The following is a 71,249-nucleotide window of genomic DNA, read 5'->3' as shown; positions in this document are numbered from 1 at the left end:
GCTGGGATTCTTAAAATAAACTTTACGGCCCATTTGGTTAACGTATAAATTGGTGGTAATGGGAAGAATTTGTAGTGTAAACTTTTATGATATTTATCATGTCATTCTCATGGTAATAAAAGTTTAATCATATAAAAGGTTTTTTGTTCACAATTTTTCATTACCACATAATATCACATGTTTCAATGGTAATGTATTGGAATGAATTTTGTAAAGAAAATAAGATTTTTGAAGGAGAATAAGCATGGCCAATAAGTTTGTCAAGAGATATTCCTACCAAAATTACACTAACTTTCCCATTACTATTCCCACCATTTAGTACCGTTTATACATGCCATTATAGTTTGTAATTATTATGGCGCATTGTGTAATGTTTGATCAAAAAGGTAAGAAATCGGTAGAATTTTGTATTTTGGCATTTGGTGAAGAAATTATTGGATTTGTATGATTTCTTTTTTTGAACAATATCTTGGAAGCTTGTTTTGAATTTGATCATATACTAATCTTGTTTTTATGCTGACATGGATTTTGATAGTTAAATTGTTCAGGTGTTGCTAGTGTGTACCATCTTGTAAAGAAGTCTGTGAAAGTACACTGAAGTTTGATCTGCAATCTGATCACAATGTTCGGTGGCAGCAACAACAATCATGCACTTCCTATGTTTTTGGATGACAATCAATTTCAGCTTAATACTAATGCACCAAACCATCAACTCCAGCTTTTTGGGAATTGTAAGTCCGAGAAATTGTTTCAATTGTCATTACCGATCCATATGTCAAACTTTGTTTGCAATAGTTTCACTTCTCTGAGCGTAGCTTTTGCGTTTATGCCATTTACTATTTTCTGTGTGTTGAGCGTCGGTTACATAATGAAACTCTTGACAATTTGGGTGAGGATCAATAGTTAAGAAGTACGGGTATTTTGTGAAGTTTTGAGGTGTCTTCCCCGCCTTGTTCTGATCTTATCCAACTGAATTACTTTCCAAGGATTGTCTTTTTATTGTCTCTGCGATCCCGATAGATCAATAAGGACATCTGTCATCTAGGTTTAAACTTTAAACTAAAGTGCGACTTTGCAACCCTTTTTTGACCTTTATGAACCATAAAGAACCAAGTCAAAGATGTATACTTCCCTTGCCCCCTGTGTTTGCTACATTTTTCTATTTTTGTCTGTCCCACTAAATTTGTTACATTTCTTTTTATGGAGATGGTCCTTATCATTTTCTTGAATTTTCATAAACACATTTGTTCTCTTTTTTTTAATATCAGCCACATAGTTCAAATGTTTTTGTCGTATTCTTAGTTTTAATAGGCGCCAGGCGCAAAAGGTATTTTTTTCCGAGGCGCAATGCGAAGGTGTGGGATTTTCGCATGCGGGGCGACAATTTCACCAAAAGGCTCCTAAGTCATTTTAGGCTATGTTGCTAATCTTAAATGTATTGCTATGTTGCTTGCTTACTTTCACTACCTGCAAGAACCATTTCGAGTTTTCGACTAATTGATTCTAACACTATTTGTCATGACTAATTTGAATTCAATTACTCTCCTTGAAGATGATATAATAGTTTGAAGATTGTGCATCATTTTACGGAAACCAAGCAATATTTCGGTAACATTTGTTACCTTTTCCAGGGGATGAGACCAGCATGTAGTCCCATGTTAGGTCATGACATTTTCGGTCGTCTAGTTATTAGTCTGCTTAAGTTGTGTACATTATCTCATTCTCATTTGAACTTTTTACAGTACCTGTGGGATGTACAGTTGACCCAGTAAATTATTTTGGAAATGAGCATAATTCATCTGTTGTTCGGTCTAACAAACGCGTTAGAGAGGCTGAAGATCTTTCTAGGCAACAAAAACTCCAGATCTCGTTAAATTATAACATGTGCCAGGATGAAGTTGACCGTTCGGCTAGCATTCCGAACCACAATCCAGTATCTACTGGGCTCCGGCTCTCGTATGATGACGATGAACACAACTCATCTGTCACATCTGCTAGCGGAAGCATGACAGCAACACCCTCCATCCTACTCTCGCTTAATGACAATATCAGGAGTGAGCTCGAACGACAGAAAGAAGAATTTGACCAGTATATCAAAATTCAGGTATGTATCGTTGATATTAACTTCTCATCCTCCGACTCGTTTCAGAATTTGTCGCTTTCCCTTGTTTGCTGACCAATTGCACATTAGGGGCGAAGCTACATTGGGGCCGGGGGAGGCCTAATCCCCTTGCCGAAAATGCTATCCTTTGTATTTTTGGCTTTGGCCCTTTACTAATATATGTTATATACTTTAAAGAGTGTCAAAATATAACAATTAATGTAGCTTAATGGTTGGAGTAATATATTTGTGAACTAGGGTTAAAAGGATCAAATCCTAATATAAACAATTATTTTTTAATAATCTAATAAATTTATATTATAATGTCATTACTCTTTATCTTTCATAATTTGACATTCACCTTTTAATTTTGTGAGTTTAAATTTGCTATCTTAATTTTAACTGTATTTTTTGGCGAATAATAGAGTAAAAAACAGTTGGTTTTTTTCAAAAGGGATAATTATAGGGAAGCTTTAGCTCCATTTGTTGAAAATATTTTTTGTTATGATTCAAATTCATTTCAGTTTATATGATTTTAAAATTTTCATAATTTAACTAGTTTTTAATTTTTATATAGTAAATAATTTGCTAGTGTATCGACTATTTGGCCCCCCAATTCAAAATCCAGACTTCGCCCCTGAGCACAATAGATCTATGTATGTGAGCCAAGTATTCTGAATTACTGAAACATCTTCCGTTTCGACTTTGTGCAGCAAGAGCAGTTAGCAAAGGGTGTAAGAGACATGAAGCAAAGACACATGGCATCGTTCTTAAACACTATCGAAGATGGTATAAGCAAGAAGCTTCGAGAAAAGGAGACGGAGTTAGAAAATATAAACCGCAAAAACAAGGAACTTATGGAGAGAATAAAGCATGCAGCCACCGAAGCACAAAACTGGCATTACCGTGCAAAATACAATGAGTCCATGGTTAATATCCTTAAAAACAACCTTCAGAAAGCGATTTCTCAGGGTGCGGATCAAGGGAAGGAAGGGTTTGGAGACAGTGAGGTCGATGACGCAACTTCTTACATCGATCCAACAAATTACCTCATAGTGGCTGGAGGTCGGGGAAAGTCTATTATGGGACAAAATTCAGAGCATTTGGCATGCCGAGCTTGTCGATCTCGGGAGGTGTCGATTTTGCTGATGCCATGTCGGCACCTGTGTGTGTGCAAGGAATGTGATGGGTTCGTAAGCGTCTGCCCGGTCTGCCATATCCCTAAAAGTGCTAGTGTGGAAGTATACTTGTCTTGACATTGTGTGATGATATTATGGAGTTTTACCATGTATGCCTATTGCCTAGTCTTGTTGAGATGTATACTAAGATGAAATACCAAATGTTGGTGGAATTAAGCCATTGTCATGGTCTTGTTATTGAGAGGTTCTTCGAATGAAAATTGAACCTAAAAATTGTGCACATGAAACTTCTTGTTTTAAGCCCTCCAAGCATTGCCTATGACTTCCACTCGTTTAAGTCGACTTTCAAGCGAACTCAAACCCGAATTGATCTTAAATAGCTTACAAGTTGGCTCGATCCAAAGCCTTAATAACATCCTTATGTGCTACTCCCTTCGGCCCATAGAATTTACCATAAATACCTTCTTAGTCTTTCCACAAAATTTGCTACAATTTTATTTCTAGCTTTGTCTATATTTTTTTTTTACTTAAATTTTTATTCATGTATTTAACTTAATTTGTCATGTTACTCATATTTTTGTACATCTTTATTCATCACCATTAAAAATACCTTTTTTACACTTTTAATGCTTCTTTTGCGACAAAGGGAGGTATATATTGATTCATGTATTTTTCATGATGAAGTATATGAATCTTAAATCATATATTGGAAATATGTTTCCTCACATGTCTCTATTTGCTTTAAAGTCGTCATTTTATTATTTTAATATCATTAAATGCCTCTTATTATACTTATTTTTTTTATTCTATTTGTAAGTTGTAGGTTTCTCTTTGAAAACCTTTCTCAAACCGATGGGCTCTTTGACTGCACTCTCCTCTACGGGTATGAGATGCCGTCTTTCTTCCCTCCCCAGACCCTGAACATAGTTTTCTATGAGCGGGATACACTGGATATGATGATGCACATATAGTCTTATCTTACAATAATATTCATCAACTTCACATATATAAGAAGCACACATTAAAATTTATGAAGCATAATAAAAAGTTCGATTTGAAAAAAAAAAAACCAATAATAGCATATAATAATATTATCAATTGTTCAAACAAAGTAATGCTTTCTTGTCCATTAGCAAACTACATACTTTTTCTTTAAGATTTTATTCAATTTAGTTTATTATAAACTCTAGAAAAACCCTAGCATAACACTAAAAATTCCTTAGAACACTAATTAGATCATCATGATTATCAGTATTTAGCCCTTTTAACATTCTCTAACAATCTATCATCATGACCAACATCAACGGTAGATACATCAACAACAACATCCATCTCAAATCTAAGCCGTAGAAAATCATTTTCAAAATCGACATAATCTTGAACGTACCTCGACACTTTCTCCTTCACGTAACTCAAAACTCCATCACTTACATAACATGGAAAATCCTTTTTGTTACCGTTAATTGCACGTGTAATGCTATTCTCAATCATCTCCGATTTTTCGAGTATTATAAAAATAATTGTTTTATAAACATTAATATTAAACTCCTTTAATATGATATTATGGTCTTTTAGGGATGAAAATTTAGGGTTTTTACATTTATAATAGATTTCGTGCCAATGACGAAAGAAGAGAGTAAATATGATCTCATTTGAATCGATTTTCGACAAATATTATTGGTATAAAGGGATTTAAGGTAATTCAACAAAAATGGGATTTGTTGTTTTCTTTAGGGTTTATGGTTAAAGATTGTTGGTTTGACATTTTTTTGTTAAGTTTGAAGTGATATGAATTAGGGTAACTATCTACCTATATTTATAGTAACCATTGTTGCGTATCTGTAATGCAATCTTTTGCACGAAAGATATGGAAATTGTTTACACCAAAGATTTGGAAAGTCAAAAGATTTTTCTTTGGTTACAAAGTATATAAGATTTGATAAAGGAGAATTTAATATAAGTATCGTCTCGAAAATTAGGGAATATGATACTTATTGTTACTGAAGCAAAATCTAAATTTCTTATATTATTTTATTTTTTAAAAATAAAAAATGAATTTCTTATATATTTCTTATATCTAATACTTTTATGGTAATATTTCATATATATATATATATATATATATATATATATATATATTATAGAAAAAAATAGAAATAAATAAATCAGATTCTATTTTGGTTGGCTGCAGTACAAAATTAGAATTAAGAAATACTTCATCCGTTATGAAATACTTGCTTCATTACGGTTATTGATACTATTCATCGTTCATATTTATTTTATATATCGCCACTAATGTGTAAGAAAAAATATTGTCAAGTGGGATCTTGTTTGAATCTCTAAGTGCATAGTTTCATTATATTAACTTTTTATAATTTTTAAATGTGTATAATTTATATATAAATGGTCAATATAACACATTAGACTGCGTAAAAAGTCAAATATAGCAAGTATATTGAAATGGTGGAAATATGATTTTTGAGATGTATAAAAAAAAATTAAACTAAACAAATTATGAATAAGTCCAAGCGACCCTTTAATAAACTAAACAAATCGGGGGGATCGAACAGATAATGGAAATATGAGTTTAATTAGTTGATTTATTTGTAAACTCAAGGGCGGATTCAATGTAGGGTCAATAATGTCAACTGACATCACTTAAATTTCAAAAAAAGAAAAATAGTATTATAGGTTCTATTTGGCTAATTTGGTAAATAAATAAACTTTTAATCCAAAGGCCACAAGTTTAAGCCCTTCTAATACAATTATTTTTTTTTTTCTTATCTGATTTAATAACTTACCCTTGCATCCTGCCATCCAATTTTAATTCCCCTTTTTCAGAAAAATACAGTAGCGTCGCCCATCTCGCATTTTCAAAAAAAATACAGCCCATTTTCAGAAAAATACCCTTCCCTTCTCTCCCGTCTTCGATCACGAAACATCAAGTTTAGTAAATAAGTGAACAAGGCGTTAGCAACAGTCGGCACTCGGCAGGCGCAACGGCAAGCCGGAAATCCCTGACCGGCGGCAAATCAAGTACGCTGTATGTTTATGAGTTTCTCTTCTTAGGTAAATAAATTAGGGCTTTTATATTTCTATTTCTATTTCTATTTATTTATCTTTAATCTTTATGTTTATGAGTTTCTCTTCTTAGGTAAATAAATTAGGGCTTTTATATTCTATTTCTATTTCTATTTATTTATCTTTAATCTTTATGTTTATGAGTTATCTATTTGTTAAAAATTTAGGGGTTTTATAATTTAAATGTTTATCTATTTAGATAAATTAGATATTATTAGTTCTCAATTAAAATTATGGTTTAAAAAAAATAGGATTTTTTTATTTGTTTACCTAATTAACTACTTAGCAGTTGACAATTGTGATTAATATATTAGTTAGATAGTTTAAAGGTAATAACCTTAATCACTTGTTGTTTAATGTAATTTTTTCAGCGCAATTGATTGAATTATTTTAAAAAAATATCGACATTTCTTGTTTATTTTTCTGGGTTCTGCCCCTGAGTGAACTATGAAAAATTATATATAGGCGAATGAATAAAATGACCTTGAAACAACAACGATTAATTCTGATGATAAATGCTGAGAATAAAAAATTTATCGAAACTATCAAAATAAACTGGGTTAAATTGCTTTTTTCTTTTTTACGTAAATTATCGTGTGAGGCGCCTAGACGGTTTCATGAGTTAAATAGCCAAGTTATCTGAATTGCTTATGATAAAATGCTAAAAGAAAACCCTTCGTAAACAAAGAAATAGGAAGTTAGGTTATTCATTTGCCCAACATTTTCATCAAAATCAGCTGCTAGGGGCGACAATTTCAATGCTTTGGTTAGAAGAATCCTTCATCTAATCATCTTTTATCCTTCTATAAAAGTTCCCCCTTTTTTCCGTTTTCTGGTAACGACACTTATTTTGATTTCCAAAATTATTCCCAAATTCTGTTTAATTTGTTTAATTGATGAGATTTTCTGGGTTTTTTCAGGGTACAAAAAAATTAATACTATGCCAAGATACAAGGATGAGCCTACTGCTGTTCGTGTATATACAGTTTGTGATGAATCAAAGTTGTATCTTTTTCTCTTTTTATCACTCATTGGTAATTATTTGTATAAAACATTTTTTTTTCCATATGTTGTTTCATAATAGTTACTTTTATTGGTTACCTATTTGTTCAAGGTACTTAATTGTGCGAAATGTACCAGCATTGGGTTGTGGTGATCAGTTAAAACAACTGTTTTCAACTTACGGAGGAGTTGAAGAGTATGCTTGCTCTTACCTTATTAATCACTTGTTTTTCAATGCTTTATTGAGCTGTAAGTCTACAACTAATGTGAATTGCTTAGTGATTAATGGTTTTATAGTTATTAATTAGTAATGATCAGAGATATACTCAACTATCTTTTTAAATTTGCTACAAAATATCCAAAAATGATCCGACTTGTTTGGTAAATTCATTTTGTATCAAACTGATTATTATGTCATACATGACACAAAAGTACATTTTATGTAAATGTTGTTGGGGTGCTTGTTTTTCATAATATGCTTAGTGTATGTTCACTACAAGGGTCAATTGTAACCTCTTTGATAATTGTTATCACTAACAAGGGTAAGATTGTGTACATTCGACTCCAAATCCCGCCTAAGTGGGAGTCGCTCAATGACATTAAGATAATTAAAAACATTGGTGCATTTGAAAAAATGAAATCATTCTTAGACTTTAGTTGTATAGTACACTTGTGTGGTGCCTGAATTAAGTGGGATAATGGCAAAGGATGTCATTTGGCCCTCATAAGTGTGGTTCAATGCTTTTAAGGATGGGAGTTGAATTAGGCTCTTCTTGTGGATTACTTTTTTATTTAGTTTGCTTGTAAAATTATCGTATTGTATTTGGATTTTCGTTTTTCTACTAAGATGGATACTTTGGAAGAATAGTCCATGTAACAAAATCGGGTTCTTATTTCTTCTATTTGACAAGACTAGCGACTTAGTAGATGTTTGCATAGGTGCTAGAGGGAATCATAGAAGACTATTTTTCTTTGTAAGATCGTCAAGATACTTGCACACTCATATGGGCGTGGATGGTCCTTTAGGCGACTCTGTAGTCTGGACTGGGAATTACTACAGTTGTAGTTGGGCACTTGGGCTTTGAAGATTTCCTACTTTGAATTTTTCTATTGTTGACGTTTTCTATTGATATCATTGGCATATCTAGTTCCTTTCTATATGCACTTGACAAAATTGAAAGAGAAAGAAGCATTACCGTTGGCTAACAAATTTAGTGCTGCATAAATCAAGTGCAAACTATAGCTTTGGGTGTTTGGCACATGGGATTTCAAGGAGGGAATGGGACTTTGGCTTAAAAAAGTCTAAGTCTTTGTTTGTTGAAAGGGAATGAGATTAAAAAAGGAAAAAGTTTCCCCAAGATATAAGTCTTTGGGGAGAGTGGTATTTTAGTTGAGATTTTTATTTTTATGTCCGTCTTCTAAGTCCCTAACATGACAAACAAGGGATAAGACTTTTTTATCTTCAAAGTCTCATATTAAAGTTTCACAAGTCTCATTTCCTTGTGCCAAACACCCCCAGGATTTGCAATGCTCATGTTGTGGTTTAATTCCCCCCGTGTGGCATGCGCACAGAAATTTAACTGATGTGTTCATCTTTGGATCAATACTTTTATATTCCATACACGAAGTTGTTTGGAGTTCGTTCAGTTGATAATTTGTTATGAACTTGTTTGTGTGCATCTCGAGATTATATGAACTTGTACTTGATTGAAGCTTTTTTGTATGGATTATCGCAGATGCTTACATATTTAGTGTCTATATCGCGAACCCTGTGGAGCGGTAAAGGTTTCTTTTAGTTTTTTTAGCTTGTATGTAATATTTCATTGATGCATTGCAGATGTAAACCTATGGACGCAGAAGAATGTGAACAGTTTACGGATGTCTATTGGATCAAATTTTACCTCATCAGTAATGCACGGTGAAGAAAGTTTCCTTGTTTACTCTTCAGTCGTAGATACTGTGTACTTTTCGGGCCTAAAATTAACCTTTTTTGTTGTGGGGATAGGCAATGGTTATGCGGGATGGAACATTTCATTTAAACCCGCTCACTTGAAAATCTAAACTGTTTGTTTTGAATATGACTGTTAACTAAAGGAAGAATAATACGAATGAATAGTATGTCACAATTGCTTTCCGTTCTTTCAGGTTCGCAAAAAGAAAACTAGATGAATCAGTTTTCCTTGGGAATCGACTGCAGGTATCATATGCTACCGAGTATGAGAGTCTGTCTGACACAAAGGAGAAGTTGGAAGGCAGGAGAAAGGAAGTCCTCGCGCGATTGAAACGTAAATTTCCTACTCTTATTGGTATTAGTGAGTACGAGAATATATTTTTGAACCCTTGTGCTATATGTTCATTAACAGCTGGGAGATCCGGAGGCCACAAAATGCATAATCATGCCTTCACAGATGGACTTTCGTTGCAAGTTTCTCAGCAATCGGACATGAACCAAGGATGGTATACTATTTAACTTGATCATTCCTATGTTTTACCAAAGTGACACTAATGGACTATGTTACTCGAACTCTTCATTTTGCTTTACGTACCCATGTCTGATCCTTGATGCTCGGACATTGGTATGGCACATAGACACTTCATTTTAGGCATAAAACGCCCGAGTCCAAGTTACATTGCCTTTGGAGTGTTCTCGAAAATAGTATTCATGACTATTTGTACAGGTACGCCAAAGAAATGGATCGATTTTCCGAAACAAAACAGCAGCCGATCACCAGGGTTTCATCTGATCAGGTAATCTGTCTACTTCCGCGAACACTCTTTCTGGAAATTGAGAGTGTACTTGAAACTGAAAAAGGATAGAATAATGACGACTATAGTACACTTACCGCTCGTTTGGTTAACGATACTCATTAGTAATTAGTGGTAATGTGAATGATTTGTAGTGTAAATTTTCATGATATAGAGATATTTCTTCCAGAATTACACTAATTTTCCATTATCATTCCTACCATTTAGTACCGATTACCAAACGAGTCGTTACTTTAACGGTGATCAAATTGCTTACAGGTAACCATTTCCCTTGATTCTTCTTTTACTATCCAAATGAAGGAAATACCGAACCTCCATTTCCCTCCCCTTTCTCGCCTTTCATTTTCTCCCATCCAAACACAGTTTTAGTGATTGACTTGCTTTATTTTTAAATGAATTGACCAAAAAACTGTTTGTGAATCTTGTTCCCTTCCCCACCAAAAACAAAAACACAGATGCTACGGCCTACGAGAAACAATTCGATGTCCCTTTTTTTGTGTTGCCTTTCTCTTTATATGTTATTTCATGCTATTATACAAATTACCTTTTCCCTAGCTACTTTAAAGATTCTAGTGCTGATAAACGCTATGGAGTGTGTACATCTTGTGTTTTTCCAATAATATGCTAGCATTCACAAAAAGTCCAGCCTAATTTAACAGAACTTTAACCTTGTATGCTACTTCATTTTTGTTTTTACTGTCAGGATTACTTCCCATCCCATTCAATGAATGAAACGGTTAGAAGGGTGAGGGATAAACTCGACAAGGTGAGTATTTTCCGCAGTTCTAATTTATTTCGGACAATATGCCATGGAGTGTCTTGGATGTGTTTGTCAATTCGCTGTGTACTCTTCTTGTTTCAGATAGAATCAAGTTCGTCAAGCCTACAAACTGGTTCAGCTACGAAGAAAATGCGAGTAGATAATAGAAGAAGGATATGACTGCCCTCCTTCAATGATCTTGCAACAATTTTCGATTTATTTTTTAGCCGATTCTAGAGGGAGGGAAGCGGCTGGGGTATGCCATAGAAAGGCCATGTTTTATCGAGTGGTGAATGTTTGGCTTTGCAAATCCTGATACTCCCATGCAATGCAGGTTATAATGTACTTCGTACAATAGAAATTGCTACATTTATTTTGTTATTGTTGAGTAATGTTTGGATTAAACGCAGCGATTTCTGTGGAACAATAGAGTTTGCACTTTTTAGAAAATATAATTAAGTGAAAATTTCTCAAATTCATCTTTTAGCATATGTTTTTAAATTATCAATCTTTTAATAATTTCTTATACCTAAATCATATTAAAGAATTTAATGAATAAAAAAGTGTATTGACATAAGACACAAGATAGATATTGAAAGTATTCAGAATTAAAAGAACTATTTCTATTAATAGTAAGAGCTTTAGAAGTAGGGCCTTTTTGACAAATAGGTGTTAGCCGGAGTTGTTAGTCGATTTAACTAGTTGAAAGTATCGGCTGAAAAGTTAGCCATTTAAGCTAATTGTTATGAAGGTGTTTGATAAAAATTATTTATTGAATAAATAGGTCCTAAAGCCAAAAGTAATTATTTTAAAAGCTAGTATGAGTAATGTTTTATTTTAGCTTAAGAGTTAACTTTTCAATTGTAGAATCTATTAATCAAATGCTTTTTTTTTTTTGACTATTTGAACGACTAAAATCTAAAAGTTAAACACAAAAAATAAGCTAATAGTCCAATAGTTCCCTAATCTTTTTCTTAGTATCTCCAAACCAATCATACCTTAGTTATGATTTTAAAGTATAAGAATAAGATATGATTGGTTGGAACTTGGAATACTAATGATTAGTACAAGGATGTTTAGCTATTAAGTTTAGTTACATCTACTCATCGGGTAAACTACGAACTACTAATAGATATCAAAAAATAATAAAAACCAATTGACCAATAATAAACATATATTAATTTGTTTATTAATAGTGAGTAATTTACAAACGGAATCAATTGAATATTTGTTGGCTAAACAAATAATTATTACTTCTTAATGTAATAGTTAACTCTCATAATTTTTACTTGATGTATATTATATTATATTTAAAATAACAATGTTGATATTGCAATATGGTATTAAAATAATCACAATATATTTTTTTTTTCAAAATACTACCTTAAAAATTAATTTTTTATCTTTTACACAATACTACTTTTAAAAGTTAAAGGCAATTACAAAACATTAAAGTAAACACTACTTTACTTAATACCTGTAGTATTTTGACTCAAGTAAATCAACTAACAATTATCTAAAATGACTCACATATTAATATGATCATAATTCTCTTGGAATTACAAATTCCTAAAATATAGCTTTGTAATCTTATGCTTGGTTAACAAAAAAAATTAAAGAAAATAGGAAATCAAAATTCTAAGGATATGAAAATTGCAATGAAGTGCAAGTATTTAACAAGTGCGTACCCTCTTACTAATTAGAAATGTGTGTATTAATTTTCAATTTCTATACAAACCAAACATTATTCAAATGTGTACTATCTTAGTACTTATAACGTGTACTCACCTCATTTAAGTTAATATTCTTATTTAGTTTTTTATATTACTTATTTATTATTTTTAGTTTGTATTTTATTTTTAATATATAAGTTAAAATATAGTCAAGTCAGAATTTATTTGATTCATCTCAATATAAGTATTATTACTATCGACTTTTTATAATTTTTAATTAAATACAGTTAGAAATATTAAAGTTAAAATAATTATATCTGTACATGTGAAATAACTAAATGAGACTTAATTTTCAATTTCTATGACAAACCAAACACTATTGTTTATTTATGGATGTTTAATTTATATAGGAAGTTTGCACGTGAATCACGTACTCTCTCCGTTTCTTTTTAAATGTCTCATTTGTTTTTTGGGTTACTATTTATTAATAATTTTTAATTTGTATTTTATTCTTAATTTATAAGTTTTCATAATGAGGTATTCTTTGATTCGTCTAATATATGATTTATTAATATTTAGTTTTCATAATTTTTTATTATATATAATTATCACTATTAAATATTAAATTATTATATTAGTAAATGTGAAAAAACAAACAGCCCTTTGTATGAGACCGAGACTAATTATGCTAAAAGTTTCTATTATTAAGCTATGTAACACAAATATAGGGTACGTCTTACGATAAGATCATTTCACGGTGAGACTGTCCCAAAAATTTGTGAAAAACAAATAAAATATTTAAAATGAACAGAGGAAGTAATATTAGTTCTCATGGAAATTCAATTTAATTTAAATTTTGATTAAATAACTCGTTAGAATAAAAAAATTATATTCTGATAAGACCCTTAAAAATTTAAAATTTATATACACGCCTCTTCACCTCAATCTTTCCTTTTCTCCTTTCTTTCTTTTCTGGATTCTTCAACCTTAGAGAACAGAATTTGAAGGCTGCAATTATACATACTCTGGAGTTTCGGATCAATTTCACCTAATTTCCATACATAATATTGTAAGAATCATACCCTTTTCTTTTTTTCTCTAATTTTAGCCACTTTCATGAAAAGAGTTCAAATCTTTCTTATTATTATTATCATTATTATATGCGGGAATTTTTCAGCTACTTAGTTACCCACTATTTTTTATGTTGATTTGTTTTAGTTTTTGTATTTGGTCTATATTGTTGGAATTCTGGGGTTTAAGACTTTGTGATTATTATTGTAGTTGAGTATATAATATATTTAGAGTAATCATTAATTTAAGCTTTTGGTGTAAATGGTTCCTTTAGAATAGAGTATTTAAAATATTTTGACTTTAATCATCAGTTTAAGATTTTGGGTGCTGTGCTCTATCAATTTTTGATTATGATTATGTATATTGTTGTTCATTATTATGATCAAGGTCAACTATGTAAGTGTATGCATATTTAAAAATTATGCCTAAATGGGTTGTCTTTTATTTGGGTGATTGGTAAATTGAGCTATACAAAATTACTCCTGGGTAAGGTTTTTAATTATCTTCTCTGTAAGACTGTAACTCTGTTTGTTATTGAGATTTGTGTTCTTTGTTATGACTAACTTAACAAAGTAAGGTTGAGTATATCTAACCTCCCAAACCCCGGTTTGGTGGAAGCCACTTAATGACACATTAGGGTAATGAAATGTAATCGTTGTTGTTATACAAGCTTTGAGGTCTTAGATTATGTTTGTGCTTTGAAGCTATGTTATGATGGTGCTATGAAATTGTATATTTTCTAAGTGTTCAAAACTAGAGGAGTGTTAAACATCTGAAGATGTATTAGATGTGAATTTGGTGATATGAACTTGTTGGGTATGAGTTGCCGCCTTCCTTCCCTCCCCAAACCCTGATTATAGTTTTCTATGAGTGGAATACACTGGGTACGGTGATAATGATGATGAACCTGTTGGGTTGTTGAAACAATTTTTTTTGGATCCATACAAGAAGTTATAGTTGTTGTGGATACTCGTATTATGTTTGTGATGGTATTTAAAATGATTGTCTCTAGTTATACTATGGAAATGATGTTTGTTGTCTCAGAATATGTACTAGCATGTTGCCCTTTGCAACTTTCTTAATTTAGCTCATTTTGAATTGAACTATTGCTACTATGTTGTCTTTTGTGATAGATTGTTGGTAAGAGCTTGTTCATAGTTCGAAGACATTTGGTTGATTAATTTTATGCCTAAGAGTATGTATGTAATCGAACTTGGTGCAGTAATGTATAGTTACTTGTGGCTGGTGGTGATTGATAATGAAATCCGTTATTGTAATGTAACGAGGTAGTTCAACGACAAAACTATTTTTGAGAAGGTTGTGAGTGTTTAATTGAAGTTAAGTGTGGAGTTTGATAAAGTTGGTTAACGCTTTTAGTTTTTACTATTGCAAATTGGGAAATGCCTAGTGTTTCTGTGTATCTGTGATGCTGTGTTCTCAATGTACGCGGTTAGGTGGTTATTCATCTTGTTTTGTTGAACTTAGTTGTTGGATGTCAATATATCTAAACCAATATAACATAATTCACTAGTTGATTTGTTTTTTGAGTTCATGATTAGCTCAAAATGAACTTAAAATAGCCTTAAACCGACCATATTTCGCTTTTTTTGATTTGCGATTTACAAGGATAGTAGTGAATCATGTGACAGTGTTTTCTTGACTTCTCTTTCTGTGTTTGTGATTGTTTAACACGAAAAGAAAAGCTTTTTTTTCAGATTTATCCAAAAGGTTTTCTTACTATTTCATACTTGTTTAAGAATGGGAAATTGTATTCCAGTTTGCAAGGTGAACATGGGATCAGAAGGACCTAAGAATGTCACATTTCATGTTACTGGTTTCAAGAAATTCCAAGGAGTTGCTGAAAATCCCACTGAAACCATAGTAAACAACTTGAATGAGTATGTGTCAAAAAATAGTCTTCCTGCAGGGGTGAAACTTGCAAGTTGCACAGTTCTCGAGACAGCCGGTGAAGGGGCAAGACCAGCGCTTAACCAGTTGTTCGAAACAGCAGCCTCCAATTCTGACAATGAATTAGTTGTGTGGGTGAGTCTTCATTTAAGTTCTCTCGTTAAGCTATAGATGATGTTAGTTACCAAGGGTCAGTCGAAAACATCTTTATTACTAGTTTATTACTAACAAAGGTAAAGTTGTATGCGTCGACCCTTCCAAACCTGACCTAGGTGGGAGCCACTTAATGGAAAAGGGGTAATGGAATGTTGGCGAGTCTCCATTTGTGTTGATTCTAAAGACTGATTTTACTCGGTTATCATCTGGAAGTACTTTAGCATTTTTTTTGTGAAGCTGTGTTAACGTTGGTTTAGTTGTTTGTTCTAGTCTATGTTACTTGAACTCTTCAATTTGCTTTACGTACCTGTGTAAGATCCTTGATGCTCGGACATTGGTATGACACTTAGACACTTCATTTAGGCGTAAAATTGAATATTTAGACGTATCCGATACTTGGACACAGACCAGTATCTGACATCAGTACCCGAGTATAAGTAACATAGGTTCTAGTTAATGGCAACCTTATGCTTGTAAATTAAATGCTTATTTCATTCCTTTTAATTTTATGGCTTTTGTTTTCAGCTTCATATCGGAGTGAATAGTGGTGCGCAAAAATTTGCCATTGAACGCCAAGCATTCAATGAAGCAACATTTCGCTGTTGTGATGAGCTCGGATGGCAACCACAGGTAGGCAGGGACTCTCGTACCTTCCTTCCCAGTGGCTCTCCTCTTATCAATAGCTATTTAGATTGCTGATTCAGATCTGTTAATCATTCTCCTTCATTTTTTACAGCAAGTACCAATCGTTCCTGATGATGGAGAAACATCAAAAACACGACAGGTAACTACCAACCTTTAGTATGTTTCAATTAGACAAACGGCCGGGATTAAATCGTTGGCCTTAAAACCTTTCATGGGCACATGAGACGGGTAATAGCGTATATTTTAGCCCTTAGAACCTTTCATTGATCGAGTTATGTGATTTTTCTCAACTCATTCTACATGTTTCTATGCATGACAACTACTATGAAGACGCGGTGCTCAGTGGAAAGCATCCTTGATTTCATGAAGAAGAAAGGCTTCAATGTAATGATATCGGATGATGCTGGTCGTTTTGTATGCAATTACGTGTACTATCACTCTCTCCGATTTGCAGAAGAGAGAGGCCACAAATCTCTATTCGTTCACGTTCCCCTTTTCTCTAAGATTGATGAAGAAACGCAGATGCGTTTCATTAGTTCCCTCTTTGAGGCTATTGCAGCTACTTGTTGACGGTACCAGTAAAACATGATTCGCTAGTTAGTTCGCCTTTTGAATTCGCGTATCACTCAAAATGGCTTAAAAACAGCCTAAAACCGACCTTAGTTTGCTTTTTTTGTTTCACGATTCGCATGGCGACTAGCGAATCATGTGACACTGGACGGTACTATTGATCCGAAGCTCCATAAGAGACTAGTTGGAAAAGGTTTGCATTTATGTTGTATACTAGTGTGTGCATTTCTTCATGTTTCGTACAAGCAAAAGAATGTAGTACTCCATGAGATAGCTATTTCTTGTCTTGTCAGCTACTTGTTATAGCTCTCGACTAAGTTCCCCTTTATGTTCATCAAGAGATGTACTATAAACAATCAAATGCTGGATGATTGTTGTGATTCGACTGTGTCGTGATTGCCTTTTTTCTCAAGAGGCTAATTGTGCAACTGTTTGTTTGAAACGTTACAAAACCACAATGTTTTACTTTCCCGTATCATGAAGATTGTTACATTATTCTTTGAACGTTCTCACATTGGGAGCCGTAATGTAGCAATCTCATTGTGATAAACAAAATACGCAATTACTTCTTTTTCAAAGTTAATTGTCTTAAAAATAATCTTTTTATTCTCTAAAGTGTACGACATGTTGTATTTTAGTTTGTCCTATGAAATTTGTTAAACTTCTTATTTTGTCATTAATTCTATAAATTTTTTATTTCTTATCTGTCTATTTTACTCATCTTTTCATTATATTAATTAATATATTTTAAATATTTTATCTTACTTTATCTAAAAATAAAATAACAAAATTTATAACTTAGGATTTTATACTTGTTGCAATTTTTATAGAACAAAATCGTACTTAAATAATAAAGGAAAAAAAGCCTAGAAAGACAAGAGATTGGCTTGGCCAAATAGGTTGCCTGCCTGTGTGGCTGTGTGTTTGTTAGTGAAGGTGGGAAAGTAGAAAGTGATGTTAGGTGTGTTGAGTTTTACGGGATCATAGGCTGGACAACTAATTTTCACCAAATCTATTACAGCTAATTGCCATATTCAGGGATTGCCTTTTCTCTGTTTCTTTTGCAATAAGATTTTAATTTTAGAGGTATGTCTATCAATTTACATTGAATGTGGATATGACAATGTTAGACATGAACATGAGTCGAATTGAACGGTGGGTAGCCTGACACGACACATCCACATCTAGGCATGATATGGCCGTCTACAGTGGGCTGTAGGGGCCACAGGTCGTTCGTGTTCAACTTTTTTTGAAAATGACGTGACATGATATGTGACTCTGAGTGATAACCGTCTAACATATTACATGCTAGGCTCGCTTTTGATAACCAATTATGGATTTTTTTTTGAAAATTTAACCTATGGTCTGCAGCACGACAGGGTATGCATGCTTGTGTTGTGGCACGAGCCATTATTTGAAGATGAGCATCATAACACAACATAAGTCGTTATCACTAAGGCATGACATGCAAGACAAGTGATCCACTTTACCACGACTCACAGTGGTCTAATACATCACGAATCTATATCTAAAAACAACACATGCTTGTGAGTGATGATTAATGAGGAAGATTTGTAAGTTAATATCAGACCTATCAACTTTCAACTCGCTTTAAAATAATGATTAAATTCGAATTGATTCTGATCCGATGATTTTGGCATTTTTTTTTTCTAATATATGGCAAATTATAAAGTTCTACTTCAACATGTTTTAGTTTGAACTTACTCATTTTTTTCATTAATTTTTTAATTTTAAATTAATGATCCACAATAAGGTGAAAACTTTTTTTTTGGCCATTGTACTATGTACAAACTCTACAAATACTTAAAAGAAATTTAATTACCTAATCTTATTAAGTTGCTCCTATCATAAAATACCTTTTAAATCATAATTAAATCACTCTCAAATAAAAAACATCATTATTTAATCCAATAAACAAATTTATATTTAAACTACTAGTATGCTCAGAAAATTCCTCTAGTATGCTCAGAAAATTCCTCAAAATTATTTAACTAGAGTCTCAAAACTTGCTATCTCTGTCCCAGTCAACTTGCATTATTTACCATTCGATTTTTTCTTGAATGTTAATTCAAGGTCACATACTAGTATAACATTATACATTATCATTTATTTAATAATAATGCTTAATAAAAAATTCATTTATAAAAGACTATATTAAAAATTTATTTATGGTTGGTGCATCTAGCAAAATCCTCAAAAAAAAAAAAAAAAAAAGAGATTGAGAAACTTTTTTCTCAAAATTGTCAAAATTTTTCCTAATAAATCCAAGCCTTAAACTTTTAGGAGTTCTTTTCTAGGACCATCCGTAATTGTTCCTTCCTTAGTTCTACCATGGTAGAATATTAACAAATAGCACTAGAAAAATCTACTATAACGGATTCTATTGAATGTGCAAGATAAATGCAACTATTAAATTTACTTTCATAATTTCAAAAAATATTTTGGTACAATAGTACGTTCGTACCATTAATAATTACACGAAGTCAGGATCTTTATCCTCGGCCAATAATGGTTCGATGAAATGTCTCTAACAGATGTTATTTCTTGGAACTTGTTAATATCGGGGTTTAATATAATGATATGAAGAATCAGGTTTTGGCTTTGAAATATATTTTCAAATGGTTATTCTCAAAATATTAAAGAAAACCCATTAACTTTTTCCTATGTTTTAAGCATTTGTAGTTATTAAAGGTTATTATTTTCAGGGTATTCAAGTACATTGTAGAGTAATTATTGGGATCTAGTGGACGTTTCTATGCAAATGGATATTCTTTTATGATGGGTTGATTTTTTTTGGTTGAAATGATTGTAAGGAATATTGCAGTTCAAATTCATTTTTTTTTTGTGGAGTTTGTGAATTGAGCTTGTGGAATGAAATTCTAAGGTGGTTTCTGTGAGTGAAATCTGATGGGGTATTGTTGAATAATGTTATGATTTGTTATTTGCTCCAAGAGTTTCATAATCATGCTTTTAAGGCAGGGTTGGTTGAATTGAACCAGTTTGTTTTTGTATAAGCTAACAATGGGGTTTGGTTTAATGCACTTGATTGTTTCACAAATTTTGGAGTATATATCGTGGCTTTAACCATCAGCTTAAGCTTTATATTGAGTTGGTTTCCTGACATTCAACCACCCCTCATTTAAAATGGAATATTTAGCACTAGGTATGAGGAGGATTTGTGCTGTATCCACACTTCTAGCTCAAAGGGTTCTCGTGTGAGCAGGCGCGTGTTAGAGTATATAACATATCCTGATTGAATTTGATGGATACTCTTGTCCACCTCACTGAAAACTTTCACCAAATGTGTCTCTTTTGAATCAATTATAAATGGGTATTTGTGGAATGGATTAGGATAATAATGCCTGAAATTGATTGAAGTGATGTTCAAAAAGGGTTTGAAACCAGATAGAGACCTTGTGTTATGCCTGAATGTAATCATTCAAGTTTAGTAGAGTAAGGAAGAAGAATTTCCCCCACCTCCTGTACTGCGCTGTGCCTCGAGTCTCTGAGGCATTTTTCGGGTCGCCTTGGTGTGCCTCACGCCTAGGCGCGCCTCAGGCGCAATATGCCATATATTTTTTGAAATTGCAGGATATGATGCTTTCTTTAAGTTGCATTTCTTGTATATCTACCTGCATTTTGATGAGCCTGAATCTACAATCAGTCTTTATATAAAAAGGTAATTCACCCAAAAGACTACACACTAGAAAAATGGTTGACCTAAGTTATTCCTTTTTCTTTATCCATTTATGGTTTTTTAATTGTGTCACATCCTTTGCTATCACTCATATCTTTTTAGTTGTTAGTGGAACACCCTTGAACTTTTTGCCTGGTAAATCTAGAGACCAATGGTTTAAGAGTAAAGCAAAGATATGTACAAGAAGTTTCACTTTTACTTGAAGTGTAGGGATGGAGAAAATGTCGGCTGTTCATCTACTTTCAAGTCAAGCCAAATTACCACAAATCTCCATTATGAATGCTAATCCTTGTATATATATATATGCAAACTCGGTTTCTGCTCATAAATTATCCAAGTTTAATGATTTTATAACATTATACACAACTCAAAAATTATGGAAATATTCTTTGTTCTATTCCTTAGCTTGTTGATTACGGCTCATGGGTCTGCCGAATATGAGCTACATAGCAAAATGGCTATGCTTAGAGAACTTGAAAGCTTCGATGTTTATGAAGGAGATGAAATTGACGATTTTGAAGAGCCTTCATGGACAAGTTCAAATGGTGCGCGAGTTCTTGTTAATGTTGATAGTTTCGGTGCTGTTGGAGATGGAAATTCCGATGATACCCAGGTGACCTTGACGTGGCAATGAACTTCATTGACTGATGTTTATGCTCTGATAACACTACTAATTCTTCTTTAAACTTTTTAGGCCTTTGTAAATGCATGGAAGCAAGCTTGTTCTACCGCGAAATCAGTGTTACTAGTTCCTGAACGAGGGCGTTACCTTGTTAATGCTACAAGATTTGAAGGACCGTGTGCGGGTAGAATAGTCGTCCATGTAAGTTTTAATTCGGAATATCAATATTATAGTCTAGTTCTGATACTTTTTAATGTGATGTAATGTGTTTGTTGCTGAGTATAATTTATTCTTACGGTTGTATGCTCGGATTCAGCTGTGGATTTTTCTCGAGCGGAGGGACTCTTTGGCAGCACTCTCCTTTATGGGTATGAGTTGCCGTCTTCCTTCCCTCCCCAAATGCTGATCATAGTTCCTATGAATGGGATATACTGGGTATGATGATGATGATGCTCGGATGCAGGTTGATGGCACAATAGTTGCACCAGGAGAGCCTAAAGACTGGGATCCAAAATTGTCCCGGATATGGTTGAATTTTCATAACTTGTCAAGTGCCATTTTCCAAGGCAAAGGAGTTCTTGATGGTTCAGGCAGTAAATGGTGGGCTGCATCCTGCAAAAAGAACAAGACCAATGTAATACTTTGTCTTGACATCATCGGAATTCTTAACTTTGATCAAAAATTTTCTTGGAACATTATTCACTTGCTAATTAATCTTCGTTTTGTCGATTTCTCCTTGCGCTGCAGCCATGTAAAGGAGCACCAACAGTACGTATACCTTCTGTAGACATATTTTTTAAACAATCTTGTATTTTCCGGGTTATAAAGGATGCAGTAAAGATAATGTTTACATTTTGGCTTTGTTTTTGCTGAAGGCACTAACGATCGATTCAAGTTCTGCTGTGAGGGTCAAGGGTCTGACTATCCAGAATAGCCAACAGATGCATTTTGTTATTTCCCGGTCTGATTCTGTAAGAGTGTCAAATGTTCTTATTTCTTCCCCGGAAGACAGCCCTAACACTGATGGAATACATATCACCGAATCAACAAATGTCGCTCTTCTTGACTGTAAGATCGGAACAGGTATTTTCTGTATTGAACAATTCTTTGTATGGAAAGGGATATGTGGTACATGTTAAAGACTTGAAATAGTGCATAAAGTGCTATATATGTGAAAAATTATGACATATTCTGTGTACATCTTACATACCACCTGAAATGTATGGGTTGAAAATGCAGTGTGTGCTATGAATTACCTCATATGCCGCCAGTGGCCAGTGACGGGCCATGATTTTCAAGTTGGGGGTGCAATACGAGAATATTTAATTGATTAAATTGAATAAATATGCGAACAAAAAATAAGATACTTGTTCGCATTGAGAGAAAGGCGTGAACTTTCTTGCCTTTTACCATCGGATTACTGATCCAATGGTGGCTATCATCTACCACATTATATCTCATCTTGTATTTGTTTTTCTGTTTTGGTATGTGATTATTTTTCTTCCCAATCTACTTCAATAAAATTTTTTTGTGTGAGACGGTCTCACCGTGATACGTTCTCCATAAGTGAGCAAAATGACCCAACTAATACAATTATTAGCATATGAGCTACTTGTTTTGAGTTTGTCTCACTGAGAGACGGTCTCTCACAATCTCTCACAAGGGTAGCTCAAAACTCGCACACATCACATTTTTTTGGATTGGGGGTCCATTTCACTTCTTTGAACCACTGTATACAGCTGATGACCTTTTTTGATTAGGAATTCTAACTAGCTGCGTTTTGTGTTGCGGCTTTTGTGCATACTAGGGGATGATTGTATTTCAATCGTCAATGCGAGTTCAGCTATCAAGATGAAGAGAATCTATTGTGGTCCTGGACATGGTATCAGGTAATTTTTTGAAATTGACTCATGTTTGTCACTTTCTCTCCGAGATGACATCTTAAAGTCATGATTATTCCGATTTCAACTAATTGAGTTTGCAATTGCAGCATTGGAAGTCTTGGCAAAGATAATTCAACTGGCATTGTCACAAAAGTGGTCTTGAATGGTGCTTTTATAAGGAACGCAAGTAATGGGGTCAGGATCAAGACTTGGCAGGTAATGTTGTTTGTAGTAGATGAAGATATCATTTCCAATTCTCATCCCTTGTATAATTTTACTATTTGAATCTATTTTGGACTTCTTCATGAGTTTTTGCATCATTCTTTTGATCCCTTTTGGGATCGTCCTTCAAGTTTCTAGCATTAGAGCTTGCGTATCGTTTCCACCTTGATTTATTTGTGGACACAGGGAGGATCTGGCTATGTCAAAGCAGTACGATTCGAAAATGTGATGATGGAAGACGTTGCAAATCCTATAATTATCGATCAATTCTATTGTGATTCTCCCAATCCTTGTGGAAACCAGGTAAATTTTAGTTTTTCGTTCATCTCTTTGCATTGATTTGAATTACTGCATGTATCGTTTGAAGTCATTCGACCTAAGGTGTCTTCAATATAGCAGATAAAGTCCTGTTTTGTAGCTTGTGCATATAGTTGAATACATGAAAACCCAAATTTAAATTTCAGGAACAGAATAAAAAGTGAATGCTTTATTATCCGAAATATTTTGAATACATAACTGAAGTTAGCAGAAAATGAAATTGCTTGATTATGTAGATTATCTAACTTCGTGCAAAAACAAGGTCGCACTGTATTATATTGGCCATGTTGTAGATGTTTTTAAATCTACCAAATTGATACTAAATGGATCGTAAAGGTGTGAAAATACCGTACTTTAGGTCAGTTCAAAGAATATCTCGTGGTTTAAGTGATTTTTGGCAGATGACAACCGTATTATCCTCGTTACCGCATCATCACGACTGTTAATTGCGACCCTATTACACTACGTTAGTTAACCATTAGACTAGCATGAGCAGCATTTATAAGTTAAAGCAACCCATCAGCTCGAGATGGCAGTCTCTTGAAAAAGTTGCTAGGAACAGCCGGCAGCTTGGTTCTGAGCTTTGGATGCCTAAGCGTGTACAATCCTGCTACTAGAGCAACCACTCTGAACGGAGTCACGTAGAGAAGCACTGCTGCAGAAAGGCAGAACATTATAAATAAGCTTGTTGCTCGTGGATCCCGCCAATTTAGCAGCGCTTGAAATCTTTCCCCTTGGGTTGCTATGTCACCCACTACTGTTTGAATCCTTCCCGCCACACTTCTAAGCCGATCATACCTCATTCTCACTATTTCATGTGGCCTTGAAGTAGGAAACGTGTCGAATTCTTCGTCAAGTTCATCTGGATGTACTGCCTCTGCCCATGAAAGTTTGATATCCATATGGGGTGGGTTGCGTGGGCGGAACCTATAGTTCCATAAACCAATGAAAAACATGTAGAGGAACATCGTTGGTAGTATCAACTCAGGGTACCATATCAATATCAAAAAGAGAATGTGAACGAGGACTGAAGTAATCGGATTTTTCCAATGGCAAACATCACCAAACCATCGACTTATTGATATTGTACCTGAAAGAATCGACATAATCCTAAAGAAATTCGCTTTGCTTTTTCGCATACTCCACAGATGAGAATCAACATCCAACATGTATTCCACCACCTCTTTTCTCAACGGTGGCTCTGCTCTGCCTAGTCGTGCTGCCACGATGTTCATGGCTTGAAATCTAAGGCTGTCGATTTGATTTACCGTGAAAGGGTGGAGGTAGTGCATTTTGGGGAGCAAGGGATGACCATACATGTAAATCATGTTGGCCAAGGAGAGACTGGTGAATCTAATTGCCAGTTGGAGCTCTCCCATTTTCTTGAGTCCACCTGGATGCAGAACAAGGAGAGGGTAGGAATTCGCGTAAACTCGATGAGACTCGAGTGTGGATAGTCTGATTCTTACCTTTCCGATTCGTGAATCTCTGGCTGAACTGTGTACATTACCCTTCTCAGATCCGCCCAAGTGGCAATTATCAAACACTCCCAGTGTGATTACTGTACATGGGTCGTAAACTTCCCATGTATACTGCTCATTCCATTTAGGAGCAAATGAATTCAGAATTGTTCTGGTCCGAACCCATTTCTGACCGTATTTTGCCACACAGTATGCATCCGTGGTGCCTCTGCCATCCTTCGTCTTCATGGGAAGTATACCTTGAGCACCTAAAATACCCACTTCCAAAATCCCAACAGGCGGTTTCCAAAGTTGACGTGCTGTTGGGCGAGTGTCACTGACATACATTGTTGATTCATCCAGTACATGGTACCCACCCTCAAGGCAGACTCTAAGGTGCACTCTGCTGGAAAATTTCTGCTCCATCCTCCTATCAGCTTCGAAGACTCCAAAACCAAATTTCTCTAGGTTGAACCAGCGAGAATGAACTGGCCTGTGGTCTAGCCGCTTCTCAAAGACGTTTACGGGTAGCATTATCTTTCCCAGTACATCATCTTTTGTCGGGTGAATATGATCCTCAACTGTGAGGACTAGCTGCTCTTCAAAGGGTTCAGCAACTACAAAAACCAGATCTTCATTCCATAGCGGATTCATGATGTTAGTTGGACTTATCTTAGTCCTCAAGACTTGGTTCCCAACTTGTACTTTCACTAGAAGTTCTGGGGCCCGGCTTCTATCATTCGGAATGACATCCTGAGCTTCAATCACATTAACTCTCAGGTACCACAATTTTGGGGTCATGTAAACTTTCGATCGAATGCTGAATAACCCCTCGCCCTGGACAAAGGCGGTTTCTGTATGCCAAGCCTCGGGAAAAGCTTCATCAGCTTGAGTGCCCATCCAAACAGCCAGCATGACCTCCCCCATCACCTTCCCCTGTCCTCTCCGATCCTCCAACCTGTACCATTGAGGTGCCAATGGGCTATCAGGTGGGACCCGGGTAGGAACCTCATTTAAGTCGAACACTACCCTCCCTATGTAATCATCCCTCCCCACCGTCTCTCTCTCCTTTAGAAAGACTTCCAATATAGATGCTTGCATTCGATCCTTCGAAAAAGCGAAAACCTGATCCCACTCTGGATTCCTTTTGTTCTCAAAATGCTTTGTACGTCCTTTGTAGTTCCCTAGCTTGACCTCAACGTAAGGATCACAGCTTCCAGTGACACCATTGTGGGGAAGATCTTTTGCTTTTACCACTCGAACATAAAGATAGTGTGTTTGTTCAACAAGATCATAAGCGCTACTGATTTTCTCTCCCCTATTCACCCATATTCTTCCACCATATCCTCCTCCATTAGGCCATTGTTCTCCCAGCCGAGAATTGGCATCGTTCATCTTGTAGTCATTGTCCTGATTGATTGAGCCTCGTTGCTTGATGCGGATCATAGTGGGTTTAAACTTCTAAAACAAAGAGCAAGGATTGAGATCAGGTCTCGAGTCAACTGGGTATCTTGATAAATTCCCCTTGTTTATCCCTTATTTTTTCTATCAAAGATTTACGATGGGCTTTGATTTCTTCGAAATAGAAGCGTACAAACTGGCTGATAATGAGTTAAAGATACCGAGGGAAGTTTTTTGTTTCTTTTTTAGTAAAAAAAACTGATTTTCACTAGTATCTTAGTTCCTTGTTTGGTATGTTGTTGAGTAGAACTAGAACAGCTAGTGTGTGATCCCAAGCTCCAGCTTGACGGTCTTTTTACTTTCTATTGTTGCTCCTGAAACAAGCTACGAGGAATCACTTCTGCCTTAGAAATCTGAAACTTATTTCATAAGCAAGGAAGCTATACTCCAACAAAAAGACCAAATCATCAAGCAAAGAATCTCAGACTGTAGTGTTGGCTTCTCACCCCTATCAAGACAGTATTCTTTTCCGATTATTGAACCAAACAATGCTTTCCTCTAACCCCATGTGCTATTCATATATATATATATATATATTTAGGGCTAATACTTAAAACTAATATAAACATGTCTTTTTTTTTTTAACATAAAGCGTGCTTGCTTGCTCGAATCATTTGAAAACGATTAGAATCGTTTGTAGTATTCTAATCAATGACGTGCCTTTCGTTAGCTTTTCGGGTTATGAACACATGATGAGTTTGCTAATCTTTTTGATCGGGATCTTACAGTCGACTGCAGTGCAAATAAGCCAGGTAATGTACCGGAATATTACAGGAACGACAAAGAGCAAGGAGGCCATGAAGTTTGCTTGCAGCGACACGTTTCCTTGCAGGAACATAGTCCTGACCAACATTGACTTGCACAAGAAGGATGGCACAGCAGAGACATATTGCAACTCAGCCACGGGTTTTGGGTTCGGAGTCATCAATCCGCCTGCTGATTGTCTGACCTCTAATGACAAAGATTATTCCAATTCTGATCATCAAGAAATCGTAATTTCTCAGCTTGAGGAATCAATACAAGATCACCTTGTTCATACAGAACTCTGATTTTGCTTCTACTAGTATTATATATATATATATATATATATATATCACACTTGACTTTAGTAATGGATTTATTGTACTTATAATGGAATTATTATGACGTAGAATGTATGATTTAGGGAAGGATTTTACTTTAGATTTGGTTTGTTCCAAATCCAAGTCTTAGAATTTTACCTTTCCAATTTTATTATTCTTTTTTTTTTTTTTAACAAATTGGGTTGTAATGATGCAATAGATTGATTTGTTTGATTGATTGTTATTAATGGAGGATTATGGAAATATTTTTATTTGAGGGGACAAATGAATAAAAATTTGGTTAATGTTAACATGAAGGTAATTACTGATGTTTTAGTTGGAGAGCAAGTATGATTTTCTAGATAAGTTTCAGGGGTCGATTTTTACACTCTTCCCTTCTCTTGATCCACCCTATAAGTAAAAAATATATAATTATCTTGATTAAATTAAAATTATTTTAGTAAAATTACTATCTTAAAATTTCTTGTACAAATGTTGTGTACCACTAATTAAAATTCGCAAGAAAAGTTTAACTTACCTAATAAAAAAAATAACAAGAAAATTTTAGTGTAACTAATTGAAATCAATAGAAACAATTTTAGTTACTTGCTTTTTCTAATTTAAGATTAAGATAAGATGTAATGTATTTGTGTAGTAAATATATTTTCTAATTTAAGAATGCTTATAGCAGTTTGATTTTGACCTAGTTGACTTGAATGGTCAATCTTAACATGATTCATATCTATTATTTTCCATTTCATTTATATAGTTATTAGAGTTTTTTTTATAAGTGTAGTTATTAAAAAAAAAGAAAGAATAATATAATAAAAAAACCTAATAAAAACTAAATAAACATGTAGATTATGATAATTTTTTTAAAAAAATTATATCTAAATTCGGAATTTAACCGAAAAGCATTAAGACTAAGTGAGATTGGATGCCTTTGCTTAAAGGGAAGGCAAAGTAGTACTTGAAAGTTGAAACTATCTTACAGAAGTACATTGCGTAAAATTATCTTTGATGAGACCATTTTCATGACTTAGGAAATGAACATGGATGATTTATTAACCAAACTCTTAAAATTTTGATATTAAAGATATACATCTTCTGATTTTTATCTATTTGTAACAAAATTGTAGGATTTTGTGAAAAAATACAGATTATGTTGCAAAATAAAAAAATAAAAAAAACAACTAAATATAAGCTTCTTACGGACACAATTAAAAAATTATTTTGCATTTAGCACTTGAGTTTGGGTCATATTAGATAGGGAGGAATTTAGATTATTAAATCACACAAGATTAACTAAATTAGGTGTCAAACTAAACTCAATCATATGTAAGTTGAATTCGCGTCACTAAATACGTTGAGTTTAAAATTTACCTGAGAAAAGTGGTACTTGTTTCAATAAAAACTAGACCAATTCTCAAACTGATGTGAATCAAAAGTTGAGCCAACACTAAATTCATACTTGTACTAAACTTGATGGTATCTTATTCTTGTAGAGACAAACATGGTAAAATCAATACATGAAATAGCTTTAAACTAATATAATGATGCATTAAATCCTTCTCCCTTACAAACCAAGAAATAGCTAAGGAATGGTACATAATTAGCTTTGATTACATATTCAATTACTTAGGATTAGGGTATGGTATGATCACCTTGAAGAGTTTCCACCACTTGACTCATTTTGTCCTCCTTTACACACTGCAAACCTACTAAAATCAAAGTTTGAACCTGAACAAGATTGAACTTACCTCCTAACAATGGATCCAAAATTTCTTCTATCCATGCCTCTGAAGTTCGACCCTCAATTTGCTTCTCCTTTACCCATGTCACAATGTCGACAATGCTCGGGTTTTTTCCTGTTACTATCTCGAGCAAAACTACCCCGTAGCTGTAAACATCGACCTTTGAAGTTATAGATAGGTTGGTAACTCACTCTGGAGCCATGTAACCTCTTGTTCCTCTAATCCTAGAGAAGCTAGAATAACTTTCGCCATTTTGATTAATTAACTTTGACAAACCAAAATCAGCAACCATTGGCTGAAAATTTTCATCTAGCAAGATGTTTTGAGGCTTTACATCACAATGCAGAATCCATTCCATGCATTCTTCATGCAGATAAGCAAGGCTTCTTGCAGTTCCTAGAGCAATCTCATACCGCGTTTCCCAATTTAATGAGGCTGACACTAACTTCTCAGCTAGTGAGTTGTTTTCCATGTATTCTATAACCAACAATCTTTCCTTTCCTTGAGCACAATATCCCCAAATTTCAATCAGGTTCTTATGGTTTAGTCTTGCTAAGATGCTTACCTCTGCTAAGAATTCTGCTTCTCCTGGACCAGTCATATCTGCCAGCTTCTTGATTGCAGCGACTCTACCATCCGACAACTTGCCTTTGTAAACAACTCCATAACCTCCTTTCCCCATCTGTTCTCGAAAATTTCGTGTCGCCTTTTTCAGCTCATCATTGGAAAACCTTTTGAACCCAACAACAGCATCATAATTTTGTGTTAACTTGCTTGACCCATTTCGTCCTCTTTAACACAAAAATCCACACCAGAAGGACGCAAACTATTTCTGTAATCCCAATTCCTATAGCGAACCAAAGTAAGAATTTTAACATCCCTTTATCCCTTGTCCGATATACTCTTTGCAGTTAAATTATCTTGATGTTCCCCGGTTCACAATGGAGCTTCGACTGATCTTCAGAAATAGGATGCTTGGAATCCATTGGGCAAACTTGCCTTTGGATAACACTTAAACATGTGGTGATCATACTTGAGCAAGAAAGCTTTGCAATCCTTCGACTGTAAACAATAGTCTTGACAACTTTCGAATGTATAATTAGGAAGGTAAACAAGATCGTAGCCATAAAATTCTACATGAGGGAAACCAATGAAATCAACCTGACTAGTATTACTAGGGATTTGAAATTCTGGCTCACACCCAAGCATCCAATTGTTGTAAAATGTTACTTAATTTATTATATAAACAATAAGATAAAGTTACAAGTTTGTAGAAGGAAACAAATTACATATGACAATCAAGAACCATGCTTATGTATACCACCCATAACTCTGAGAAACCGATCTTCAACCCCAAACAAAGTAACATGAAGATTTTGTTTGAACTTGATATTAATTTTAGGCGAGATGCTCTTTCCTAAAACATCATTTCTTCCATGCTATGGTGCTTGGGAATAAATCGGAAATATGTTCTGAGATACAAAGAATTACACTAAATTTTTAGCACACAGAATCTAGAACGATGTAAGGAAAACTTAAATGGAAAAAGATACGAAAAATTACAATCGAGAATTGCAAGTTCTCTATGTAAAGTGCTCGAGAAGAAACAAAATCAGAAAAATGGATGTCTCAAAAATCACACGAGCCTTCTATATTTATAGAATAGCTCACACCACTTCACGAAACAACATGTTACTCCACGAAACACAAGATTGGTTCATGAACTAATGTCGTCTTTGAACCAAACCATCCCAATATATATGGTTAATATAACCATATTTTAACCGTTGGAAGTTAAATTAAAACCAACAAAACGGATAAACTAACTTTGTAAAGGAAAATCAGCAAAACAGAAGGGAACTCTTGAGCCGCGAGTTGTTTCACGATCCGTGAACACTACTTTTTGCTAAAAACACAAACTTTGCAACTTTGAGATATTATCAAATTAATTTATTTAATTAATTTATTTAATTTAATTTCCGACGACAATTATACGCTCTAAATGACAACACCAATTAGTATGATTTTTGAGCCAAAAGCCTGGTAAGCAAGCACATTTTCTTCCAGAGTTAAGTGTATACTTGCATAAGTTGTTAGGTCCACATATCCCATTTACATTACATTGTTTAAAGAAAGCTTCCCATGTAACCAGCCATTGACCATTCTCTACTAAACTATACATCCTCAAATTACCATCAAAATCAAGAGTGAGCCTTCTTTGAGGCCCCACTCCAAAATCACCAGCATTAAACAGTAGATCATCAGAAGATTGAAAATGACCATAAGAATTGAAGAAAGCAACTCGACTATCATTGTACGTTGTCCTTCCTGCATCCCAGCTTACAAGCCCAAAATATCAGGCCAATAGACACTCGAAATATCCATTCCATCACTAAAGAGTAGCCTCAAAACATTGTCATTATCAAAGTAAAGTTTATAAAAACCAGAAGAATAGTTTGTTTGGCTTCTATAAGAAATCAAACTGACTTTTCTACTGAGAAGTTGGTCAGCAAGTAATGTGTTGGTTGGGAAATCGAAGCTTTGCCATAAGATGGCATATGATGAGTTCTTTAAAACGAGATTACCAGAGTCAAGCAGCTGTAGAGTTGAACCACCAGGTGTATTGGAAGACCATACAGTGATACGGTCAGCATCCATAAGGAGAAGATTTCCACATTTCGATAGTTTAAGCTTGGAGTGCTTACTGTTCACTGGTTGATCCCGGTTTGCTATCTAAACAACAGTTTTGTCCACAGAATTTTGGAATCAAATGGCAAAGCAAAATGCATTTACATCAACTTGGTAAAATCCAGCAGAGAAAACATTATTTGGAGAGGTTAAAATATCAAGTGGGTTCTCTACAGAAAGAGATAAACCCCTAAGCAAAACGCTTTCCTTCATGAAAAGTGCAGGAGTAGGTGTAGATGATGAGGAATGTTCCCATGAGTATTGCTATGTTTGATGGATTATACCTCATTGAAGAGTCTGGCGTAGTAAATTATATCACTGTGTGGTTATCGTGATACCGACTGTTAAGTCAGTGTTGCAGGTGACCAAATCCCTATGAACTTGAAGTCAACTTGTTATGGGGATGCCTTGAGCAAAAAGCTATGGAAACATTTCATGAGGGTGTCAGAGGCAGGGAGCAAAATCAACATCTATACATTGATTTTGTACGGAAAAGTAGACTCCGACCTCCATGCACCACAGATAAGACTACTTGAATTACGTGTACGATCAGTAAGTTTATTCTAGTCATGTTTTCTCACTTTAGAAGAAATTGCTAATCAAAATGTAAGGCTGTCTTGCTATCTTTGACTTGAGACTTTGAAAAAGAATGGGGAAGGAAGGAAAGTCATGAGTTTTCATTCTAAATTTTTTTATTCTTGAAATATAACAAATTTGAGATTATTTTCCCTTTCCATCCCTAATGACATGTAGATGGATTCTAGCCTACCTTTGAATATTATCTTATTTTCTTCCCTTGCCTTTTAGCATACAAAAAAAAAAAAAATCCCTTTCCACTTATCCAAATATAGCTTTTTGCACTTGGGTAAGGGCTTGCTTGGCACATATTTGGAATTACTACTAACTTAGGTGTAAGAAAAACATAATGAATTGTGTGGATAAAATTAAGAGAGATAATATATATTAATGACATTAAAAGAGAGTAGTGAGTCATTTTTCAAAAATAAAAATAATGTAAATGAGAGGAACACTCGAAAATGAAAAATAATACTAAACAAGAGGGACATAGAGACTATATATCAATCCTAATAGATGACTCTCCATCCCTTTGAAAACGGGGCTTTTAAGTTCCAATGTGAAAGCTTCATAGAAGATATATGGCATTCTCAATGAAATAGTGGGAATAGCACTTTAGCACTAAGCCAATAACCATATATAAATATCCCCTTTATCAATCTTAATGTGTTAGTACTAAGCCGCTAACCATAAACCTTCCCTCTACCATTGCACGACACATTTTCATCGCCAGTACTAACAAGGAAATTTCCTTCTATCTCCAAGGGATAGGTTATATCTCTCATAAAAAGCGAAAATACTACAGCAATTTCATTGAAATGGAAAAATATGCACCAGCTCATGAGAAATTCAAGCACAAGAATGTACGTCTTTTTTTTTCTATTGGTGGGCTTTGTTCTTGTAATATTTAGTGAAAGAGTGTGACTTGAGTCTTGTATCTAGAGCTGCTTAAAAGTGATTTGATTCGAAATCGAAAGTAAACTGATCCGAAAATGTGTTTTTTTTTTGGGTTTATTGACCGACAGTACCGGAACTGAAATTGTACCCAAACCGGTTGACAACCAAAAATGGGAAAGATGAACCCGAGCTGTAACCAATTTTTGTAACCAACACATAACCGTTAACCGAGATTACCCAAACCTAATAATGACCGACCCGAGTCATATCCGACCCGAATCATGCTTGAAACCGAACTCGATCCAGCTAAAACCGACTTAACCCGAACGAATTTTGATCGAGCTGCTGTAAACCTCAATCAATTTTTAACATAGAAGTATGATAGACTCATATTCAATCATGTTATTAGTTAATCTAATAAAGTGTTAGATATTTTAATAAATTAAATTTTATAAATACATGGTTTCATATATTTAGAGTTAATAATCAATGGTCAATATTTATTTAACTATTTTTAATCAAATTAGATGAAAATTCATAGAACTTTATAATTTTAATTTTCGATCAAACAAGTAAAAGTAACAAAGTAATAATGATTATTAATTGATTTGCATTTTAACTATTTTGCTTTAAGTAAAGGGAATCTTGTCATCAATTAAATAATGACTAACAACTTAATTTGATATGGACTCGATTGATAGTAATTAGTAATACGTAGCCGAATTCTGTCTTAAAAAAAAAACAAAACCCGATCAGTACCTGATAAAACCGAACCAATTAGTAACCGATGACAACTTGAGACCGATTGACACTCAACACGAACTTCAACCGACACAGTACCGATGCTAACTCGATAGCTCGAATAACCGATCTCCAACTGAACCTGACTAACCGACTCGAACCGAGTGTGACCCTTCATAACACGCAGCCAAAAAAAACCAATCCGAAAATACTACCGAATCGAATGACACTCGTCCGAAACTGACTCGATCACCCGAATGAACAGCTCCACTTATATCAATTAGTCATGAGTTAAATGACAATTAAAGTGTAGAAGAATTTTGACTTAAAGGTTAGAAGTAGCAAAGTTAATAACTAGACCTTAAGCACATGTTTAATCAAGTCATGAAATAGTACATACTCGTATTGTGTGCATAAAATATGAAAACATATATATATATATATATATATATATATATATATATATATTTGTTTTCACCGCTTTATATGTAATCTAACACAAGACCAAATAAATCACAGTAACAATGAATATCAACATAGCAATATACTTGTACTTTGCAATCCAGCAACATTTTTTGCTACCCACACTCTAACCCAAATAAATTGTGAGCCAAAAATACTAAAATTTTGATACATTGCGAAAGCGTCATCCAAAATCTCCAAAAAATTGTGATTCCGAGCAAGACAATCAGATTACACAACTCTGGTAAACATCTGCATGGAGCATCAATGTTTAGAAAAAACAACTTAATAACCAATACCAATCAACGATCAACTTCCATAAATTTTAAATCATCAAAATTTGACAACTGAAGTGAATGAACAAATCGCACACAGGATCACGTAAACAAGAGACGTAGTACTTTAGGTAAGACGGGGTGGGAAAATTTTATATTAACATCACAAAAAACAACAAACTTAGACAAGGGGCTCAAAAACTGTCAAGACTCAACAGTTTATGTTTTTAGTAGGGTTGTTCATTACCAAATACCCGGCATTTCGAATACCCGAAGGCCCTTGTACCCGGTAAGCCAGTTAGTTATTTGAACCCTCCATGTCCAAACCCAAATTATCCGGGTACCCGGACAATGCTGGTCACGACACCGACTACCCAATTTGTGCATAGCATATTCGGACAGAATAATACTGGTAAAATATATATGTGGCAACTGGTAGCTTTGTATAGTGGGTTTTAATATTCATTCAAGGCATAATACTGGGTGATTTATTAAATTAGTCTTTTATGTTTTTTTTTTTTCTTTTTAAGACTTATTGGTATATATACTCTGAATGAAGTACAATTATCAGTTCAAAAACCATGAAGAGCTATGCTGAATCGCTGATTGATTTTCAAACAGTATAAAAAAAACGTATTGACAAAATGATCCTTTTTACAGAATAACACAAACAAAATTGTTAAAAAGTCATTAACTAAAAATTACAAGTCAGAAGTACACACAGAAGACACCTTCTCAAATACACACAAAGCTCTTTGACAATAAGGACTTACTATCTGCACTATTGACATTGAACGAAAGTGAACCGTGCTTGAAAATTCTTGAATTAAATGGAAGTCAAGTACACAGTAACGAATGGTTATCGAATGGTAAACGGCGCTATAAGAAATGAAATAGAAGAAAAATCAGAAATGAGGGTGGGGTTAGGCATTAGGGTTATTTTTACACCCATTTACAGCTGGTGCCTGCTGCCAATATTTTTAACTAAAGTTTTGAGTTCATGTCTGACAGATACCCAAATAATTTAACTTGTGGCCGATGCCTGACCCAGCTTGTATATATATATATATATATATATATATACCCATCAAAAACATAATTCCACAAATTAAAAAAATACAAAAATCCATCCACGTCTGAAAATTTTTAGTCCAAGATTCCTCCAAACGCAAATGATTCCCAGATGGCCAGATCAGTAATCGATTAAACCATGCTAAAAATTCATCTGCATATTCTCATATAGATTATAGACACGAGGAAGGAAGAGATCATGGGAAAGGAAAAAGAATCAATTGAGTAAAACATGTAACAGAGATCACGATCTCCAAGCATAAAACAGTGAAATGACATTAACCTTGGTCAATTTACTAAATTATCAGTTGCTTTCTTTTTTAATTTTGCGTTATATGGGTGAGAGTGAGACCAGGAGACTAACCAACTTCAACTGTTTTTCTCTCATATAAGTAGCTGGTCTATTTCTCAAATACACAACAGTGAAAGACATTAAGAACCTCAAAAGTGGATCCGTGACTTCCAAGGGGAAAGGCAGCCTTTATAAACTAGGTAGGCCAATCAACTCTGTCAATGCGGCTTAAAGTTATGTTTGAAAGAGCAAAAAGAATGGTAAACAACAACATTCGCACCATCCCCATGTCACAGAGTGGCTCTCATCAAGTTATGATTTGAAGAAAATTGAATATACACAATCTTAACTTTGTTAGTGATAGAAATGGAGTCATTTCCTATCAACTCTTGGTACCAAACATCATCTACAACTTTATATAAATAAAAAATACACGTAATTCAACGAGTTATTTTAATAATCCATTACACCCGAAATCAAAAAATTATAAAATTTTGGATCATTGAAATAAGGGATATTGTGCAACAGCGGAAGCAAAGATCGAAAATAATAATGAAACAATAAAGATTCAAACAAACAATAAAGAAAATCACACCGAGAAATTAACGTGGTTCACTATCAACGTGATAGCTACATCCACCGACACCGAGAATAAACTTTTCACTATAAACCGGGAGATTATAAAATGAACACGAGAAACCACAACAATGGCTCTCCAAGCTTTTTCTCTCTTAGTTTTCCTCACTTTCTGTTTTGCATTGCATCTTGTTCTAATTCTAATTACATGGGGCCTTTATATAGTATACCTCATAATAAAAAAAATTAGGGTTAAGAAAATACAAAAAACCGTCAAATACTAAGAGTAACCGGCCAAAAACGTGCCAAGAAACCGCCATTACGCGAGCCGTGTAAAACTACGCGAGCCGTGAAATGAAGACAGAACGCACTCCGCGCCCCGCGAACTGGGACAGCACATACTCCGCGCCCCGCGGAGGTCCTACTGTTCGAGTCACTGTATTTCAACAAGGGACATAGCCAAAAAAAATTGGTAAAAAAGACAAAATCTATTGTCTTCTATAAACTACGTGCGTCAATAGAAATCATACACATGAAAGAGGTGAAGGAGGAGAATCGTAAAATGAGAGAAAACAGAGGAAAACAAAAGAGATATATCTTTGGCACTGAATATTCACATGTCTAACAACACAAACAAATACTATGATGACCTAGATTTGGCCCATGGAAGCTTTTTCGTTAAGTCTCTTTTCCAACACACCCTCTAAACTCCAATTTCAAAGATGATCCGTGAACTGCCTAGCTTGTCCCACTTTGTTTCTTTTTTTTTTTTTTTTTGATTTTCTTGTTTTTTTGTTTAACTAGTAAGTGGTTGTACATGGTCATCTACTTATCTTTGTTCCTAAGTGGCTTAGCCAGATAAGATGTGGACAATCATAAATCCTATGTTGATTGTTGATCTGAAATGAAATTAGTTTTACTTTATCTGGTATAAACACATATACAACCAAACAACAGAAATTCAATAGTCATCTACTCAATATCAAGTTAGACTAGTTGATCTGTCTTCTCTCAAACTGTCATACCTCAAATATGTATGTATTAATCAAAAAACACAATACCGAAATAAGCAAGATTAAGTGTTTGACGACTTGGCTTAACATAATGCCAAGACGTTCTTTTATTTTTCTTGAGGTTGTGTAAAAAATGACACGATAATTATTTACATCGATAAACAATACAACTACATGTCTAAAGCAACCAACTTTTTCTAATTACTGTGTCTAGGACAATGATAACACTTAAATCAAAATTGTTGTCTACAATTAACAGAAGCTTATTTTATTTTATTTCGGAGCTTATTTTCCATATAAGTTTCAAAATCAAGCATAATTTAAAACATCTCAAATCCATGTGCTATAAACGCAACTTAAAAGTAGAAACACCTACTAGCTATTCGGTTTTTCCTATTTCCATCTATGTCGATTCCTAGGATTGATGACAAGTATGGAATAAGCTATAATTTCTAAAGCTCAGGGTAAAGGAGATGCATACATGCATTACTAGTAGGATCACAAAACTGATCAAACAATATAACCCAAGAAATTTGGCACTGTTTCAAAGATCACATTTCCTTCAATTTAGAAAGATTCTTCAACATTTTAACAAAATGCCAGCTAATTCAATAATGTCACTTTGTTTGCTCCTCTAGCCGCCGCAATATGTATGTTTGTATATACATAGATGTAATCAAATAAAAAGACAACTTAATATAAAAATAGAAATGTTCTTTTTTGATCAATATGTATAAAGAAAAAGATTATTATGATTCAAAAAATATTGATCTTATAACATAGTGATCCTAACAATTTAAGCTTTTATTAAATCATATTAACCTTTGTGTATTTTATCTTAATGAAGTCAACGGCTTATACTTTATAATACTTATCCTTTTTATTTTAAACAATTTTATATTGAATTTCACCCCTATATATATACATATGTATAATTTAAACTTTTCCTAAATAATATTGAGATTCTGCAATATTTTTTAAGAAAATTGACTATTTAAATCCATAAAAATTTACAATAATAATATGATCAACCATTTTCTAGTTGAATCTTACCTCCAATATGAGGCATCAAAACATGGATTTGGGATGGAAGTGAAAATCATAAGGTGAAGACACTTCTATGTCAAATGTCTATATTTGGTGTAGGAAAAGGTAAGAATGGTAATCTATGCCACATGCATGTGACCTATCATACAAGGGCTTTTAATGAGGGTTATCATGAATTTATCATATGTACTACTTCTACCTTACTAGTTAGTAGTTAGAGCCTTGGTAATTGACCACAAAATCCAAAAAAGAAACATGCGGACATTTCACTTGATGTAATTAAAGTTTTTGGTTTGCCTTTTAATATTAAATGATGTAACTAAATTAAAATTCATGACTAATAAAAGATAAACGTACAAAATTTCAAGGAGCAATGCAGCTAAGGTGTGGGCCACTAGATCGAAGTATGACATGGACGACTATAATGTGAAGCACATAACTTCATTGTAATGTCACAACAGTGGTTAACCATTGATTGTATGTTAATTGGTTAGAATACTTGAACACTACGTTTGAATATTATGTTAATTGATTAACATGAGTGAGCAGTATGCTTATCTTTACCTTCCATTTGATTAAAGCATAGTCAAAAGACGATCATATATGAAGACCATCATGTTCTCTATCAATTACTTCGTATATGGAGAGTATCATGTATATAATAATCAATTGCTTCGTAATATAAAGAGTATCATGTATATAATAATCAATTACTTCTTATTTGAGTAGCATCGTATTCTCTATTATAAGTATTCTTGTGGGATCAGAGTTTATAAAGACCAGAAATTTTACTGTATTTACATTAATATTTGTGAGATCATTTAGATAGCTTAGGATGAGAAATAAAGAGTCTTAAAACCCTATTTTTTCTTTAAAAGACGGTAGAAATATATAGAAATTATATTGTTATATCAAATTACCATATCTTTGATGTGGATGAGATTGATACATGAAAGATGGTCAATCTATTATAAATCAATTCCTTTGTAAATTCTCACACCATATTAATATAATTCATAAATCTCCCATTCAACTTACCAAAATTATTAATACGACTTATTTGTGATTTCTCTACCTATTTAGAAATGAAATAGTAATCAACAACCTAAGTTTAAAATATAACTTCTAAGAATAATTTCTTTTATCATATTAAAAACCAACTCCAAAAGAATACACGTAAAAGTAAATTAGAAGATGCCCTAGAATTGTAGATTAGCCATGCATAAATTCTTGGGACTGCTAATCTTGAACTACAACACCAACAGTGAGAAGATATTGAAGGAAATTAATAAGAGACTAATAATTTTCATAAGGTTTCCTTTTGGCCCCCAAGCAGTATGAAATGATGGCTTATGTGTCGAATGCATGGCTTTCAAGTCATATCATAATAAAAACATGACTTCTTAAAAGCTTTTATGTTTATCAACGAATCCGATTCCCCAACCACAAGGAAAAACATTGCTGATCATATCTATAGTTTCACCATTAATAATGTTGATGCCTGATGGTCCTAAAAGAGAAACATAGAGAAAAGTTATTGCACTCCCCCACTCCACTCCTCCACCCTTCAATCATCTTCATTAATACCTCAATTAAAGATCACGAGAGGGGCCCAAAAGTTCACGAGCATGTGATCTACAAAAAGACCGCTCTTAAAGTCACATCCCACATAAGAACCATTAATTTTCTTTTACAACTTTTTTAACTACATTATTCCTTCATCATTGTCATACATAATACATAGGCTAATTAATGTACTAATTTAAGTTTTTTTTATTAAGTTGAAGAAAAGAGAGAAAGCAAAATTAAAATTTTATAAGTAGCGAAAATTAAATTTTTATCATAAAAGTGAAAAGAAAAGCTTTCAATTTGTAGACCATTCCATAATTTTCAAACTAACCTAAGTTTAGATTACTTGAGATCTGGTAAATTTCATACTCAAAGTCTAAAAGTATCTAATAAGATGATCAATTAAACTAATTTAAATTGAAATTAATCTATCTAGTAAATTTATTGGTTGAAATCTAATAAAAGTTATAAAACTTAAATTAACAATAATCAGATCAGTTTAAAAAATTATCTCATACACAAAAACTGCTCCACTTGTATAAAAGAAGCTACGTATATAGAAGAATTATATAGTTGGTTGCGCACTTGAGTTGTGTTAAAATAAATGAAATAGTCCTATGATTGCTAAATGCCATTAGCTGGATCTTATAATATAATGTCTTTTTATGAGGGTGAAATAAATAGACAATACTAATACAGTAACAGACAGGTACGAAATTATTGGCTACTGTGCTACCTGTGAATAACTCATCAGCTATAATTTATTTGGTTGTATTTTACTCTGTTTGACCCTCCCTCTCATATTGCAACTATTGTAATATAAATAAAATTTTGTAGAAAGAGAAATTAAGTAAAAAAATAAGATTAAAAAAATAATTAAATAATAAAAATGAGTGGTTAAAATAAAAAATAAAATAAGTTTATAGATAAGATTAAGAGAAAGAGTAAGACCATTGCTAAAGAATAAAAGGGTGTAAAAGTAATAAAAGAATAAAATGAAAAGTGGTATAGAATGGAGTAACTTTTAAGTGTGCACAAGTATTATTGGTATTTAGAGAAGAGTGGTAATTACATTTTTATCATGTAATTTTTCTCTTATATCAAAGCCTAAATTAACAAGAGATTATACCTATGCTTATTGCTAGCCAAGAAACCTGTCTATCAACCTTAAAAAATCCTCTACTAGAAATAATATAAGTTATATAGCACTTGGATATTCTATTATAAGCTAAAATTATACTCCTTTAATCTCACCAAATTTATCCCATAGATATTTTATAGAAAATAATTAAGAAAAATGAATAAAAACAAATATTATGGAACAGAATTAATATATGAATAAAAACTAAAGAAAAATATAAATCATTGCCAAAAAAATTAGTACAAATATAGATTCACAAAATTAATGTGGACAGGATTTTGTTGTAAAAAGAACACTTTGATTTCCAAAGAAGTTTAAAGGCTTCTATGGATGCTAGGCACAATAGACAATTGAACTAGGAACTGGATGAAAAGTTGGAAACGCCTTAGAGACACTAGGTTTACATTTTACCTAGTGTCTACTAGTCTTTTGATATTTACAATTAATTCTAATGCGTTAAGGAAGGTTGTTTTATCCTAGTTTTAGGAAGCTGGCTAGGTTAATGTAGAACTTCTTTGTATTAGCCTACTCCAATCATATAAAGCCATGAAGGTGAGGGTTTTATATACATAGAAAATAAATAGAAGAGAGGATTGTTGAAACTCCATTGGAAACAATGTGTTAGAAGCTACTAAGAGTTTTTAGTATTATGGTGCAAATTTAAAAGGGAACGTAAGAAGTAGAAAAAATCAAGCATTGTGGCTGTGATAGATGAGAGTGTAAACACTAAACACTAAAGAGCTAAGAAAGCCTAAAAAAGTGGTTATTCTATCTTATTGTGGTTAATAATCTTTGCTTGCTTTTCCAATTTATTATTCAATATTTCAACTAAGTTCATCAACGTCCACATATCTCTTCTTCTTTTGCCATAACATAAGAGTATAAAGTTTCACTTTCAAAGGCACGTAAGGGGAAATTTCACCCTACCTAAGGGTTCCAAGTTGCGTAATACCTTATGCTTTTATTTAGCTTCAACATTTATGTCATAGACCTAACGCCATTTATCAACTCTATGGTCCAAAATCCAAATGATTCAAGTATATAACTTAATAAAGAAACATAGCGTTCATATAAGAAAACTCAGAGCCTTTGCTGGGGGATATAGAATACTGCTTGAATGCCTACGACTTTAGTTGATCATTCTCCACACATAAAACATCAAAATTTTGACAAAAAAAAAATACACTTGAGCAACATTACACTAAATAAAGATTTAAAAAGAAATCAGTCAGCAAAACACCCACTATGGAGAACCTAAATAAACTTACTTTCACAAAATAAACAGAAATTGATAAAAATTTAATGGAAAATGCTACGGCATTAGATGAGGTATAAATTGGATGCCACCATGTGGAAAAATCTTACAAAAGTGCTATCACTGGCGTTTCATGAAAGTTCGATGCTACTATTTGGAATTTTCCATTTTTAATTTTAGTTATCCCGCTCATTTTGAATCATTTTCTCACCACCTTCTCCTTTTAATATCATTCACATTTAAATCCTCTTTGATACGATCCATAATTCCATATAGTTCAAAATCTCTCTATCATATTTATTACACTAATGAAAAAAAAATAACAATTCAAAATACTTTTCTAATAGTAATTCCTATCTTAAATGATGCTAATTCAGTCGAACAGAATACTATGATAGAATCACAATCATCAAATCCAACAACTCACAAAATATTCTGTGCTCCTAGCCAGTACATAGATATCTCCCGATGCAAGCCCTTAATTTGAATTTTAGTATAGGATTTGTCATTCTTATTCATGTTTTTATCTGATAGCAATAGGTTGTCAGTGAAAAAATACATCACCTGCTGGCATTCTAAATTCATGCAGAGTCCTTTACAGATCTAATTCACTGTGTAAGCCAATATTTTACATGCATAAAGACAGTAGAGGGTAATGTTTAGGACTAATAAACATTACTTACATGTGACTGGCAGCTATTTGATGATACATGAAATGTTCAAAAAAATGTCGATACATGGTTGATCTACTGATGACGGGTATTTGAGCTAACCATAAATCCATAATGATCCCTGCCCCACGCATATGCTAGGTAGATACTTTTGTTGTTTTATCTTAAATAACGCCTTAGTTAAATGATAGAGCTTTGGTGGAGATAAAAAATCCAAATTCTAGACAAACAGAGTAAAATTTTGTAGTAATCCTAATTCCTAACTATGAGAAATATGGGGATTCCCTGACTAAAGAAGTGGTATTCTGAGGGAAGAATACTCAAACACTACTTCCTCAGCTTGAGCTGCTATATTAACCTGATGCATTCAAGAATTACTAATTTTATTTATCTAATCTACTTTTGTTGCTTGAATATATAGAAGTTCAAGTGATTTTTGATTTTCGTCTAATACCGTAATTCCTCTGGTATTATGAACAGTAATCATGGTTTACTAGTTTTGCAAGAGCAGCTTATACGGTTATACCTAAAGGATGTAAAGTAGAAAAAGAGCATTTTCCATATGACAGAATGACGCTGACATTTACGGCAAGCTCAAAACAATGGGCTGATTTGGCAGCTAATGTAGCAGAACTGCACAATCATTTATTATGTCCGTTTCATTTTACAATTTTTCGCAAAGGGCCTAAAAAAGTACTTGAACTAAAGCAAAATATATGTTGGCTAATACTCCCTTTGTCCAGTAATTTTGCACCAAAAATTAGTCGTTTTTTTTATTAATTTGTAGTTGGAGAACAAAATAAAACAAGTTGATGGAGAAAATAAGTTGATGAGATAAAAGAAAAGAGTTTTAAGGAAGAAATGAATAGAGAGAATTTTTTGTGGATGAAATTAACAAAAAGAATGTGAGAACATTGTCAAAAATAAAAATAGAGTAAAATCAATGACAATGAAAGAGTAAGAAAATCATGGGAGTAAAGGAAGAATAAACTAGGAGTAATATTTTAGGCATGTTATTTTATAGGGCCCTATCTAACACCTTGTACATGTTCAAAATCGTATATGCTATTAGTAAGTAGTTTAACAAACTAAAGTCTAAACAAATAGAACTGTTCTGATCTTAAGTGCAGTAATCACTATGTATAGCATAGTTTTCACAAGAACCAAACTGTAGGTGATTTTCCAGCTAATAAATAATCCCTTTCCCATGTGGTTCCCAGATGAGTGATGTAACACAAGTTATCCATCCTTCTCAACCGTTCCTTAAGGGCAGAACAGATGATAAAAACAAGTTATATCGAATAAACAAGTTATAACGTATTATGAAAACTATAAGTTATATCTTCTAATTATTCTCACTTAAAATGTTACACTCTCTATTACTCACATAATCATCAATTATGACTCCAACTAGGTAACAAATAATACTTCAGCTGCTTCCTTCAAATTAATGTCCTTTTAACTAATTTAAATGTCATTTTTATTCTGCATTTGAATCCATCAACTTATATCCTTAGGCGTCGAATAATTTTCAATAAAAGTTTTGGAAATTTTCATATGAATTAAAAATGTGAAATTGCACTAAATTAAGCAAAAAAAATATGAAAAAACCAAAGCTTAAAGAGTAGTTAACGACTTGACTTACAGGTACAAAAAACAGTTAGTTGAGGAGACCAAGTACAAAAAAACTCTTGCCCGTGACTGCTGCATGTGATCTATAGAGAGCTGTAACAATCAGAACCCTTCAAAACTTAAAGCCACATACCCACTCACGTGCATTCTTTGGCTTTCCAGAATCCATTGCAATTAACACCACTAATAGAGTGAGAACATACATCCCCTAAACCATGGAAAGAATAATAAGAGGTTAACTGAAGGCTGAAGTTTACGGAAATATCTTATGATATGTCTACTTTGAAATGAGACATGTATAATACTTCCTCCGTTAATGCTTAATACTTGCTATGTATCCGTAGCAACAATATAATGGCACAAAGATAAAGATCTAGGGATATTTAAACTGTGCAAATGGTATTAAAAGAGAAAAAATGTGTGTGGATGCCATTTAAAGAAAATGACAGGGATATTTCCATGAAAAGAAATGTTCCAAAGTTTAATAAACGAAAAAAAGTTGCAAATTTATGGGAACAGAAGAATTATGCATCATAATTCTCAAGCATTCAAAAGCATTAAGCTTACGGATGTTTCACGAGAATGCTAATGCAAATTGCTTGTCTACTTAAAATTGTATATAACTAACATTATTAAGTTATAATTCAGAATCAACAACTGGATGATTCACATGCAAACAAAAAAGTGACACATTTCAAGAATATGAAGGCTTTAACAGCATGATCTTAAAAAAATTGTATACAATTAAAACTAGAGCAAAGAATTGTTTTATTAAAAGCATTGGAAGAATAAAACAAATACGCCTTGCATTATGGAAGACCGGCTCGTGTATGCATAGTTTTCTGTTGGAAAATCTACACTTATTTAAACCCAACCACTTTTTTTTCTAATTACCAGAAGAAGCACCTGTTCTGTTTCTCTCTCACTCTCTCTCTCTCTCTTCTACCCACCCTCCTAAGGTCCTCCCAATACAGCCTCATTGACTCTCACCCCTCCCTACTTGTTCTTTCTAGCAAGTTTAAATGAGAAATTTAGAGTTTAAAAAACCTACATTAATGCTTCAGTTGTTTCTCATAGTTCTACTCCTTTGGTCCGAAAATTTTGATACGTGCAATGCTAGACAAGGCAGACATTGGAGGCATAGCAGACCTCTGTCAGCTTCATTGTTAAAGAAAAAGGGAAAAAGTCATCATCATCACAATAGTAAACCAAAACAAAAGCCAAAGCCCGTGTCTCCGAAAATGCCAAAGCCAAGTCCAAAAGTGGACACATCGCCATTGCCTCCGCCAATTCAGAAAGGTCCATACTTTAAAAGGTCACCTCCTAAAGCTACGTCACCACCAAAACCTACACCAATAGTAGAAATTCCATCACCTCTACCACATAAAGGTTCCAACATTTTCAGTGTGCTAGATTATGGAGCGAAGGGTGATGGTAGTAGTGATGATACAAAGGTAACATTTGAACTCTATAACAATTAGCTACTCCCTTGTTTGAATTCTAGCAACTAAAGTCTAAAAGTCTGTATATAACAATATAGTTGAAAGTTTGAAACAATAGCACAACTGTACAAGTAACTGAGATAACAGGACACTGAAAGTGAACTAGAAATACTCTTTTATGATTAAGATACGAAGCCTTTGACTGAGTCTGGAGCAATAGATACTCAAACATGTTAAATAATATACTCCATAGACTAGAAAAGCTATGAATATTGAAAGATGGAAAATTCTCATCTGTTTAGGTTGCCCTTGCCCCTGATGGGCATAAGGCAGAACTGACTTCTGAGGGTATTGTCCTCAGTCTGCTCTATTTTCTTAAAAGCTTCCCTGCCACTAAGTTTAAGGACTTAGTAGTGACATTCTTGATAATGCCACTAATATGTTCTTTTTCCACTTTGAGCCAAATCTCACCACAATTACAAAAATGTCATTAAACAAAAGACGCTTGATCTAAGCATAACTTCAGTGTCCATGATTTATAATAGTGATGAATGACATTTTGAGCATTAAAAAATTTGTAAGCTCAAAAGCTTCTTTTTTTTTTTTTTTGAAAATGTAAATAAAATAGATTATGCAAAAATTCTTCTACTCCACAGAATATCTTAGCCACATAAATAATACTCCCTCCATTCTACTTTAAGTGTCCCATTTAATTTGATGCACACGTCAATACATTTATTCAAACTTTAATATTTCTAATTTAACAAAATTAAAATTTGTCTTTGTATTAAGATAATCAAACATTATCTCACTTTACTATGTAAAATAAAGAGTGATTGATGAATAATATTTCACATATAACGTAAAAAGAGGTTTCTAGAGAAAATTTGTACACTAGGCAATCAATTATATTATATTCAGTTCACCAAACACGTCTATCAAAATTATTTTTCATAGAATGAGATAAATGTTGATTAGAATGATGTATGCAGCTTTATCCAAGCAAATCATTTGATTCTACAAATATAAGTGGCAAAAGGTTGTTCCTAGTAGACCGTTGATGGAAAGGTAACTAAATCTTAGGCTCTAAGAAGCAAGAAATAAAGGATAGCTGAGTGAGACGAACATTGAGTTCACAGTAAGAGTTTCGATTTTCTAAGAAATAGTGAAAAACATAGGTCCCTCTGCTTGTAATTTTTCTTACCAAACGTTGTATTTCAATATGAGTGTGAACAGAGAGGCAAGAAAAAAAAAGGACAAAGTTAATAGGCCAGGGAGGATGGGACAAAGGGCTAACTTTCTCGTTAAGGCAATTAGGTCCAGATTCTTACAATAATTATAAATACAAATGCAAAAACTGCCAAATAGGAACCAATCATCAAATTTGTGATCTAAGAAGTTTTAGAGGAGTACAACAATTGTATTCATACCATTATACAATGCAGGCATTTGAAGCTGCATGGGATGCGGCTTGCAAAGTTCAGTCATCAACGATGCTGATTCCATCAGGATATCAGTTCCTAGTGGGACCCATTACATTCTCCGGTCCTTACTGCCAGAAAAACATTATTTTTCAGGTAACTATTAGCTCAATGTGTTAAACTGGCATTTTTTCAACAATTGGGTAAAGTAATGGGGATAGGTGATTTGTGGGAGAAAATTGCATTGTATAACATACAATAAATTTGTATTTTGATGTAATATTCTGTTGGAGTTCTAACCTGGCTAATACTGTATGCTCCAGCTTGATGGGACGATTATTGCTCCAACAAGCCCCAATGCTTGGAAATCTAATCTATTGTGGTGGATGGACTTTACAAAACTCGTAGGAATCACCATACAAGGAAAAGGTAAAATCGATGGAAGTGGCTCTGTTTGGTGGACAGACGCTCCATATGATTCAGAAGATCACCATGAGTTGCAAATTATCACCCCATTAAATGACACAATCCTAGACAAGCCCCCAATGCCAGTAATTATCTTCATCCTTCCAGTTTTTGCACAACAGATTTACAGTAAACTAAAAACTGACTTGATGCCAACTGTGTCATAGGTGAGAAGTGTGCTCAGCAGAAAAATGCCAAGTGTCAAGCCTACAGTAATGACCAAATCATTTACTCATAATGATAAATGATTATGAACTTCAGGATCATCACAACTAACAGAAAATTTCATGTTGCGCAGGCCATAAGATTTTATGGAAGTATTAATGTCACAGTCACAGGAATAACAATTCAGAACAGTCCTCAATGCCATCTCAAATTTGACAATTGCATGGGAGTCATGGTTTATTCAATAAGTGTCTCATCACCTGGTGAAAGTCCTAATACTGATGGAATCCACCTCCAAAATTCCAAAGATGTGCTCATCCACTCTACCAGCCTTGCCTGCGGTAATTGCAATATTCTAGCTCAAAAGTAGCTCATCACAATTACATATTGCTTAGTAGCAAAAACTGAACAAGATATGACTCTTAAAGAGCAAACATGGAGATGATATTTGAGTGTTTCCTGGCTCCAAATGACCAGCATGGTAATGGAGTTTTCATTGTCACCTAGCAAAGCCATCTTGATAAAATAGGTTCTGGGCTCCTGGGCCGATAACACCTACAACCAAGAATTAAAAGACAACCATCACAACTAAAAACATCAGAATGCTGTTGAATAATCAATACAGGACCACAACATGAAACCACAACAAGATGCAATCTACCAGAACCTTGTAGTGGTCCTCCTCCACAACCAAAAGTCTGTAATCTGTACAATTAAATTATTTTTCTCTCTGAGAAAATAGCTGGAATGAAAGCCTTAGATAAACTCTTAACACAAACAAGAAATTCCAGTTGCATAAATACAGAATTATATAAAAATGCTTCACATGGCACAGTGGCAGTATCTAACAACAAACTACTAAATGCAGGTGATGACTGCATATCGATACAAACAGGATGCTCGAATGTATACATCCACAATGTAAACTGCGGACCAGGACATGGCATCAGTATTGGAAGTCTGGGAAGGTATAACACTAAAGCCTGTGTCTCAAATGTCACTGTCAGAGACGTCAACATGCATGGCACGATGACTGGAGTCCGCATAAAGACATGGCAGGTATACATCACAGTTAAAAAAATTCTCATAACACTATATAATTAACGGATTCACTAGTTGACACCACATCAAAGGAAGTAATCCGAGTATATAGCAGTCCTAATAAAAGAGAACTTCAGAGAAACAGCTGAGTGATTAAAAATGGAAAAATGAAAAATGAGAATTCTCAGCATAGGAAGAAAATTAACTCTTTAAATAAGCAAAAATATCACAATGATACTGGGTTTAAAAATGCAATATCACAAGTTGAAAGAAAAAACACATAGCCCACATGTGATCCCACCTATAAAAATTAAAGATAGGCTAAACCTAATACCAATTGGTTTTAGGATGGAACCTTAAAGGATTTGTGCGACCATTCCTGAATCTTCCATTCACAAGCTCATACTCTTCATTCTCTACTCCACTTCACACTCCCTAACTCAGACTTAAATTTAATTTGGTGCACACCATTTTTGTGCGGACTAAGTTCATACAAGACTTGCTCTTAATTTACATTGCTTCCAACTACTTCATTCTGCAGGGTGGTTCAGGATCTGTGCAAGGCGTAACATTTTCAAATATTCAAGTCAATGAAGTTCAGCTTCCGATTGTAATAGACCAATATTATTGTGACAAAAGCACGTGTAAGAATGCATCAGCCGCAGTTGCAGTATCAGGTGTCACATATCAAAATATAAAAGGCACATACACTGTAAAACCTGTACATTTAGCTTGCAGTGATGAGCTACCATGCACAGACATAACACTGAATACCATACAACTAAAGCCATTGCAAGAACGATACCACTTATATGATCCCTATTGTTGGCAATCATTTGGAGAACTTATGGCTCCCATTGCTCCTCCACTTGGTTGTTTACAAATAGGGAAGCCATGGAAGAACAAGGTTCAGACTGATGTTGATATATGTTGATGAGTGATGACATCATAGCTACTCATGGCAATCCAATTTTCCTTTTTTCAGTTGGTCGGATTATTGTTTATTCTGACCCATTCACACTATTGGCTAGATAGCTAGAGAGTATATATATTAAGGCTCAAGTTAAAGAACCTTATATAGTAGGCTTATATAGGTTATCATCCAGGATAAATCTTGCTTACCAGGCTTTGTCATTTTATTCGGGCATTGTCCCAGTGTAAGATATTACATAAAGTGTGATATAGATGTTTGATAAATAATATTTTGATTCATTAAAATTGCACAAAAGAGCATATAGGCCTATACTACTTATGAGCTCGATTGTGATTCATACTTTCATTTAATAGAGAAAAAACAACGAACAACATTTGTGTCGCCAGTCGCCACTAAACATAAAATGCCTTCAAATGCAATAAATAATAATGTACTTCCACAAAAATCCAAGTCCAGAAGTTTCAATGCTTAAAATCCATGATACCCTTGAGTACAAAAGCAAATAAAACAACCTTTAAGACTTCAACAAATTCGCAGTCACTTGATAAACCAAATTTAACTCAACAACACAGAAGGTTAAAAGACATGTAGTTTACATTTATACTAAATATTAGCACAATATATAGCTACCAAGAATAAATCATACATCTTCTGTTATATTAATCTTCTATGCTTCGTCCATAGCCAAAGAGTTTTCTACAGCAGGAAACTCAAAATGTATTTATATTAGGGATCTAATCAAACATCTCAAATCTATTCTGTCATCATTGCAATCGAAGCCAGTTCTTCTGATTGATTCCCACAATGTTTCTGCAATGATGTTCACACCTATGAATATTGATCTATGCAGTTGGGGTTTCCACCCAAAAATGTTATGATACGTGATTTTTGAAGCCTCATAATTGACTTCTCGTTCTAATCGCTACCAAGTACCTACTTAGCTTCTAATAAAGTATATAAAATGACAGAAAATAGGAACAAGAAAAGGATTTAACTCTGAAATGCTATCATTGAAACACATATGTACAATAGACTCTTGCAAACGTTAAGTTTCATCCCCGCCCCATATTGACAATTGCTGGGGATGAAAGCAGAAATGAGACATGATATACCCAGGGGGAGTCGCTAACAAATGACTTGGCACAGAAGAGGAAATAGATCTTCATAGGCATGAAGCTAAACTTGTTTCATCTTTCAGTCCATAAATCTCTGTTTCCAAGATCGTTATATTTCCACTTCAGCTGAAGAAATAAACAGGAATGAAACAAGTCGTACTGTTACAGACATGACGAATTACTAATCATAACAAATATGCTTTAACCCAAAAGCCTGAGAATCGACAAGCTTTCAACCCAGTCTGTCATTATGGAGCATTAGCAAAACCCAACATTTTATATATTTATTTTTATGCTTAAGAAAAGAATGCCTGAATTCTCCCCTACTACCTCTGATGCTCTGTCCACTGGCCCGTAACCTTCAAAATCTTAATTTATTCAAATGAAATTAACTATTCTAAAAAGAAATATATATAACAAAGCTCCCACTTCAGTTCAAAATCCAAAAAGAGAATTTTGTACACTAAAAGCTAAGACTCTAAGAGTATCATTCCAATTCTCCAAGAATGCACGGTACTTGGAACTATTAAATTGTGCTGATTTTAGTCTCCAAAACAAACATTGCCTATGTAGTTTGACTCCTCCACATTCAAGCTTTACTATCCTCTCCTATCAGTACATAGCAATCACTAAAACGCTAAAACTGGCTCCATCAATAAGAAATCCCAAACTCACCCACATTCCCTTAGCGGACCATGCAATGCTATGCAGCCTTGTTTTTGCAATATAAACTACCCGCTTCAAGCTTCATTTTCATTTTGACGTGGTTATGAACACGTTGTTCATTGGAGACCACTACAAGTCAACCTCTTTCACTGATGCTAAAAACAAACTGCAAAGCATAGTGCAAACACAAGGCCGCATCAAATGGTATCAACCAAGTTTTAAGGTTTTCAAATTTATGAACCGATAATAATTGCATCGTAGAGGTGTAAAAAAATGCAGTTTAGATTTAAAGGTATATATATCTTATGGTCTATACCAATACTTGGAGGTATAACAATCAAACCACTACTGTTATTGCATCACTATGATAGCGACCTAAACTGCATTCTAGCACTATGTGGCAAAGGCTCTTTCGAATATGTAGATTTTGATCCCGTTGGTTAATCTATGGAGGATCTGGATACATAGAGTCTCTTAATGAGGCCTAAAAGTTCATGTGATCTCTATCCATCTACAACAAATCTTGCTATTCCATGTGCTAAGTGTTATTTGCTTGTGGACAACCTGAACCCTAATTATTAGCCATTAGTTCTAACACCATGAAGCATCTTTCCGTCAGCTTTTTCTTGTGGCATTCCTGTCTATGCCATCTGAGAATTGTGATTTTCAATTTTCATAATAGTAATTCAACTGAATGTACTAGTGCCTCATGTGTACTAGGGTTACTAGTTACTACCAATGTATCAGTGTCAACGGGTGGTTCCAGTAAAACCACAATAGTGCACTTACATTGCTGTAAAACGAATACAATCAACCAGTGATATTGCAATCTTGATTCCAATTTCACAATTACGCCCCATTGACAATATGGAAACCGCGTTAAATTACACAATCAGCAGTTCACAATTTCACAATAACATCATGAACTGTCATTTTACCCTAACAATTAGCACAAAATCAACCAAATCATACTTATTCATCATCAAAGTTCAGATTATCGAAATTAATCACAAAGCAAGCAATAAATTGTAGATAATAAAACTTAATAAATTATTTCACTAAGTCGTTTGATTATCAATCGATCAATATAAAACCCTAACAAACAGCATTATAAAAACGAAACAAATTTATGAATCTTATTGCAAACCTCAAAATGAATATTGACAGGAAATTGGAAAAAAAAAAAGGTATCCAGCAGATGATCATTTCCGATTATTTTTGATTAAGACTGATTGTTCGTTTAACAATGGCGGGAGATATTGTGTGTGCCAAACTGCCAATTGATGTGAGAGAAATGCTAAGATGTGAGAAGAGAGGGAGGAAGCGCGCGCCTTTTTTAAGAAAGGTTTTGAATGGATGCAATTTGCATCAATCAGTCATATACATATTATATAATATAGGAAAAGCTTGTCCACATCTATCAAATCATTTTATATTTTGCTCATTTCATTGTTATTATAATTGTATTAATGCTGAATTTTTAGATTTAATTAGTTATTTTATTATTTATTTATAATAAAAGTTTTTTCATCTTCATATAATAAAAGTTTATTATTTAGACGATTGTTGTGACTCTTGATCAACTTTCTATACTTAATAAGATATGTTTTCATTAAATATAGTTATTATTTAAAGTTTAAAAGTATTATAGTTATTATTAAATAACATTGGAAGGCTATTCCCATAAAATTTAAATAACAAGTCCTTTGGTTAACTCTATTAAATTCAATTATTCAAACTCTACTATATATTAAAAGTATCAAGTTTCAAGACAAGAAGAAAGAACATTATTGATTTCAATAATAAGCCCCTTGGCTTACTAGATCTGGTTTTCGTGTTTATATGAAAATAAAGAAATTATGGGTTTGATTATTATATTTGTTTGTTTTTAAGTGGTACTTTATTACTCTTCTTACTTCAATATACTAATTGATTCATTGAGATGATATGTGCTGGAACAATCTCCACTTTCCCTAGGACCCTGAAAAAGGAGAAACCGCAAATCACCACCATGGACGAAAGGCAAGACGAAACAACCTGGATCCCTTCAGAGGCCCCAGCTCCTTGGGAAGGATAATTTAGACCCCTGAAGGACCAAACTTACTCCTCAGCTAAGTTGCAGAACAACAGGACTCACGGAAGCAGCAGGGTCATAGCAAAAGGATCCTGATAAAGAATGAAGAACCTAAATACCTGCAGAATGGTTACAACGAAAACGATGACGTGTCAAGAGACAACTACAGTTATGCGCAGAAAAGTTGTTAATATTTGTATAAGGCAAGGCACCACACTTACCTCGTACCCTACCCATATAGGTGTACTAAAAGACAAGGAAGGGGGGACCATGGTGTAAGAATCAGCAAACCACCAAACGTCACGTAGACTTACAAAATATTCTATTTCCCTTTCTACTGATCTCAAGAAAGATTCCAATAAAGTAAAAACCTAAACTGTCATTAGGGTTTTGGGAGACCTCTCCTAAACCCACCATGCATCACTAAAGGGGACAGAACTTTTGACACTGAATTCCAAGTATTATTCCCTCATCGAAAGATAACTCAAAATCTTTTAAAGCTTTACCACCAATCCTTTCATAACCCATACTGACTTAATCATCGGAGGAGGATTCCCGGAGGACCCCTCTCCAGCCCTCGTTTATTACCTTGCGCAGGAATACGGAGTGAAACTGCCGGAAAAGCGACTCAGACCTCCCCAGTAGTTCATAATCATCGTGAATCTTAAAAAGCATTCTCTTCAACTTTGTTGAGAGTGTTGATTGTTTTCTTCACAGCCGGAACATAGATTAATCAATTTGTAGTTTGGTACATTTTTTTGGAATACACTCAAATACTTTCTTGATGTAGGAATTGGAATGCAATTAAATACATCTAAATTAATATCGTGAAATTGCATTTTTTTAAACATTGGAATTTATTTTATGAAATTAAATAAATTAAGCACATTCTTATTCTTTTGATTAATGTGTAGCTAATTAAGTCAATAATCTTCTTGATGAATGATCTCTCATACGACAAAGATGAAGTTGTCCTTAAAACTGTCTTATTTATGGTCATCTCTACTGTTAGGATGTCTTGCAAAGAGGTTATCTTTTGGAGAAATATGTTCATACATATACTTTGTTCTTATAAGGTAATATTGAACATCAGTTTTTTCATTTTATATTATTAATATGATCATATTAGAAGTATTTCTCAGAGAATATTCAAAACTTGCTTGAATGAGATTGTAATTTAATATAGTATGTTGCTAGTCCTGTTTGCCTTTTTATGTAAAGATTACACTTCAATATACTAATTCAATCCTAAATATTTTTAATTGCACATAATTAAAAATTATAAAATTATTATTAATAAATTTTACGTTGAGACGAATTAAACAATATCTCACTTAACTATTATTTAACATCTAGATTAAGAATAAAATATAAAGTAAAATTGATTAGTAAATAATTTCAAAAAATCAAATGAGACAAATCATTTTTTTGTTATCTTTCGTGCAGTAAGTTAATATACACATACAACCATAGTGTTTATTTACTATTATTATCTTTGTAAAATTATTAGTATAATAATTAAATGATAAATATATGATTTTTGGTGGAATGATAAAATTTTACAATATTATATTTTAAATTTAAAGATATGTATTGTTACTTATATGATACCTTTTTTGTAATTTAGCAAGATTGGTTAAAAATATATTATGCATACATGACTTCCACTTTTCCCGTCCCTTCTAATATTAGGACATTGTCTCACTTTTGTTTGCAGTTATTAAGTACGAACAAAGAATTGTGACTTTAACATGACTTCCACTTTTCCAGTCCCTTCTAACGTTATGACATTGTCTCTCTTTTGTTCGCAGTTACTAACTGCAAACAAACAATTTTGACTTTTTTTGACCAATTTTTTTTCGCAGTTATTAATTGCGAACATACATAATCTAGGCTCGAACATAAATACGCTTATTTTTGAAATTAAGTTAACCCGAAACTCTTTTTTTTTTTGTTAAAATTACTTAATTGTTTCAAATTTTCTACAAAAATTGTGGATGAAAGAGACCAAAGTGAGACAAACAAAAAGAAATTAATACAAACTCATAGGAACAAATAGAAGAATTTATAAGTTAATTATTATGTTTACCAAGATTCTTGATATCGTCAATTATGGTGTTTAATCAACAAGTTCTTAACTTCTTATAATTGGTCTTGTTAATGGTATAAGGTGTGAGCTCGACTTCAAATCTCGACTCAGATTATAATCGGTTTGATTTAATTTTGAATGATGCCTATACTTTTAGGTATGTTCGACACAAGGTAACTTTGAAGATTATTATCAATAGAATACTAGAATTGAAGTAATTTGTTAGCTATTAGCTCGTATACAAAATTACTCCTTTACAACTTTGTAGGTATATATGTCTTGAACTGCAACTCTGCAAGGGTGAGATGGTAAAAAAAAAAAGATTTCATTGAGATGGCTGGTGCATGTTTTCAAAGCTTCTCTTTGTGTGTATAAACAAGGGGAATAACCAATATAATAACCAATAACTTCATTTCTTCTAATCCAAACAAAAAGCCTATTCCAAAGCATTGTAGCTGATTTTGTAGTAGGTGTACCATATAATAACCAAAACAGATATAATTTTGATGGTGATAATGTAGCTGCTAATTAGTAATCCATCAACACGCAATCATCTTCCTCACCTTCGTCATATTCGTCGCACATGTATTCTGATTCTTGGACATGATCATCTCCGAACAGAAAAGGTGCAGCCGGTCTGCATCTCAAGCTCGGAGGCTTCCTGTCATTCATGTCTATTGCAGATATAATCTTGTCTTGTATGCACTTCTCTAAAGAGTGTCCTTCTATATTTGCCATCGGCATGCCAAGGAGACTGAAGCATTCGCCTTGGAAGTTTTGATCATCTGAAGACAATATTAAACCAGCAATGCTTCTTGCAAGATCAGGGGCATAAGAATGGATCTGAACCCAGAAAAAAAAAAGATTAAATGAGATTGCGTATTAGAGATACACTTTGATTCAACCTGGTCTTTCTAGATTTGCTTGTCCTAGGAAATTTTGATTCTTGTTCTTATCCAGGACCGGACACAATTAATGAAGTACAAATCTGTTTCGTAGAAAGGGTTTTGCATGTTGATGATGATTACTGGCAAAGGTTTGTATTTGCTATCAAGCCCTTTTCTTCCAAAATCACTGCAAGACTAACAAACGTAAACTGACCCAAAGGGTTGCCTCAAGGGACCATCTCCGATGCCTTCAGTCCTTGACAGGAACAATGCTAAATTTAACAGATTTATACAAGGTAAATTTTGGAATTCAGCAATTCAGATTTTTCATCAGATTTTACTCATACAGTAAAGTTTTGGCTGGGATCACAAAAAGAAGCGAGTACAGTTGCTGAAGTGTTTATAAAGGGTGGTACCTTGAGAGCATGATCACTGAGAAGAGCTCCCGTATACCTTTCCTTCAAATCATTTAGTGCAAGACTGATAGCATCCTTTGCAAGCTTTGTCTCGAGTTGATTTCTTTGCCTTAATGGCGGCATTGTCACCTTGGAAACAAGTTAAGGAATTACTGTATAAAGCAGAATATAGTGCAAATGATTCTTGTACAATTTGATTGCTATTGTTATCATAACAGAAGGTGAATGTATAAATTGTATGGATATTGCTTATTATAAGAATGAAGGGCGATGTCGATATGAGTGTTTAGGGGCAAGTTCTCCCATTCAAGTGAAGGAGAGCTCCCTTCATCATCAACATTTTTTAGAGTTAGCCCATAGTTATTCCACTTGACGCTTTTGATTGCTTTGAGAGCTGACTGGGGGACCGAACAAGGTGAGAAATCTTTAAAATATAAAACCTGAAAAGTTGAAGAGATACATAATCCAAGTTAGATGAGTATTGTTATAAAACTTCTATCATATATTCTTGTCAAATGCCTACACTTTCCACAGAAATCATGAAGGAGTATTACAAATTTTTATTACCGGATTTTATCGTTCTGATCAAATGTTCCAATTGTTTCTGGCACTATTCACCAATGACCAATCACTCTTATATCGTATTTTATTCTCAAAAATAAGTTAAAACATAGTCGAGCGAGATCCTGTTTGATTTGTCTCAATGTAAATTGTATTAATATCAATTGTTTTTATAATTTTTAACCAAACACAATGAGAGATAATTAGGACTGAAATAGTGCATTGTCAAGTGTGCAAAACCAAATGGAACAGTTGATTAGAATAGAGGGGAGTATCTTTGAAAATTTTCAAAACAATTTCCAATTGTCTTGCTATTGAATGTGAATGTAATTTAAGTCTAATCACATACTCGCTAAGAGCATGCTTTCCATAATTCTTGAAAGTAACTGTTTCAGAAACTTCTGATTGTTTGATAAATTCATAATTTTCATGCAGCTGAAGTCGGAACATCAACAAAATGAGAGATTATTTCCTCATAACTAAAGTACCACTAAAATAAAATTTAAAGAAACAACAGCCAAATTTTTAAAGAGCACATTAAAAAGATCAAAACTAAGAGTTTTGCCCTCCAAAAAAACATCATTAGTTCAAAGCATGGATAATAAGCTTACAAGAACTGGTTTATGGTAATGAAATAGATGAAGTTGATATTATGAGCAGTTCAACTGCTGTTGGACGTGATTTCAAGTGCTAAGCAAGACTGAATAACAAACAGAAGAGTCAATCATTTCAGTAGAATATCATTCTCTGCAGAAAACTGACCTCTGTTTTGGGCCCAAAGGCCTTCAAACATGACAGATTTGATGGATCCGATAACTCACTGTGGCTGACAATAATTACTACTTCAACAGCCAATACATCATTTCCGTGCTTCTTTTTGCATGCTTGTCCATTCCCTATCTTTGGGTTCTCTCTGAAAAAAAGAGAAACATAAACAAATAACACAGCAAAATATGAAAGTAACAAACATATGTCACTTGTTGATTTCCTGTATAAATGTTATTTTTTTCTCCTGTTGCTGAAACAAAAGAAATCCCAAATTCTAAAATCCACTCCACGGCTCCACGCTATCGGAGCTACCACAGCATGCATGAATATTTGCTCACCCGCTCGAAAAGCAGGACAGGCACTTTTTAATCAAACCATTTCTATGATTACAAACGTAATCCTCTAGCCCTGATGTTAGCTGTTGTAAATTTGAAGAATCTGGGGAAGGTAATGTCAACTCGGTGACAAGAACAACATTTTCATGTTGGAGTCGTTGTTGATCACTGCATACAGCAACCAGCTCCATTGCAATGTTCTGAAGTAAAGAGAAAAATAAGCAATTATTTTACTGTCAAATAGCATAACACCCAATAAAATACTTAGTAGTTGAAGTTTTATCCTCATTTATGGTCTTACTAATAAATTGAGAAGGATTAAAATAACTTCCATGCAGAACACTTAGAAAGCAATCCATTTTTTGCAAATCATCTCACTTCAGTGGCTTTCAAAAAAAAGGAGTAAACTCTACTTAGCAATATACTAAAGGTTAAGCACTAAGAAAACATGCGACATTCCTCCCCCTCCCACACACACACACAACAAATAAAAGCGTTCTAGAGATGTATTTAGTGTTATTTTACATTAGGGAGATGTTGAACTTACATGTATCTTCAATATATGAATCTGCAGAAACAAGTAAAACGTAAGTCCTTTGAAAAGGAAAAAAAAGGGTGTGCATAAGAGCTTACATATATCATGCATTCTGCTTCAACAACAAAAATGCTAAAGCTTTACCCCTTAAAGATCGAAATCGGCTACAAAAACCAATATATCAGTTTTAATGGTCTTTCACATAGATTTTTCTTCTCCATTAAGAGGAGTTTTATACTCATTGGGAGAGAACAAGCATCTCAAATGCCTGTATACTATCTATTGTAATTGTTTTTGGTTACAATCGTTCTTCATTATACATTTTCATTTACATTCAATTTCTACAATCAGTGATTTGTATTTTGTCATACAATTTGTTCATTCATATACATTTTTCAATTTACTCTTATTAATTTCATCCAATGGCCAAGCTAGTCCATGACAATGTCAATGAAATCGGAGATGTTAGCCATCTAAAGTAAGGTTATATCTATTATGACGTCAATGATACTAGAGATGCTAATTCATCCATATTGTGATGCTATCCATCTAGAGATCATGAAATACACAAACAAAATCAATTGAATACTTTGGAGTGTGGTGTACCTTTCTGAGAAAGGTACTCATATCTTGCAATAATACTCCCATGTCCTCAGCAGTGGACATAGAGACTTCAGTTCCACTGAGAAACAGAACAGGAAAAATGAATTCATCATAGCATGTAGAAGTATATAACCAAAAGAAATATAGCTGACAAACATACCTGAAAATGGCCTTTTTCTTTGGCATTGAAGGGAGCTTAGTTAACCTTTTGTTAGGAACGCTTTCTTTTAGGTTTAAGTTGTACTGGAAAAGATCAGGATCACCAAGGCCTATAGATTAAGTCATTAGTTTATACCATCATAGAAACAGCTGAAATTTATGCACAGTATATTGATCTTGTAGTTTAGCTGGATGTCAGAAATCAAAAGAGGATTACTGTCGTGTAAGACGAACAAATCCTCCCTTTAGTTATGATGATCAATATGCACACAAGAGTCGTTATTTAAGAATGTACAACGTTCAAAGAGAAAGAGGCTAAGACGTTATAAGTTTCTTTTCCTTGTGGCTACACAATCTTGTGGCAAGAGTTACATTTGTAAACCATCATTGCCAAGCAAATATTTTCGAAGTAACAATGCAAGAAGGTGATCCAATTATTTCCTCAAAACTCATGCAAGTGCAAAATTTTAAATTCATAAGAATGATTACAATTCTCCTTTTCCATTCACTCATTTGAAGCAAGTGCAAAATCATATTTACTTCAACCAGAAATATCCAGGAAATGTTTAGAGCCATGTTAGTGATCCAATATAAGACTTGAAATTAAAGAAGTATTCAAACTTACTGGTGGTTTTGATAGCAAGCGCACCATCTGTATTTTTTTTTAAAACAAAAAAAAAGGAAAGGTTACAAACCCACCAAAACAAGCAAGCATAATCAAATATGAAGTTATGAGCAATCATTCAATATCATCAAAAAAAAGGAACCAGAAACACGTGACAATGTCACTAACCCCACACAGCAGATCCATTGAAGCAAAGTTTCAAGTCCTGGAATTCTTTCAAGCAACTTCCAACACCAGTATCAGAAACTGTCAACAATCAACTACATATTTTTCAAAAAATATAATCCAGTTTAATTGAAAGAAAAAGGAAAAAGTGAGCTTCCTATTCAGATAATCTCATCATGCTCAAATCACAAATAGAATCAATATAACAGCATTACAATGCCCAAAAACCACTAATGCACAGTATAACAAAGTTGATAATCCTAAAAATACAAAGTGCACATGAGTTTTTGAGTGTTTTACTGTAAGTCATTATAATCGAAAAACCTAAGGGCTAAAAATCTTTAGCTCTATGGTGAATGGAGATATGAAATTGAAACTCTGAAAGTAGCATCAATGACTGGAGAAAAAAACATAATCAAACTACTTTCATATTAAGTTCATTTCACATACTTCTTAAAGCAGAAACAATCAAACCACATAACAATCAAATTACAAAACACTGAAGTTTGATTAAATTTCTAACAAATGTAAAAATCGTTTACAACTTTGATACATAGAGAAAACAATTACTTGAAATTTGAGTAGGAAAGCTGGAAAACAGGATTTGTCGAATGATGACAGAAAGTCGACATGGATCTCCTGATAAACGACACCGTTGAATTGCAAGTGAAATCAACTGAAAATTTATGAATAGCAAACAAAAACTTCAGAATAATTTTGAAGAAAATAAACTGAATTATAATCATTTTCATCATAAATCGAAACAATTATTGAGCAATAACCTGTTTGCAGAGATTCGACACCTCCATTATCGCAATGGCAGAAGCTTACCAAATTAGGGTATTCGCGCGCAAGATTAAAATAATTATGTTAAAATACGTTGTGGTTTGTTAAGGCTAGGGCTGTGCTAAGTTGCAAATTATTGAAATACCTAAGCTTAAAAAAACAATTAATTAAATAAACTAAGTTTTAAAAAATTTTCAAAAGTAATCGTGAAAATCCCATCGCAGTTACTAACTGCAAACAGCAAATAAGACAAAATAGTTGTTCGTAGTTAGTAAATGCGAACAACTATTTTGTCTTATTTGCTGTTCGCAGTTAGTAACTGCGAACAGACCTGTTCTAAAAAAACGCAGGTCAGTTTTATTTTTTCGCATTTTTACCCATTTTCTCAAAACCCTAACTTCATTCGACATTCTCCCTCTAAAAGCATTAATTCGTTCCATCAATTCTTGCATTCCTCTCTCAATTTGGCACTTCAAAATTAGTGTGGGATACTCTAGCTTGCTCAAAGGTAAATTTTTTTGTGTTTTTTTTGTGTATATGTAGTTTTTTAGTGTTTTAACCAAACTTGTTTATTTTTTCAAATGTAGGTTTCTACTTATTAAATCAAGACTATTCTTAATCATTCATAAGTATTGAAGGTAATTTTTAATTGTTTTTATAGCTTTATGTTGGATTTTGAAGTAATGTTGTTGAATTAGTTGAATTCAATGTTGATGATATTATTAGAATTGTTGATGTTGATGTTGGTATTAGAAATATTATTTATGAACTTATGAATTGGTTTATTATTTAGATTTTATGTGTATTATATATGTATAAACTTAATTACATTATGGATTTGAATAATTTTTACACCAAAAAAGATTATAATCAAATGAATATAATGTACTTGTATGGGCATGTGTTGATGTTAATGTTGATTTTCTTTGTATTAATGTAGAAAATGGCATCATTTCGCGTGACTATAGTATGTTTTTGGAATGGTTGTATTCAAGAAAATAGTGGCAAAGTTCATTATGTTAGGGGAAGACGTAAGTTGTTTGCTTGCAATTTGAACAAGGATTTGAACCACTTTTAGACGTTTTATATGTTCTAAGATTGAATTGGACCCTACTAGAAGTACCGTAAATATAAGCTTTAAATATGCCATGAGTGGAGAATTGATTGCCTTTCTTGTTGAGGATGATGAGGCTATAGATGCGATGTGGGAGCATTCAAAGTCCACCCAAATTCCCTCTTTGGAGTTATACGTAGAAGAAGTACCATTAAGGAATGTAGTTGTTTCTAATCCTACTCCTACCCCTATGTCTATATTAACTCAGGAAACTGAAAATCCCGCCATTTCTTCCGCATCTTGTGTTTTTTCTCAACCCCCTACGAATCAAGTTCCAATTAATTCAATGGTTAACTTAGGAGAAATTGCTGAGATGGGACATTGGGATGATGGAAATAAGAGTAATGAACTCATTGACGATCCTTCTGAGGACGATGTGGATGTCGATGAGGATGTGCTAGCAAATGACATGACCCTAGGCAACATTCCTACAATCATTCCTCCTACATCTTATGCCCTCTGTCCACCTTTAGACGAGTATGAGGAGGACAACTCATGGAGGACTTGGGCTTGTGATACCACATACACCGAAGAAGGAGAGTTTGAGAAGGGTATGATGTTTGATAGCAAGGAATCGTTGTTGGAAGCTATCAGAGTGTATCATATTCGCAGAAATGTGGAGTACAGAACGAAGACCTCGAACCAAACTGTCCTTACCTTGAAGTGCAAGCGGGGCTGTACGTGGAAACTTAGGGCTACGTTTGATTCGTATTTATCTTCATGGCGTATTGTTACCTATAAGGGTAAGCATGGTTCTTGTGTATTGGGTAGTGACACTGTTTCGGCTGGATACATTCACCTGACATCTTCTGTCATTAACAATGTTATTAGAAATTGTGTTGCTAAAGACCCATCCATTAAGGTATTTGTCGTACGGCAGATGGTTAAAGATCGTTTTGGTGTGGATGTGAATTATAAGAGAGCGTGGTGTGCAAAGCAACAAGCGTTGTTGTTCATTTACGGGACCTGAGAAGGTTCTTACTCACTCCTTCCACGCTTTTTAGAAGCTTTGCAAATTTCCAACCCGGGGTTAGTACTTGAGTGGTATTTTAAGGAGAACAATGACACGGGTGTATATGTGAGACCTAATATTAGGACCTTCCAACGTGTCTTTTGGGCCTTTAAACCTTGCATTGAAGGATTCAAACGACACCTTTCATATGAGAGGTTCGTTGATCCGTGCTATACTTCTCAAAGTTATGCAAGTACAAACAAACATTACTTCATGCCAATGATTGATAAGAGGTCACAACACCAGAACTTGTAACTCAAGGTAATATGTTATATATATTATACTAGAATGATAATCTGTAACTCAAGGTAATATGTTATTATTTTATATTATTACATAATAGTAATATTAATTAAAGCTACTGCGAACACAGCACTAGAGGAGATGGATCCAGCAGCTCCAGGACCCCTAGATCTTAGTGTCTTGACCATCACTAGTGGAAAAAAACGTATTTGCTGCGTATAATTTGCTGCGGTTTTTGTAAATACGCAGCAATAAATAGGAAAAAGAATAAGAAAAAAAAAACAATTAATTGCTGCGGTTTTAAGGCTTGACCGCAGCAAATACTCAGTAGCACAATTAATTGCTGCGGTTATGCTAGGGACCGCAGCAAATAAGTATTAAAAAAAAAGTGAAGAAAAAATTTAAAGGTAGACAGACCCAACTCTGCGCCTCGCCTAAATCTCTGCGACCCAGAATAATTGCTGCGGTTTTGCTCTTGACCGCAGCAAATAACCCTTACACAAACCTTAATTGCTCCGGTTATCGAGGCCCGCAGCAAATTACCGTTACATTTAATAAATTAAAACCCGCCATTTCAAATTTTTTTTTCACAAACTCGACTTCTTCAATTCATTGCTGCGGTTGTTCTCAAAACCCATTGAAAAAACGCTTCATCTTCATCTTCATCTGCTTCGTTCCTCTTCTTCATCTTCACAAACGTAACAGCAAAGCTCTTCATCTTCACAAAGTTCTTCATCTTCATTTGCAAACTCGAAAAACACGGTGTTATAACAATTTCTTCAAAGTTCTTCATCTTCTTGGTTCATAAACCCACAAAATTTAATACTTTGGTCTTGTTAGTCTTCAAAACCCACGACATTAAGGTATTTTTTTCTCCTTTTAATTTGTTAAGCATTTAAGTTTTGCAAGATATTCATGAAAAAACTCGAAAATTATGGCAACCGTTTGTATACTAATTTTGTTTCTCTGTTTTTCGTTGTAGATAACATAACCCACGAAATCAAGGTAATTATATTTATTTTACTAATTTGCAAGTTCATATCTTTATTGTTTAACATGTAATTTAGTAATTTAGTGAATTTTTTTTTGAATTGTTATTTGCAAATGATATGTTTTGCTTTTGCTTGTATGCTAGTATGCCAAATCTGGATATTATTTGAGCAAAATTTTACTATTTGTGAATTTCACAATATTCAAGTTTATGTTATTAGTTTGTTAAATATTTGTGTAATTTGTTAAAAATGTGGTTTGTTGTCATAGTTATGTCTTTAACTATTGGAATTAGAATATGATTTTATTTACAATGTAGTGCTTAATATTGAAGTATGAAGTATAGAATTAATTAGAATATGAAGTATGTATATTTAGGGTTAAATAGATTTGGTATAAATAAGTATATATTTTTTTAGGGTTAAATATGTTTAAGCGTTTTTGGCACTTTTGCACATAAAGTAGCTCAAACTTGGTTTGTTTTGCACGAAACTTGGCACACAACACTATTTGGTATATATTATTGTGTTGAAGTGGTTAGAATTGAAAATCATTGTCATATGCTAGAAATTACGTGTTAAGTTGCGATTTTAAGGGGTTTTTAACTGTTTTTGGCACTTTTGTGCATAAAGTAGCTCAAACTTGGTTTGATTTTGATGCAAAACTGGGGCTGAATAAGGCCTTGGTTATGCAAGGATTAATGATGTGCGGAAGCTTTGATTAATGACACAGACAAAAACTACAAATGATCATGAAAAGAACACGAAACAACCACAAACAGAACCAAGGATTAATGTTCTGAAATACCTCTATATTACTTCGATTAAATCTGAAACATAAGTTGTTCAACGTTTATTACACAGTGAGGCTCTCCTTATATAGAGCTCTCAACTAACATAACGACTATATTAGCACACGCCTAATTAAAATGCACGTGCTATTACATGGGCACTTAAAACAAAAACATAAAACAAAAAAACACTTAGAAAATTCTGATCTAGCAAACTGTCGAGCAGCCCTCCTTCAGCTCAGCTTCTAGGAGTACACAGGGATTGTTAGAATGGTTTTAGGACCTTGATAGCTAGATCCAAGTACCAAGATTCCATTTTCACTTTAGCCTAGGTCCTGGATGCATAGGTTTGGTCTCCACGTGTCGTGCAACGTGGTCTGGTCGCTAGTTTGCTGCTGTGCTGTTCTGAAGCCATGACCTGTTCTGTGAGGTCTGTATGCAGCCTATGCAGCCTTGTGTGGGCTCCTTTGGTATCTTCATTTGATACAACCACATTTGTATCAGATTTGCACGAAACTTGGCACATAATATTATTTGGTATATATTATTGTGTTGAAGTGGTTAGAATTGAAAATCATTGTCATATGCTAGAAATTACGTGTTAAGTTGCGATTTTAAGGGTTTTTAAGTGTTTTTGGCACTTTTGCGCATAAAGTAGCTCAAACTTGGTTTGTTTTGCACGAAACTTGGCACACAACACTATTTGGAATATATTATTGTGTTGAAGTGGTTAGAATTGAAAATCATAGTCATATGCTAGAAATTACTTGTTAAGTTGCGATTTTATGCGTTTTTAAGCGTTTTTGGCACTTTTGCGCATAAAGTAGCTCAAACTTGGTTTGTTTTGCGCGCAACTTGCCACACAACACTATTTGGTCTATATTATTGCGTTGAAGTGGTTAGAATTGAAAATAATAGTCATATACTAGAAATTACGTGTTAAGTTGCGATTTTACGGGTTTTTAACCGTATTTGGCACTTTTGCGCATAAAGTAGCTCAAACTTGGTTTGTTTTGCACGAAACTTGGCACACAACACTATTTGGTATATATTATTGTGTTGAAGTGGTTAGAATTGAAAATCATAGTCGTATGCTAGAAATTACCTATTAAGTTGCGATTTTATGCGTTTTTATGCTTCTTTGGCACTAACATCTATTTTCTCTTAGTGCTTTCGACAACCTTCTAATTCCGTTGATTGCGGCTACTACACTCTCAAATACATGGACGATATCTTAAAATCCGTGAAGGAGGTTGGAGTCGAAAACATAGATGCCGTAAGTATTTGTTACGTTCTTAAATTATTATTATTGGTAAAATCTAATGTTTATTAATCTTTTAATTTTATATTATATTATAGGTTTTATACGACATTCCGAGGGAAACACGCCCTCTGAGAAGTGGAGAGATGTGCGAATTAAAAGACAAGATTGCCGCGTATCTTGCTAATTTTTGTCCTTGATACATTGTAATTAGTATAGATTTTTTAGGACTTTAATGTATATTATTATTATTATATATATATATATATATATATATATATATATATATATATATATATATATATATATATATGTACGTACATAATATTATATTATATATACGATCGAGAGTTATTTATTACAAAGAGATTATTGGTGATTATTTGTGATTATCAATGGATTATTATTGGATTAATCATTGTTATTACATTGTACATTATTATTGGATTATTATTAGTATAAAACGAAAAAAGAAAAAAAAATAACTATTTGCTGCGGTCAGCCCCTAAAACCGCAGCAAATAAGTAGTGATTATTTGCTGGGGTTTTGGGGGCTGACCGCAACAAATAATGCCCTTTTTAGCTGCAGTGTTAAACCGCAGCATTTAAAATAGGCCATTTGCTGCTATCACTATTGCTTGGGGCCAAAACCGCAACAAATAATGGCAAAAAAACCGCAGCAAATGAAGTTTTTTCCACTAGTGCATGCAGCATCAGCACAGGAGTACTCCTCTTTGGGATGCCCAGGTTAGGTGTACGATAGTTATGATTTACATTTTACTTAAGGCTAACATACAAGTAATTTACCTTTTCAATGTTCATAGGTGTCTGATGCGGAAACGCTGGGCACCAGGCATCCAGATTCTGTTCCATGGGTGATCGATGATAGGATCATCCCATACTTAGAGCTAACGAGGTTATACGACTTTCACCTCGTTGCATACGGCAGAGTTGACCGTGCCATTATCACAGCACTGGTCGAGAGATGGCGTCAGGAGACGCATACATTTCATCTCCCTCTAGGTGAGGCTACCATCACATTGCTTGATGTAGCCTTACTAACGCGGCTTCCATAGAGGGACGTGCCGTGTGTACAGGCGGACGCCAGCTATCAGGCTGGCGTGACATGGTGCATCGCATATTGGGAGAGCGCCCTCCACCGGAAGTGATCAGGGGGAGCGGTTTGCGATGCACATGGTTGGTTCAGACCTTCTCGCATCTCCCCGGAGATGCTGATGAGGCCTTCATTTCGAGGTACGCCAAGGCGTACCTCTTATACTTGATAGGAGCTGTGTTGTTTGCCTATAAAACAAACAACCAAATACAGCTCTTGTACTTAACCTTACTCGACGATAAGTGGGAGCGCATCGGCGAGTATAGCTGGGGCTCAGCAGCCCTTGGATACCTATATAGGAGACTATGTGGTGCTGCCCAAAAGAACGTCAAGGAGATTGCAGGGCCAATAGTAATATTACAGGTAATAAAAATAACATTAAACTCTAATCCGGTGTAGTTGAATTATATACTAATTACATTTCAAATGTTCAGCTGTGGGCGTGAGAGCATATTCTTATCGGCCAACCTTACAGAACCTTTGTTCGTGGTGATACTGCTCCTCCACTGCAACCCGAACCAGATGTTGCGTACGGTTCGAGGTGGAATTTCGCACGCCGGACGCGCAAGCACACCGGCAGCGGTCTAGGATTCTACCGAGATCAGTTAGACCTGCTACGACCCAACCAGGTAAACATTTCAGTACTCATTAATATTAGTACAATTTAATTAACATATCACTTACATTTTCATAACATGTATTTTAGTTTTTGTGGGACCCATACCCTGCGGAAGCCTACGCAGCTGTATCTGAACACTCGGGGATTCATTCAGGGGCGTGGAGGGCTTCTGTGCCTCTCATATGCTTCGACATTGTCAAAGTACATCTACCAGAGCGCGTAATGCGCCAATATGGGTTGGTACAGGGCATTCCACCGCCTTGTGACACTGAACCCCAACTGCACCTAATTTCGCGGAAAAATCAGGCTGGGGAAAACTGGATGGAGATCAACTGGCGTCACATCACTCGTTAGGATCGAAGACTTGAGCTGCTGGTACAAGGTGCGCCAATTGATTTTCATGGGGCACCTACTACACCAGACTACATGCCGTGGTTCCTCTCCATCACGCGCCGATGGATGACACCACGTGCCATCTTCGCAGCATCACATTACGCACCTGATGCGCCTACGATGACCCAATTTGTAAGTCTTCATTTGTATTTATATGATTAAGTTGCCAATTAAATAATATAATGTTACATTAACTAAATATTAATTGCAGGCACAAGGTGCGGCAGACGTGATGCAGTACAGCCATGAGGAGCCGGTGAGGGAGATTGCGCATGGCATGCTCGTCGGCTCGCAGTTCCAGCACTTCATACCGGAAGTCGCTGCAGAGTCCTCAATGACTACCGCCCATACGCACGTCTCATCTCCTGCTTATGACTACCATTTGGAGGAGATAGATCACTCATACCCCGTTGACGCTGCAGGGACCTCGCAGGCTGAGCCATCACAGCCATCACAGTACCGGTCCCCTCCACTGCCAGAGCAACCCCCGAACGCCTATTACTATCGTAGGAGGCAAAGGAGACCAACTCAGTTGGATAGGGTAGATGAGGGTCGTGAGCGTTAACGTTTAACTTTTGTGTATTTGGATCGACTATGTACATATATATATATATATATATATATATATATATATATATATATATATATATATATATATATATATATATATATATATATATATATATATATATATATATTAATTGAGTTGTATATTTCAAATATTTGTATATATTTTGTTGTATATATATGTTTAATTACTTTATCATAACCTCCAAGCTTTGACTTATGAATGATCAGAGTTTTGACGATGAATCATGCCGCCTTAAAGATACATCGACTTGTAATTACCTATTCTAATGTCTTTAGTGCAAATACAACAAACAACAACTTAAAAATAAAGCAAAAAAAATATTAATTAGCTGTTCGCAGTTACTAACTGCGAACAGCCATAAAAGACAAAATACTATCTTTTGTAGCTGTTCGCAGTTACTAACTGCGAACAGCTCCAAACCATAGGTTTGAGATTTTCACGCTTACTTTTGAAAATAGTTGAATTTTAGTTTATTTAATTAATTTTTTTTTAGCCTACGGATTTCAAATTTTCGCTAATTGCCAAGTAGTCGAGCAAATAGAGATTCGAGTCATGTTTTATTGGAGCAAGTACATTTTCTAAGGTAAATTTCG

At 34.0% G+C, this 71,249-nt stretch overlaps 7 protein-coding genes, 1 long non-coding RNA gene and 1 pseudogene across 18 annotated transcripts in view; 5 read left to right on the top strand and 4 right to left on the bottom strand.

The window, feature by feature from the left end:
* LOC130820438 (E3 ubiquitin-protein ligase BOI-like) overlaps positions 1-3,477 on the top strand; it is a 5,763-nt gene extending 2,286 nt beyond the window's left edge. Inside the window, exons 3-5 of one of the 2 annotated variants that reach the window (XM_057685816.1) lie at positions 536-731; positions 1,743-2,104; positions 2,815-3,477. In XM_057685816.1, coding sequence (XP_057541799.1) covers positions 623-731; positions 1,743-2,104; positions 2,815-3,357 — 1,014 coding nt within the window. In that variant the 5' untranslated portion in view covers positions 536-622 and the 3' untranslated portion in view covers positions 3,358-3,477. The remainder of the gene's footprint in view (positions 1-535; positions 732-1,742; positions 2,105-2,814) is intronic. The other variant, XM_057685815.1, reaches the window with a different exon arrangement.
* Positions 3,478-6,055: 2,578 nt separating this feature from the next.
* On the top strand, positions 6,056-11,515 carry LOC130820436 (uncharacterized). 9 transcript variants are annotated; one of them, XM_057685808.1, is made up of 9 exons: positions 6,056-6,309; positions 7,242-7,323; positions 7,436-7,519; positions 9,161-9,241; positions 9,469-9,608; positions 9,687-9,780; positions 10,002-10,071; positions 10,793-10,855; positions 10,952-11,511. In XM_057685808.1, the coding sequence occupies exons 2-9, from the start codon at positions 7,262-7,264 to the stop codon at positions 11,027-11,029; spliced, it is 672 nt and encodes a 223-aa protein (XP_057541791.1). In that variant the 5' UTR covers positions 6,056-6,309; positions 7,242-7,261; the 3' UTR covers positions 11,030-11,511. The 9 variants fall into 9 exon arrangements, with proteins under 9 accessions (XP_057541791.1, XP_057541796.1, XP_057541795.1 ...); XM_057685806.1 differs by having other exon boundaries at positions 6,058-6,283; positions 7,242-7,355; positions 7,462-7,519; positions 10,952-11,515; XM_057685809.1 differs by having other exon boundaries at positions 6,059-6,283; positions 10,952-11,513.
* Positions 11,516-13,431: 1,916 nt separating this feature from the next.
* On the top strand, positions 13,432-17,255 carry LOC130820435 (uncharacterized). Of its 2 annotated transcripts, none has more exons than XM_057685804.1 (5): positions 13,432-13,591; positions 15,371-15,636; positions 16,183-16,287; positions 16,394-16,441; positions 16,633-17,255. In XM_057685804.1, exons 2-5 carry the CDS (start codon positions 15,385-15,387, stop codon positions 16,870-16,872), a joined length of 645 nt encoding a protein of 214 aa, XP_057541787.1. In that variant the 5' UTR covers positions 13,432-13,591; positions 15,371-15,384; the 3' UTR covers positions 16,873-17,255. The 2 variants fall into 2 exon arrangements, with proteins under 2 accessions (XP_057541787.1, XP_057541786.1); XM_057685803.1 differs by having other exon boundaries at positions 13,434-13,591; positions 15,351-15,636.
* A 3,574-nt stretch (positions 17,256-20,829) lies between these two features.
* Positions 20,830-27,907, top strand: LOC130820433 (probable polygalacturonase At1g80170). Its single transcript, XM_057685801.1, has 9 exons — positions 20,830-21,203; positions 21,285-21,413; positions 21,676-21,846; positions 21,960-21,980; positions 22,088-22,295; positions 23,020-23,101; positions 23,203-23,311; positions 23,504-23,620; positions 27,285-27,907. The coding sequence occupies exons 1-9, from the start codon at positions 20,967-20,969 to the stop codon at positions 27,603-27,605; spliced, it is 1,395 nt and encodes a 464-aa protein (XP_057541784.1). The 5' UTR covers positions 20,830-20,966; the 3' UTR covers positions 27,606-27,907.
* On the bottom strand, positions 23,776-26,958 carry LOC130820431 (FT-interacting protein 1-like). Its single transcript, XM_057685799.1, has one exon. It carries the CDS (start codon positions 26,539-26,541, stop codon positions 24,142-24,144), a length of 2,400 nt encoding a protein of 799 aa, XP_057541782.1. The 5' UTR covers positions 26,542-26,958; the 3' UTR covers positions 23,776-24,141.
* A 1,310-nt stretch (positions 27,908-29,217) lies between the features above and the next one.
* LOC130821769 (putative receptor protein kinase ZmPK1) lies at positions 29,218-32,930 on the bottom strand (annotated as a pseudogene).
* A 1,839-nt stretch (positions 32,931-34,769) lies between these two features.
* Positions 34,770-48,552, bottom strand: LOC130820434 (uncharacterized). Its single transcript, XR_009045198.1, has 4 exons — positions 48,441-48,552; positions 48,150-48,271; positions 45,291-45,485; positions 34,770-34,987 (listed from the first exon to the last, which is right to left on the bottom strand). It is a non-coding gene; the product is annotated as an uncharacterized LOC130820434 (long non-coding RNA).
* On the top strand, positions 46,125-51,039 carry LOC130820432 (polygalacturonase At1g48100-like). The gene is made up of 7 exons (XM_057685800.1): positions 46,125-46,731; positions 48,165-48,296; positions 48,464-48,691; positions 48,773-48,817; positions 48,904-49,111; positions 49,639-49,829; positions 50,353-51,039. The coding sequence occupies exons 1-7, from the start codon at positions 46,300-46,302 to the stop codon at positions 50,743-50,745; spliced, it is 1,629 nt and encodes a 542-aa protein (XP_057541783.1). The 5' UTR covers positions 46,125-46,299; the 3' UTR covers positions 50,746-51,039.
* A 6,007-nt stretch (positions 51,040-57,046) lies between these two features.
* Positions 57,047-62,650, bottom strand: LOC130820430 (type 2 DNA topoisomerase 6 subunit B-like). The gene is made up of 12 exons (XM_057685798.1): positions 62,526-62,650; positions 62,314-62,419; positions 61,747-61,824; positions 61,579-61,605; positions 60,955-61,063; positions 60,798-60,873; positions 60,204-60,224; positions 59,660-59,856; positions 59,316-59,466; positions 58,240-58,432; positions 57,993-58,123; positions 57,047-57,532 (listed from the first exon to the last, which is right to left on the bottom strand). Exons 1-12 carry the CDS (start codon positions 62,550-62,552, stop codon positions 57,218-57,220), a joined length of 1,431 nt encoding a protein of 476 aa, XP_057541781.1. The 5' UTR covers positions 62,553-62,650; the 3' UTR covers positions 57,047-57,217.
* Between the last annotated feature and the right edge of the window lie 8,599 nt (positions 62,651-71,249).

The sequence above is a fragment of the Amaranthus tricolor genome, chromosome 8 (assembly GCF_026212465.1).
Source record: "Amaranthus tricolor cultivar Red isolate AtriRed21 chromosome 8, ASM2621246v1, whole genome shotgun sequence".
NCBI lineage: Eukaryota > Viridiplantae > Streptophyta > Magnoliopsida > Caryophyllales > Amaranthaceae > Amaranthus > Amaranthus tricolor.
The sequence above is the reverse complement of the archived record's forward strand: the minus strand, read 5'-3'. Positions and strand labels throughout refer to the sequence as shown.

Coding starts and splice junctions, on each gene's coding strand:
- LOC130820436 (XM_057685813.1), top strand. CDS start 7,278: ATGAGCCTACTGCTGTTCGTGTATATACAGTTTGTGATGAATCAAAGT. Junction 7,520..9,160: donor ACTTACGGAGGAGTTGAAGA/GTATGCTTGCTC, acceptor GATGCATTGCAG/ATGTAAACCTATGGACGCAG. Junction 9,242..9,468: donor TACCTCATCAGTAATGCACG/GTGAAGAAAGTT, acceptor CCGTTCTTTCAG/GTTCGCAAAAAGAAAACTAG.
- LOC130820435 (XM_057685803.1), top strand. CDS start 15,352: ATGGGAAATTGTATTCCAGTTTGCAAGGTGAACATGGGATCAGAAGGA. Junction 15,637..16,182: donor ACAATGAATTAGTTGTGTGG/GTGAGTCTTCAT, acceptor TTTTGTTTTCAG/CTTCATATCGGAGTGAATAG. Junction 16,288..16,393: donor AGCTCGGATGGCAACCACAG/GTAGGCAGGGAC, acceptor CATTTTTTACAG/CAAGTACCAATCGTTCCTGA.
- LOC130820433 (XM_057685801.1), top strand. CDS start 20,967: ATGGAAATATTCTTTGTTCTATTCCTTAGCTTGTTGATTACGGCTCAT. Junction 21,414..21,675: donor CGGGTAGAATAGTCGTCCAT/GTAAGTTTTAAT, acceptor GCTCGGATGCAG/GTTGATGGCACAATAGTTGC. Junction 23,102..23,202: donor GGTCCTGGACATGGTATCAG/GTAATTTTTTGA, acceptor TTGCAATTGCAG/CATTGGAAGTCTTGGCAAAG.
- LOC130820431 (XM_057685799.1), bottom strand. CDS start 26,541: ATGATCCGCATCAAGCAACGAGGCTCAATCAATCAGGACAATGACTAC.
- LOC130820432 (XM_057685800.1), top strand. CDS start 46,300: ATGAGAAATTTAGAGTTTAAAAAACCTACATTAATGCTTCAGTTGTTT. Junction 46,732..48,164: donor GTAGTAGTGATGATACAAAG/GTAACATTTGAA, acceptor TATACAATGCAG/GCATTTGAAGCTGCATGGGA. Junction 48,297..48,463: donor AGAAAAACATTATTTTTCAG/GTAACTATTAGC, acceptor TGTATGCTCCAG/CTTGATGGGACGATTATTGC.
- LOC130820430 (XM_057685798.1), bottom strand. CDS start 62,552: ATGGAGGTGTCGAATCTCTGCAAACAG. Junction 59,857..60,203: donor TTCATATATTGAAGATACAT/GTAAGTTCAACA, acceptor TCTTTACTTCAG/AACATTGCAATGGAGCTGGT. Junction 58,433..59,315: donor CCTTTGGGCCCAAAACAGAG/GTCAGTTTTCTG, acceptor TCAACTTTTCAG/GTTTTATATTTTAAAGATTT.